This window comes from Vigna angularis, chromosome 7 (genome assembly GCF_016808095.1).
Source record: "Vigna angularis cultivar LongXiaoDou No.4 chromosome 7, ASM1680809v1, whole genome shotgun sequence".
In the NCBI taxonomy this organism is placed as follows: Eukaryota; Viridiplantae; Streptophyta; class Magnoliopsida; order Fabales; family Fabaceae; genus Vigna; species Vigna angularis.
Window position 1 is genome coordinate 16,090,004 of NC_068976.1, and position 58,805 is coordinate 16,148,808.

General features: G+C 33.3%; 6 protein-coding genes across 12 annotated transcripts; all 6 read right to left on the reverse strand.

Moving 5' to 3' along the window:
* Window positions 1–4,636: 4,636 nt before the first annotated feature.
* LOC108346880 (exocyst complex component SEC3A) lies at window positions 4,637–20,039 on the reverse strand. 2 transcript variants are annotated; one of them, XM_017585950.2, is made up of 25 exons: window positions 19,767–20,039; window positions 19,324–19,394; window positions 18,848–18,928; window positions 18,627–18,694; window positions 18,426–18,528; window positions 17,709–17,860; window positions 17,226–17,343; window positions 16,002–16,106; window positions 15,260–15,361; window positions 15,045–15,182; window positions 14,603–14,731; window positions 14,431–14,511; window positions 14,046–14,120; window positions 12,237–12,410; window positions 12,008–12,152; window positions 10,402–10,466; window positions 9,472–9,642; window positions 9,298–9,377; window positions 8,621–8,702; window positions 7,867–7,964; window positions 7,671–7,779; window positions 7,502–7,570; window positions 5,541–5,606; window positions 5,373–5,462; window positions 4,637–5,098 (listed from the first exon to the last, which is right to left on the reverse strand). In XM_017585950.2, exons 1-25 carry the CDS (start codon window positions 19,939–19,941, stop codon window positions 4,988–4,990), a joined length of 2,658 nt encoding a protein of 885 aa, XP_017441439.1. In that variant the 5' UTR covers window positions 19,942–20,039; the 3' UTR covers window positions 4,637–4,987. The 2 variants fall into 2 exon arrangements, with proteins under 2 accessions (XP_017441439.1, XP_017441432.1); XM_017585943.2 differs by having other exon boundaries at window positions 19,324–19,424.
* Window positions 20,040–24,039: 4,000 nt separating this feature from the next.
* Window positions 24,040–27,821, reverse strand: LOC108331461 (probable hexosyltransferase MUCI70). 3 transcript variants are annotated; one of them, XR_001832392.2, is made up of 7 exons: window positions 27,323–27,821; window positions 26,560–26,780; window positions 26,294–26,470; window positions 26,054–26,209; window positions 25,433–25,709; window positions 24,874–25,194; window positions 24,040–24,226 (listed from the first exon to the last, which is right to left on the reverse strand). XR_001832392.2 is itself a non-coding variant. In XM_017566152.2 (6 exons), the coding sequence occupies exons 1-6, from the start codon at window positions 27,666–27,668 to the stop codon at window positions 24,962–24,964; spliced, it is 1,410 nt and encodes a 469-aa protein (XP_017421641.1). In that variant the 5' UTR covers window positions 27,669–27,821; the 3' UTR covers window positions 24,819–24,961. The 3 variants fall into 3 exon arrangements, 1 of the variants encoding a protein (XP_017421641.1); XR_008250687.1 differs by having other exon boundaries at window positions 24,040–24,232; XM_017566152.2 differs by lacking the exon at window positions 24,040–24,226 and having other exon boundaries at window positions 24,819–25,194.
* Window positions 27,822–28,939: 1,118 nt separating this feature from the next.
* On the reverse strand, window positions 28,940–32,198 carry LOC108332309 (30S ribosomal protein S9, chloroplastic). 2 transcript variants are annotated; one of them, XM_017567702.2, is made up of 3 exons: window positions 31,822–32,198; window positions 29,242–29,530; window positions 28,940–29,140 (listed from the first exon to the last, which is right to left on the reverse strand). In XM_017567702.2, the coding sequence occupies exons 1-2, from the start codon at window positions 32,140–32,142 to the stop codon at window positions 29,243–29,245; spliced, it is 609 nt and encodes a 202-aa protein (XP_017423191.1). In that variant the 5' UTR covers window positions 32,143–32,198; the 3' UTR covers window positions 28,940–29,140; window position 29,242. The 2 variants fall into 2 exon arrangements, with proteins under 2 accessions (XP_017423191.1, XP_017423112.1); XM_017567623.2 differs by having other exon boundaries at window positions 29,227–29,530.
* An 861-nt stretch (window positions 32,199–33,059) lies between these two features.
* Window positions 33,060–36,832, reverse strand: LOC108320332 (protein DETOXIFICATION 33-like). The gene is made up of 9 exons (XM_052866674.1): window positions 36,432–36,832; window positions 35,265–35,460; window positions 34,842–35,187; window positions 34,667–34,753; window positions 34,446–34,502; window positions 34,093–34,331; window positions 33,824–33,942; window positions 33,474–33,560; window positions 33,060–33,302 (listed from the first exon to the last, which is right to left on the reverse strand). The coding sequence occupies exons 1-9, from the start codon at window positions 36,690–36,692 to the stop codon at window positions 33,243–33,245; spliced, it is 1,452 nt and encodes a 483-aa protein (XP_052722634.1). The 5' UTR covers window positions 36,693–36,832; the 3' UTR covers window positions 33,060–33,242.
* A 4,042-nt stretch (window positions 36,833–40,874) lies between these two features.
* On the reverse strand, window positions 40,875–44,245 carry LOC108320342 (protein DETOXIFICATION 33). 2 transcript variants are annotated; one of them, XM_052879878.1, is made up of 9 exons: window positions 43,849–44,245; window positions 43,110–43,248; window positions 42,688–43,033; window positions 42,513–42,599; window positions 42,293–42,349; window positions 41,939–42,177; window positions 41,645–41,763; window positions 41,271–41,357; window positions 40,875–41,112 (listed from the first exon to the last, which is right to left on the reverse strand). In XM_052879878.1, exons 1-9 carry the CDS (start codon window positions 44,107–44,109, stop codon window positions 41,053–41,055), a joined length of 1,395 nt encoding a protein of 464 aa, XP_052735838.1. In that variant the 5' UTR covers window positions 44,110–44,245; the 3' UTR covers window positions 40,875–41,052. The 2 variants fall into 2 exon arrangements, with proteins under 2 accessions (XP_052735838.1, XP_017407221.1); XM_017551732.2 differs by having other exon boundaries at window positions 43,110–43,305; window positions 43,849–44,244.
* Window positions 44,246–50,367: 6,122 nt separating this feature from the next.
* On the reverse strand, window positions 50,368–53,427 carry LOC108332214 (F-box/FBD/LRR-repeat protein At1g13570). 2 transcript variants are annotated; one of them, XM_052880955.1, is made up of 6 exons: window positions 53,287–53,427; window positions 53,122–53,175; window positions 52,734–53,033; window positions 51,777–52,619; window positions 51,118–51,273; window positions 50,368–50,943 (listed from the first exon to the last, which is right to left on the reverse strand). In XM_052880955.1, exons 3-6 carry the CDS (start codon window positions 52,734–52,736, stop codon window positions 50,665–50,667), a joined length of 1,281 nt encoding a protein of 426 aa, XP_052736915.1. In that variant the 5' UTR covers window positions 52,737–53,033; window positions 53,122–53,175; window positions 53,287–53,427; the 3' UTR covers window positions 50,368–50,664. The 2 variants fall into 2 exon arrangements, with proteins under 2 accessions (XP_052736915.1, XP_017422903.1); XM_017567414.2 differs by lacking the exon at window positions 52,734–53,033.
* Between the last annotated feature and the right edge of the window lie 5,378 nt (window positions 53,428–58,805).

The window sequence follows — 58,805 nt, forward strand, 5'->3', positions numbered from 1 at the left end:
AAGCAAGGGTAAGCTAGAGTAATTTAATTGATCATACTACTCATACTGATTAAACCAATTCATAAGCATGTAACAACAGAGCACTTCAAGCATGCAAGGACTAACCACACAATACAGGTAATGACCGAATACATCATTAATGACCGACCACGTGACTTGACCATCCAAATTGTATGAAATATCAAGTTCCAAGGGTTTGTGCACCGGTGTGGTGAAGTAACTGGAAACCCATCAGCTGCCACACCAGGTTAGTCCGTTATAAATCACCTACGATACCCTATAGGCTAGGACCTCCTGCTATTCTCACCACATGACTCATCACTCTCTACTTGAGCATGAATGATCATTAAAATGCCAGGATAAACCCCATTAGAACACTCCGACCATTCATACGGTCAATCACAACAAAAGGACCCATCATGTAACCTCTCCGTAAGGATCATGGAATTACGTCCATCAACCATACTTTCAATTTGACACCATTATGATAATGCATACATTAGTCATCAAAGCAATTGGAACAATTAATTAAAATAGCACACTGGAATAAATATAAATATGGGTCGAACAGAAATCACCAAATATATATGAACAATATCGAACACCTTGTGAATGTTGGAGACCGATCGTTCTCTCACTACCTAAAGAACAGGACCGACCGGTCAATAATAGATACAAATGAAGAGAAGGCCGAGCACTATTACTGACCGACAACTAGAGGATTCCGAGTACCACAACATGACCAAATACTACCACAATACCAAGTATTAATTTTAGACCGAACACTTATGGCTTAGGCCGAACACTTAGAGTTGATACTGATTACTAAAATATCACCGAACGATCATTAACAAGTAAGGCCCATGAGAGGCCGAACGCTTTTAAGATCGAATACAAGTACGAGACTGAGCGCTAGTACCAGACCGATCGCTACTAAGAGGCCCCACACCCCACTAAGACCGATCGCTACTAAGAGACCACACACCCCATTAAGACCGATCGCTACTAAGGGACTACACACCCCACTAAGACTGATCGCTACTAAGAGGTCACACACTCCACTAAGACATATCGCTAGATTCAATCGAATACTAGTACAAGACCGATCGGTCATTAACTGAAGTCCCACGGAAGTAGAACTCAGTTAAGACCGAACACAATACAAAACTTAACACTACTAAGAATGAACGCTAATACAAAACTGAGTACGACTAGTAACGAACGCTAATACAAAACTGAGTACGACTAGGAGATCGGCCACCCACCTAATACCGAACACAAATTCCCTAATTTCCCCATCATACTTCCCACAATTCACTCGGCCATTGAACCAAAATTTTGCAGAAACCCAAACCTCATGAACATAGCATATAACAGTCCACACAAGGATCACCGAACATCAAATCATTCAATTTCACACACATGCAAAATCATCAACTAAACAATTAAATTAACTAGCTTCCCTTACCTCAAAGCAACTTGACAGATTTAAACCTCTCCACAATTTTGTTAAACCGCAAGTGATCCTAGGACAGCCTACAAACTTTGGATTGGTGAAAGGAAACCAACCACCAAACCCAAAAACAGAATCAGAACCTAGATGAAGAACCGATGAACACATGTAAAACCGAACAATGCTTGCATGTACCAGAAATTGCAGTAATTTCAAGAATCAAAGAGAAACAAACTTACCGACTCTAAACACGAAATTGATCGGTGGAAAAGGAAGCCCTAGATCTCATGATCGTCTAGGTAGGTTCTGATCACTGATAAGATGAACCAACAATGAGTAATTTTAGAGAGAAGAAGGAGAAAAGAAGAGAGAAGAAGATTTGGAGAGAAATGGTTGTATCAGAAAATGGGACGAACATTTGAAATTTTTCTTTATATAGTAATATTATTTTAATATAAATCATTCGGTTCCATTATTCCACACACCTGTCCACTCCAAAATCTTTAAAATTCTCGGTTCTTACAATTATCATCCTTACTCATGTATTATATTAAAAAAACAAAATAAAAATTATTATTTGTTTTTTAATGTATATTTGAATGTTTTTAACCTTTAATATATAGTTATTATCATTTATAGAAAAAGTGGAAGAATAACTTGCTTTTTGTAGTTGATTTTGGACCTCAAGAAGGGGTTTTGATAGGTAAGATTTTAAAGTAAGGGTCTAATGGGAGAACTAAGTTTTTGGATCTGTTGTATGATCATTTTAAATTTGTTTGAGCTTTGAGTTAGTAGAAATCTTATGTAGAACTAGTTGGTAGCTAGTAGGGTGCGTTGTGTCTAGTTTTTAATTCAATTTAAGGGTTTTAACTAGTGAGATTTTAAAATGGAAGGTCTGCGTTTAAGTTGTGGGTTTGGGGTCTGTTATTAGGTCATTTCTAACTTGTTAGACCCCTAAGTTGCCAAGTTCTGTGTTATAAAGAGAGAAATTGAGTTTAGACCCTTGTGAGTAGTTAAATTGGTTTAATGAACCTAGTTTCTGGTCTAATGAGCAAATGTAATGTTTGGTGGTTATGAAGAGGCCATTTAGGATTTAGTTGGCTACTTAGAGTCTTAAGAACATAGTTTAAAGCAAAAGAAATGAAATACATGAGTTTTAGTGGAAGGTTGATTGGTTGAACCTTGATTCCTGACCAAATCATCAAATTGGTATGCAATTTAAGTGATAAACCTGTTTTTAAATAATTTCCAATGTCTAAGATGTCATTTTGATCATTTGGATAGGTATGGGGTCAACCAAGGTTAGTTTAAAGGTCTTTACTATTCTGGTATGACACTCAGCGACAGTCAACAAAGCCTGAGAGCCAAAAAGTCGAGAGGTTTGACACTCAGCTGCAAGGGGATGCACTCAGGCGTCAAGTTTGGGCAAGGAATGGTGCTCAACGGCGAGGATATGCCGCTCAACGCCAATGTATTTTGCTTGCACTCTTTGTTATTTCATTCTTTGGCTTTTGTGGTTTCTCTTAGGGATTGATTGGTACCTTATGAGAAGTTTAGTATGTTTTATGGAGTGTTATTAATGGTTTTGAATGAGGTTGATGTATGTTTCAAAGTATGATGGAATAAGAGTTTCTAAGAAGAAATTCTAAGTGATTGTATCAAGTGTTGTTTGTATGAATGTAGGAAGCTTAGTCTTGAGGGTTATCCTAACACTGTAATGATCATTTATTCTTAATTAGAGATGAGTGATGCATGTAGTAAGAGTAGTAGGAAGTCCTAGTCTAGGTGCTCCATTATGGCCTAAGACGCAAAAGAGACTAACCTTGTGTGTGTGATAGGGTGAAACTCATTAGCAATGGATATGTAGAGCAATAGAGGCCATCACAAGTGCATGACCTGACATTGTTCGATATTCATACTATATCCGGATGGTCAAGTCTAGGTTGATGGTATGCTTAAGATGATTGTTTATCTTTGTATGAAAAGTGTTGTATGATTAACCTTAATATATTGTGTTTGATTCTTTTCACATTCTACCATTTTGTGTGTTTCTTGTTTGTATGCTTAATCTCTTTTGCAATGATCACATGGTTGGTGTGAGTAGAGGATAAGAACGTTTTGGTGGAACAAATGCTTAGAGGTGATAGTTCAAATGTATAGTTGGACAAAAAATATATATTATTTTGTGATTATAACTTTAGATTTTGTAAATAATTATTCTTTTATTAAATTTTTTAATACTTTTATTTATTTTTTAAAAAGTTGTAATTTTTTTTTGGCAAGTAATTTTTTTAAATTAATTGATGTAATGAACATTAATTAATTTTAATTTTAATTTATTTTAAAAATTTATATTTTTTATTTCTCAATATACAACTATTGATAAATAGATTTTTTTTTTCAAATTTTCTATTTAATTTCCGCATAACATCATGTAATAAAACATTAGTTTCTTCTACGTATAATGTTAAATAATATTCTTTAATTTGAATAGCATGAAAATTTTAGAAGTACCTCAATTAGTACTAAAATTAATGAAATAATTAATTATCTCTGTAAAAGTTGAAATAAGTAATAATAAATAAAACAAGAAAAGATAATAAGATATAAAGATAATAATGAAAGAAAATTAAATAAACTATGATATGTAATTTAATTAAAGTCTTAAATAAGTTACTTTGAAGTACTTAATATTTCTTAAGAAAAAAAAATGGAAAAAAAGAAAGAAAAATAATAATATATGTGTCAATTAAACTCTAATTAGTTGATTTATCATAATTTGAGTTAAAACCAAGTCAATTCAATCCAACTCATTTTTTTTTGTAAAAATAACTTTTTTTTGGAATTTGATTTAAACTAAACAACACAAATAAAATATTAATGACATACTAATCCTTTGGTTAAATGAGTTGGCTGGAAGTGGGTTGTTATAGAATGAGTTAACGAACTTTTGAGTGATTTATTCAAGTCTTTAAATTGACAACTCTCTTTCTCGAATATCCTTTTATACAGTTTTAATATCGCTCGTTATATTATATTAATGTTTTAAAAATGTTATTTATTTATTGCCGATTGAACTACTATCACACGTATAAAATTTATGATAATGTATCTTCAATTTCAAGAAAGATCATAAATTGAAAAAAAAAACGAAATTGTGAAGGTCAAAATGCAAGGAGGATGTGAATAACCTGAAACCAATTGAAATAAATTTATATATGAAATTATCATACAACTCGTAGTACTGACATTCTGATAAAGCTCTAAAAAAAGGAATTACAACTTCGAAATAAACCAAAACGTCTATGCAGTTTTAACCGGATACAACATTGCCACTCGTAAATCCTGAAAATGCTTACACATAAGCAAGATACTCGCTCATCTCATTCGTTCGAAGACACGTTAAATTGTTTGTTTCAAATAATAAAAACTACAAAGATACAATTTATTGAATAAATAAAATTAAATAGAGAGAAGAAAGATCATACCTTACATAAAATGAAAAGAAAGAAAAATATTTACATACATAAACCTCTACATGGAAGCTAAAAGGTCTCTCATCTCTGCAACAGATGGGATGGTCTCCGTAGGGTAAATCTTAGCCACAAGTTGGGCAAAACTTTCGTACTTATCAAGAAACTCCTTCTGCAAAAATTTAAAAAATACGATTAATTTGCATGCATTTGCAGCTTATTTTTACAATCAGAAATCTGCATTGGAAAAATACTTGATTGCGTGAAGTTGGAATAAATGTTCACACAACAACAAAATTAAATCCAATTTAGTTGTCATTCAAATGTAGCTTAAACTTTGGCAAAATTGCACTTGCTATCAACCAAACTAGCGAAACACTTCTTAGACACTTCACTGACTTTTGGCAAATATTTTAGTGGAAAAGCCTTGATTAAGGACATCTTACCTTGCATTTGTCCCATAAAGAGGGTAATAGTTCCTCTGAAGTCAAGTTCTTTTGCAGTTTCTTATACATCGTAGCAATGGACTTGTCCACCTAAGTAGAGGAGAAAAGACATAAGTTCAAAGGCAGACATGAGTATAGGATCTTTCAAGAAAACCAGAATCACCGTACCCCAGATAAACTGGATTTTAACATCTTCCGAAGATCCATTTTTGACAGTCCAAGCTGAAAAGGAATCTGAAATTTATGCAAAAGAATGAAACTCTGTTAATGTTGAAAGTCAAATTCAAATGTGAAATTTGTGTAACTAAATAATTCACAGTTCCATTCCATGCATCCAGGAAAACATAGACAAGAAGAGACAATGTTATGAGATGCATCAGCCAAACGTAATTCTTCAAGCTCATATAATTCGTCAGTGGTCATCCTTAGATGCCGGTAGTACTCAGTCAATGAAGTAGCTTCAATCACACGAAGTTAATTCATTCTTCTATCACTCTTTGGGATTCATCAGATGAAATTACCATTTTTTTGAAGAGGCCCCGTATTATACCCCTTTAGTTGAACCAAATGTTTCAATAAATCCACATTAGTGACCCCTAGTCAGTAATACACTCAGCCCAGCAACCTATAGGATTTTGTTATATCGTTTGAATCTCTTGGGATAGTTGATCACGGTCGATTCTAGAACACATGTGGGAAAATTGGTTATAACTGATAGTAGTGCTTACTTTACATTTTTTATATTTTGCTAGATTCTTTTTCTGTTAGTTGAAAGAGTGGGTTGCCAATTATTGGCTGTTGTACTTTGTTAAAAATTCCAGTGATGAAAAAATAGGAGACAGAAGAATAAATTTATCATTATGTAGCATCTTAGTATATTTATCTCATTTCTTAAAATAGAACAGTACCCTATCATGTGTCCAACTTGATCAACTGACTTGACCTTCTGTGGACCTGTCCAAGTCCGTTCGTGAACTCCCTCCCACTCTTTGAAAGGGACTCCAATCTTACAAGGTGACTTAGTTTCTCGCCCATAAACACAGTGACAGATGACTTCGTTTCTCTATCGCAAGGTGAATGTGAGTAAGGGAGGTTTGACCCATATGGTACAATTAACTTGAAATCACTTAGTTGCTAAGCAGTACACAACTATGGTCTTAGAGTAATAATACTTTTTCTCTGGTAGCTAAAATCGCTTGTCTATTTCTCTCTACGCAGCCAATAGGTCATTGACCATCATACTAATTATTATTAAAAATGTCTTCCTTCATTATGGTCTGTATAAAGAATATACTGTGCAACAGATCACTTGGTTTTGCTGCGTAGGGTAATTTGGGATTAGTTTTGATGGTTAGGCAAAGCAACCATATAAGGTTATATATTCATCAAAATAATTTCCCTTGCAAGAGGAATTTTATCATTCAAAATAAGTGCCAGAATAGATATATTTTGATAAAGTAATCCATGATGCTAACAAAGGATGGTAACAGTCAGTTATAATATATGAAAATATGTTATCATATCATAAACTGATACAACCTGTATCAAAGGTACCTGAGAAAAAATAAATGACAAACAACAGGAAATAAGGCAAAAGAAAGAATGTGAATGGATGAGAGCAAGCCCAGCGCCCCCTCTCTCAAGCAAGAGAAACCCTCGGCTCTAATTCTCAATTATCAATACCTCATACCTTATAACAGAAATGCACACATTATACTCCACTAACTAACTAGCAGCCAAAATTCCCCTTTCTACTCCTACCTTTCACAGAAGAAACAAAAACAAATTATTAATTAGATTTGGGCGTGTGCCTTGGCAGAATGAAATGGTTTCTTATCCCCTTTAGAGGCACTGTTCCTATCATACAATTTAAAATATCAGAAATTATTCTTAAGGTTAGTTTCTTACTTTCACATTAGGGCTTATCATATTTCTGTATCAATTCAGTGATTCATTCTCTCTTGTTTCTCTTCCTCCTTATATATCTACAACATCATTATTTCAACCAGAGAAAGAAACATTGCAAACAGTTTGTTCAATAAATAGAATTTCTACACGTGACAAGATACAGTATAGCAGGAAGTACCCTGGAATCTATGAAGGATAAAAATACAGCATTATACACAGACCTCTTCAGGTGGAACAGTGAACATCAAGTCCTCAATCCTTCGAGCAAACTGGAAAAGGCGTTCAAATTGCTTTCCAATGCAAAAAAGTGATAATCAGTGGGGCCCACGGATGATACCAATTCATGTGTGTTGACACAAAAAATGGAAATAGAGAATAGATTATACTCACATAGTATATTATCATGCTAATATGACGTGTACAAGCTTGTTCATAGGCTTCACTGGCCTGATGATAAAATTTGGCCAAAGTGGGCACAATGTTGGCGAGGTCATACAAACTGAGTAAAATAAACAAAATCATTGAAAAATAGAAAATGTCTTTCTTTACACAATCAACTGAGTAAAATGGAACAGCCTTTAATTACCTATTCTGAAAGGCAGCATAGTTCTCAAAAAGAAAAATATCTGCATACTTTGGTTCTGTTTGAGCAATTTTTTCTAAAGTAGCAAACATTATGCTAACCTGTCAAACAAATTCCCACAGGCAGTGTTATGGTAACAGTTACGTAGTAAATTGAAAAGAAGAAATATTAAGGACTTATTTCCTCCTATGTAAGTTACAAACAAAAAACCACTGAAATTTCTCATATTAACTATCGATGCAGTGCATTAAGATTTTTAAGTATAATTCACCAAGGATTCGACATCATTTATAGAAAATGAAAAAGACACTGTTAGTTGTTGACCATGGGGTATAAATATGCTGAGCATAAATAATAAATACGATCAAAACATTTGACTAAAAGACAAATAGTATATGTCGATCACATGAATAATTCAAGATAAAGAAAATCTAGCAAAAACTCATTATAGAATACGTCCATCCTACAAGATGGCATGAAGATGCTACAACTAATCTTCGAGAAAAGAACAATATTGCTAGTATGGTTCCACTAAATTTCATCTATAATATATTTTAATTAGTTGTACTTATTTCTAATTTCTGATACTCATTTCTTATATGCTCTATTTGATCCAAGATCTTGACAACTAAAATCTATAATGTCTACCCACTTCCTCTTATTTTAATCTCATTACTCTTAAAAAGTATGTGCTTGAATTGTCAGAAAAATAAAAAGATATCATAAAACTGGATACAGTTTTTATCAAATCACTTACAAATTTTGTATATGCTTGGTCAACCAAATCCCTAGACTGACCCTGGATGTACTGCTCCATCCGAGTTGCAAGGGTTGCAAATCTATGCAAAACAGTTGACGAAGTATTTAGCATCAATCACAAAGAGAGACTTGACAGTTGAAATAAATACATACTAGAATGAAAAATTGCAACACAAACTTCTAATTGCTTCCAAAACAAAACCATTATCTCATAAATATCATTATCCATTGAAATGATTTTAACCAATCTGAGTATAGAACTGTACCTAATTAGCACATTGATCTTACACCAATTTTAATACAGTTTAAACAATTAAAATTCGTACCCAACTTGTACCACAAATGTGTGTGTGTAAGCTCAACCGGAAAAGTAAATTTTCCAAGAAAAAATTGAAAAATCATGTAATTTCAGGAACCCAAAATGAACTAACCCCCAGTGCAGTTTGCAAAAGGTAGGTATCAGAATAGAGCAATTTTACTGTAACATTTTTAATAGAGACAAAAATACCATGTTAAGATCCTTTCATGCCATTAGAGATACTATTCTACTTCTCTCTTTCTATGTTCCAAACTTTGCATAACTGGCTGAAAGGGTAGCAGACAAGTGTTGTACTACAATCATTACAAAAAACTTATTATTTTGGAGGAGGGGACAATTAAAAAAATTCATTTCACCTGGGAATATATGAGAGGACACCCATTTGGCGAATATTCTTTTCATTTCTTTCAATTTGATGGCAAGCTTCATCAACAAACTGCAAAAGCATTTCCAATTAAATAAATCAGGTAAGCATTTCAATTTACAAATGCAATGACAAAATAATCTTCCTCATGGTGCTAGTCACCTACACGGTTGAACTGCATAGATATCCGAGACTCCAGGTCACGAAGTAAATCACGTACAAATCCTGCTGCATCAGCTTTCTGACCAGATAGATAACGCTCTGTTATTCCATGCATTGATATACAGCGTAGAGGATCAATCTTGTATGCCCAATCCACAACAGCATAAAAGTCTTCCTGAAATCATATAAAAGAGTAGTTTTGTAGCTGTATTCACTGAATTTTTAAATATATTAAACCACTGCCAACAACTCAATAAAACCTGACCAATTATTACAAACAGTGTATTCAGTCTTAGTCTGTGAACTGAAATAGATTATATTCATCTCATAAATCCAATAATGTTGGCCTTCTAAAGGCTTATGCTTCATATTAAATATTTTCTTGTATACAAGAGTGGGTGGATTCTAGCACCTAGCTCCTGTTATGAACCACTCCTTTGTCTACCTCTTCTGCTTATTGCAGACATCTTCTATAAAACTATTGCCTTCTATACACCTTAAGCAGAAATACCGTTGCCAAGGGAAAGGTTGAGAATTAAGACACATTAGGCTTCAATAATTTATCTTCAATTTACCCTAGATTTGGTTTCTTGAATTAAGACTCATTTTAAAACTTATTTTTAAATCTTACAAGCTAGAGTTCAACTTTGTTCACACAGTTTTATAAAGAAATAATTTAGCTTAGTTTTTTTAAACAATTCAATATTTTGTATGCAATTCAATTCAGCAGTTGAATTCTTTTAACAGCACTACGACCTCTACTTTTATACAATTTGTTTTTTCCTTAAACAAATTTCTTTTTTATGACCCAAAAGACTAAACAAACCTAAATCTTATTGTCTCTCCTGCCACTATGCTAGATCCAGATCTCTTCATCACAAATATCAGAAGCACAAAAAGTTAATTCGGAGATAAAGAGAATTGCTGTGCATACTTGTATTCCATCAAGTAAATCCTTAAGTGATTTATTCAAAGCTTCAAGCTCAGCAGAAGTTTTACCTACAAAATGAAAGATATGGTCAAATTCTTGAAAAAAGATACAAAGGGAAACTAAACTGAACTATCTATCTGTACCTTCTAATTACATACATACATAAAGAGACACACACATACACACAGTAAAGGAGACTTTAAAAAATATTATCAGTTGATTTGAAACTTTTAATTTATAATAGTTGTTGATCATATATAATTTTAGTAAGAATTGTATTTAAAGAATAATTCAGTAGTTCACATTAATCTTATTAATCTTATTTATTATATATTTTAATATTTAAAATTAATTTTCTTAATTTTAATATTGAGAGTAATAAGCTATTTATTAATTATTTTAATATTTTGATATTAAGTAGTAACAATAAATACTATATTACTATGTTGCATTTACAAGACAAGATGTATTTAAATAAACAATTGGTTGATTACCCCTGTTATAAAGTATGCAATGGTTATTGTAGACACTTTCTCCTTAAATAAGTTTATATATGTCACTATATTAATTCTCAAATTACCATTTTCCTGAATTTTTAATATGCAACTAGTATGCAAAAAGTGAATTATTATGTTTAGTAAGTAAACTAAAAAAGCTAACCTATTCTGACTTTAAAATTTGATAAAACATATTTTTAAAATTCATGAAAATTCTAAAATCTATTTGCCAAAAAAAAAATTACAAAACAAATAATTATTAATCCACTAATTAAATATTAAAATACAAAACTAGTGAAATATATCTTTAATTATTATTGTTCATAAAACATATTTTAAAATAGTAAAACAAAAATGATAAAATGACTTTTTGTGAAAAAATAATGTAATTTTCATGCTCTTTATCTGCTATTTTTGTAAATAGATAAATAAATATATTTGTTCTTTTTATAACATTAATTACTGTATGTATTTATAAATAATGAATTGTATATTGTGTTTCTGAATAAAAAATATATTTTTAATATAAGAATAAAGATTCTATCGTCAATTTTTTATTTTATCTCTTAAAATAATGTGATTCACAATAGTATTCAATGGAAATTAAATGAATTCTTCTTATTCTGATGTGTATATGGTATGCTTATCAATATCAAATTTTCACCTTTTAACTTTATATCAATTTAATTTATTATACTACATGTATTTTTCATGTTATTATTGCTTCTACAATAAATATAGTTAAAAATAATTCATAATAAAAACATAAAAAATACATGTTATATAATATATACAATCACAAGAATAGACAATCAGTTTTATATTACATACACATAAATAACTAAATCTTATTTTAACATTTGTATTAACAAAGTTCATACAGGTATTGCATCAACTCACAATAAGTTTTAAATATCACAGTTTTTTTAATTTTTTTGTTCTAAAAAACATCCACAATTTTAATGTAATTATAAGTTGCGAACTATTAAATATTTTATAAAATTTAGTGACAAACACATTTTAAAAAACTACAAGTGTAAAACGTCTATACTCAACTAATAGATTAAAAATATTAAACATGACACTATTCTTGGTGAGTCAGGTATGAGTACCAGATTTGCTGTCATTCTCATCAATGTCCATAATTCCCAAATCATCATCATCATCATCATATCCAGTTTTGTTTCCATTAACAACACCTCCAGGAGGAACGAGTGTAGGGACTTCAAAGCACATGAAGTGTGCAAAAAAAGAACTCTGCAATTTATGCCATGAAGAATTACACATTTCAAATATTAAAGACAAATCTGCGCTGAAAATGAAAGAATATAAAAAGATCACCTCATCCACCAGAAGTGGAATAAAAATTGTAAGCATCTTCGCATAAGCATCAGAAACTGTGGAAGTGTCTGTAGCATTTACATTTTGACCAGAACCTGAAGAACCTTCGAGCCAAACAGTTGGATTTCTAGATGCTTTAGTACTAGCACGAAGCTCATTTGCAAACTCACGGGCCTGTCAAAGAATGTATGAAGCCTTAGACTCCACATACTAGGCCTACCATGGCATAAAGTACAATAGAGGTTAAATGTGTTTTAGGCCTCAATTTTCGGACAAAATTGGTTTTAGTCCCTACACCTTAAATAAGGTGATTTTGGAGTCTGTAACTTTGATAATTGGTGAATGATAAGGAAAGATGATGGCAATTTTTTTAAAATAAACTAGAATAGTATTTAATTTATATTTTAATTCCCTAAAGTAAGATGTCAAACTCCTAGGGTCATTATTCTAGTAAAGTTCCATAAAATGGCAAAAGATTCATCAATCATAAAAAATGGGGACCAAAATCATCATTTTAAAGTAGAGGGACAAAAACTGATTTTGATAAAAAAATGAGACCTACAACGCACTTTAACAAAAATCCCATAAGACCCAGAATTCTAATATTAACTAGAAGACATCTTTAGGTCAAATACCAAATCGCAATCACAATTCAACGAACTCCGGTTAAGGAAGATCAAAACACAAATGATGCATCACTAGTGGTGGAGGATCTGCTATTCAAGTATTAATAAAATTAATCCAGGTTGAAAAGTACATCCCCTCTTGATCTAGTTAAGCAATGATAGATGCAATAAAGTTATTTGCTTTTGACACCTTTTTTAAAAGATAGTTGTTGAGATTATGGGTATACAGCAAGGAAAAGGAGATAAGGGCGAATGAGTATATTGAGATTGATATTTACTCGATATGTCACAAAGTCTTGCAAAATGATGAAAAAAACATAAAGCACCCACCTTCATTTTATACTAATATTAGATTAAAGAAGGAAATAAATCGTTATTTATTTTTCAAATCTCTCTACAAATTCTGCAGATAATAAAGAAATATTAAAGGCAAGTGAGAGACAATCTAACATACTCTAAAATTTTCTGAGATATAATATGGACAATTTACATGATATAATCTATAAAAAATATTACATGATTTTTTTTTAATGCAGTGGAAGATTATTTCCGGCAGGAACATAAAAAAGTGTAAGAAGTTCCTTTTTCTCACTCCTAGTTACGTCAATCATGGAGAAAACAATCCAAGTAACCTAGCTCCTTCCAATACTAACACGACCATAACAAAATCCTGAAGTTTAACATGATAAGGCCCGAGTTTTAGCAGGCCGGAATGCTGAATCTGAGGGTCAAACGGAGGCTTTAGGATAAAGCTAAGCACTACGTGAAACACAGCTACATAACTAATAATTTTTCTCCCATTTCGTTCAAAACCAAAAGGAGCCCAACTAAACTTATGCCTGGTAAGACAAATCTTAAAAATAAATGTTCTACAACATAAAACATGCCAAATAACACAAACTCAACAGCTTAATTTGGAACAAGTTACACTTTAATGTTATATCACTCACAAGATAGTCACAGGAAAAAAATTTAAAATTGGGAGATCTATTCTCCCTGGAACTTTATAATCCTCCTGCCAATGATTGATTTTTTATTTATTTTGTATGTACTGATTAGCTAAGAAATCATATTAATTATTTTTTTTCACATTTGTAATAATGCTCCTTGCTTAATTACAAAAATAAAGGAATGCATGATCATAATAAGAAAATATAAAAAAAAAACATGATGTGCAACAAACCTCCCTACGAAGAAGCAAGTTTAGAGAACTGCAGTAAGCTTTTCTCAGCGGACCCAAGCAATTCTTGTCAAGACTCTGCAAGTGTCCAGAAATATTATTTAGGTAGAAAAAGAAAATTACTGGACATATATATGTATCCAAAACAAAATTCACGCAAAATAATAGTAAGGATTATTTGATTTGAGAATAAGTTTTCTATTTCATTTTCTGCTGTAACTTTTTTGTACAAAAAATGACGTGATTTATTTATTTGTTTTCTATTTTAAGATATTTATACAAGGAAAAGGCAAACCAAAGTTCTACAAAAGCTTTGAAAATAGGGAACAAAATGAAAACAGAAAGCATTTTGTCAAGGTAAATAGGTTCTTGGTCCCAAATTTTTAACCTTCAAATGTTGCAGAAGACGTGCATATGTCCTGCACTTGTACCGCAGGTCAGCATGATCAGGCCTCTTTAACTGTCCTCGCTGTATAGAGCAAGCAGAAAAAAATGATACCAATAAATTCAATCAAAAGACTCCAGGGATAACAATTCTATAACAAATATGTAGAAAATACCTGGGAAAAGTAGCTTTTATCACTTATCATGAAGTCCACCAAGCTAGCAAAATAATTTCTCAAGAATTCAGATGCTCTCCTGACAAAAGTAGATTTTAATTTTTCAAGTTCTGCACGCTTTTCTTTAACCTGTAAGGGGTTGCAGGAATCAGAACAGATGGTTTTTAGGCCCAACACATATTTGCCATATCAACCAAAGCCAGACTATTTTCACTATTCTTTGTGATGCCAAATTCGTAGCACTCTTACAATATTCCCAGACAAAGAAAAATGATAGAAATAATGGATGAAAAATCATCAGTCACCTTGAAAAGATTTCCATTAATACTTTTCTAACAAACAAGCACAGTCTCATGGATAATTTTTGTTTCCTAAATGCCTAAGTCATAATTGACTTATTTTACCAAATGATTTTTAAGAGAGAAGTAAGAAGCGAACATACAGCTCTCATGTTTGCATAACTAGGGTCTAGATTAGGTGCTTCAAGGCCACGCAAGGCACTAGTCAACCATTCACATGCCTCAACATTTTGAAGCATTCGAGCTTCATCAAATGAACCTCCTGTCAAACTTGCAGCATACTACACCCAACAAAAACTCATTAAAATAAATACAAGCTAGGAAGTTCATTTGGCTTACATTAGGAAACAGGGTATACCTCAGAAGGGACACGCAACCGCTCAAGAAGCTTATCAAGCTCTTCAATGAGAGATTTGTTATTAACTGATTGCATTTCCAGATTGTTATTACGGGTTTCTATCTGGACACAAGAAAAGTTATAAGGAAAAAAGTATATTAAGAGACAGTGCTTCTCAAGAACTCCAACATCAGAAATTATATCACCTAGATAACCTAGAAAAGCAAACAATACTAAAATATCATAAAGCAAATTTCACAGCACTACAAAAATGTCATTTTGAAGAAATAATTGTGACCATAATTTACGCACACTAGACTCACTGAAGCTTATAATTAAACTAGAAATTGGGTAGTGTAAAAATATCTGGATAGCTGTTTCCAGGCTAAACATATATCAGGATACAGATGTTTTTACTTTCATATCTTGGTTTACCATTAACTACCTTCATCCTTATATGCAAAGACCCTTTTCAGAAAATTGCTTGTCCCCTTTTTAAACTGTCACTTGCATTAAGTTTTTTCCCTAAAATACCCTTAGTTAATTAACAGACTTTAAGCCAAAAATAATAGATGCTATTAATTAATGAGATGAAGTCTTTCTCTTATGAGGATTGGACTGATACATAAATCCCCTTGCCTTAGCAAAGCAACAAGGAGAACTAAACAAATGATTCATGTTTCCAGTAAACACTGCCATTAGAAACAGAGTAAATTGTATCTAGGAAATTTATACTTTTTAAGTGAAGGGTACATGTCCTTACTGATGCAATATCCTCCCTCATGTGCCGGAGTTTTACATTGAATATGCTTAACCATTCATCCATATCTTCCACAACACTGGTCGCTGCTTCAAGCCCTTGCATAACCTGCGCAAGGCACACATGTAGCATGAACCAATCTATAAAAGCAAATTAATTTGTTATAAACTAGGGAAAAAGTGGCACTCCTTGCCCCTTGTGTTTTTAAAAAAATAAATGAAAAATAAAAAGAGCAATAATGAAGGTTAAATAACAAATCGCAGGTGGGGGTTATTATTGGAAAAGTGGAGCAAGGGAGTGAACAAAGACTAAATAAAAAATAAGATTGTGGGAAGAAATAATAGGCAGTTATAGGAGTAAAATAAGATGTACAAAATGTGTACATTAAAACATCATATTCCCTTTATATATAGTATAGATATCTAATGAACATGGAGATTTGTGAAATTGATTTAGCAACTGTATTAGTTTAAAAATGAAAAAAATGAAATAGTGTTATACAGTTACAACTTGAAATATCAGCAGCACAAAATATTTAGTTTCAAAAAGACAAAATCAGATTGATTTCATAAAAAAAAAAAAACGAGTCCAGGATTTTAAATAACCTAATCATAGATTAGTCAAAAGAAAATCCTAGTTCAATCCATCATGTAAAACAAAGGGAGAAAATTAAACCGCCATAAAACAAATGAACCAAGTCTGACAAGAACATATATAGCAAAAAATATGGCAATACTCACCAAAGAAATATCTTAAAATTTTGGTTCACAGCTTCATTCAATTCTTATAAACCAACTTGTAAAGTAAGAATTGACCAAGCTTTATAAACTCTATTCAAGTTACAACTCTAGTTGATTTAGGATTAAGCACTCACTTCAAGGTTGCAAATAGGCAACACAAAGAGCCTCCAATTAATGTGGGCCACATGTAACCAACCGCAACTAATGTGGCTTTTCAACACACCCCTGCATACCTAGGGCTATGGGCGGACAAAGTATGACAATGCAAGTGGCTCAACCGGGCATTAAACCTAAATCAACCCCACAAAATTAATTTCTAAGGAAATGATTGCCCAAGCTTTATAATCTCTATAAATCATTTCTCTAATTGATGTAGGACTCGCACCTCCTCAAGGCTGCAACTAAGGCAACCCAAAAAGGCTGCAAATAAGTTAGACTAGGGTAACCAAAACTTCCATTGAAAGGTCATAACTAAGAACAGTAATACCTCATCCATCAAAGGTTCACTTTCTAAAAGAGAATGCACATTTGCTGCTTCGAGAGCCTGGAGCTCCCTCTTCAACCTTTCAGAAAATTCTTCTGCTTCACCTATACCCATCACATAACTGCACAAATAAAAATATAAAAAGAAACTCAACCATTTATTGAATGAAACTAGCACTGTGAAATAAGTCCTAATACATGATTTAGTCAAACTGAATTATTTACAAATCTAACCGTGTCATCTTAAATTTGACAAATATGTTACAATCATTATGTATAACACTATTTAATAATTATGAATTCCCTATATCAATATGAATCATAAAATGTGGCCAGCAGTTTTGTAAGGGAAGACACAGAGACTCAAGTGTAACCCTAGGATTTAAAAAACCTGGTTCCACAATTACCAAAACCGTAGGCCAATATTTCAAGAAAATTCTTATCATGAATACCTATCCTCAATAAAACAAAGAAGAATAGAACCTACGTTCCCAAAAGAGCTTCCATGTCCTCTTCCTCTGCCTGGGAGACAAGTTCCTTTTCAACATTAACTTTTAATTCTGTCTCCCTCACAACAGATGATGCAACAGGACCACCATCTCGTACTTTATTCTGAGCAGGGACGGCGGGTGTATTTTCCTATTCCACAGTTTATGAAAATAAATAATTAGACCAGGAAGCTTACATTCAATAATTAACTGAATAATGTAACAAGAATTTCGCAGAGACAGTCCAACACTATGCTTGGATGGGAAGTTAAGAGGGAAGAAGGATAGAAAAGGAAAAGGAAAATTCAACTTTAATCCTTGTCTGGGAGATTTTAAAGGAGGGGGAGGAATGGGATGTATTCCCCTTGGGGACCCATACCCCTCAACTTGGCAAGCAAACAGTGAAAATTATTCATTCAAATTAAATAAGGACTAGTAACTTTCTTCTTCTCTGCGCTTAACTTTGAATGGAAAGGAAATTCCCCTCCCTTTTTACTTCATGAAGGAGATTTAACTCTTCCCCTTCCCTCCCTCTACCCAACTTCCAAACATATTAACATCCCCAGCTTGAAGTCATAGACTTGATATGTCACATTCCATACAGAGTAGCAAATAAAAATTAATTATTAAGGAATAGAGGTGAAAAGAATTCAGCTCGGTAAAACAGAATGAGGGCTACTTGATTATAAAGAAGCACCAAAGAGATTATATTGCACCTTAGCCCAAAGAGCCATCTCCACAACATCTATACCGACAACCTTCGGAAGGCGACCCAAAACATCTTTGCATATGTTCAAGATGCAAAGAAGAAGGCGATTCCTACAAGATAAGTGATGGGCATTATGAGAAAATTTTCATCCCCTCACACAGAACTCAACCACTAACTAACTGTCTATGCATAGATTTTCAAATATAACCTGTCATCAATATTGCGCATGGTCCATTGAGGAGGAGCCACACTCTGGCTTCTAAGGTTATCAAATCCCTGCAAGATACACAAGAATCAGCCTAACAAGCATATAGTGGGGAAAAAGACCAAAACTAAACTCCAAAACAGGGAATGGTATGCTTCTCATAGCCTCTGTTCCTGAAACTGAGAACATAGAACATAAAGATCCCATCCATTATAGAACTTTACCAGAGTAAATGTACATCCACTGGGATCATTTGCTACAACTTCCACTTTTGACAGATGCTTCAGCTTGTATAGCTTTGCAGGCTGCAAGCACAACAGTTTTACAAAGTTGAAAATGCTAGACGGGAGGATGGTGAAGAAATGCCACCCAAAAAGAGAACACGTGACAAGAAACAACATCTAATGAGGAATCTCTAGCTACTCTGAATTCAATTTGTGGGGGAGGGGGAATCATATCTTTTCTCGATAAAAGAAACTATTAGACAGTCCAGAATCACCAGACGACCTTGGTCTTGGTCAATCTCAAATTGGATCCATGGCCAAGCTTCTCAGGTAATGAGAAAGAGTTAATAAACCTCGGTTGTGTTTTATGTTGAAACTGACTTGACCATGGTTGTCTGGAATTTATTATATAATAATTGCTGGATCATCAGCTAAAATCCAAGCATATGAAAATAAGAAAAAGAAAAACAAATTACTTCAAGAACTCCTCCCGTAGAATACTTCAATACGCGAAGAAAAGCCGATGTCCTCTGACCCTTCGATTTTGCTGCAGCAAATACCACGTCATCACCAACAACTACACAAATGCAGAGTTCAACAAACAATTAAAACACAACACACGCTGAAGAAACCACACACAAATACTCCCGCCTTAAGATCCAACAAGCTACATATTACAAAAGGCACAAGAAGTTAATCAAGCACTACTGCATAAACCATAGCTAAACCTAATGCGATGTGTGGAAGCTTCAAAGTGCAGTTATAAAATAAATAAAAAATCAATATTCACATCAGAGTAGTTAATTTAATTCCTTGAAAGCTAAAACATTGGTGGAATCTCGAGCAAGCAAAATGAAAGTAGCGAGCATAGGAAACAGTGGAATCGAGATTTGTAGAGAGGGGATTAGAGGAAGGTAACTGGAGAGAGCGAGAACCCTAGGCTTGGCCATTTGGCGACCGAGCTTGGACGATTTTCCTAAGATGCCGTGACCCTTGGCGACCCGAAGCGCCATCACGATCTTCTGCTTGGTATCCTCAATTGCGGCTTCGCAAGCTCGCCGGAGGTCGCCGTCATCGGCGCTCGATTTCGCCATTTAGCGTTCGTCGCCAATCTCGAAGCTCTATCGTAACTGAAAGAGAGAGAAGAAGAAGAAGAAGCAAAGTAAAAAAGTCCGTAGCATAGTCACAGACTAAATGAGAGAAAAACATACTTTTCTTTGAACCAGAATCTTCTGCAATTCGATTTTGAACTGCGTGCATCGCAACCGTTTATTTTACTTCTAGCTGAATTAATATTAATAAGAAAATAAAATGTATGGTGAGAGATTGAAATGCAGCTTATTACAGATATTTTAAACTGTGGAGGATCCATATCCGTGCTGGCCATGGTGGATTTGTTTTGTTTACTTTTGTTTTACTGGCAGTCAATTTTGACGCAGTTCACCGTTTCACCCTGCAGTCGTAGACCAAAACCTTAATTGTTTTTCTTTTCATAATTTCTGTATTTTCTAAGGATTAAAAGAGAAAATAAAAAAATAAACCTTAATTGTTTTTCTTTTTACAATTTTTTGTATTTTCTAAGGATTAAAAGAGAAAATAAAAAAATAATCTTCGTCCTTGTCTTGATATAGCGGTTAATTAATAACATATTTTCACGTTTATATATATATATATATATATATATATATATATATATATATATATATATATATATATATATATATATATATATATATATATATATATATATATATATATATATATATATATATGGGGTTTCTTTTTTACATGAAGTATACAGGGAAGAAATATTAGAAGTGTAATTTTATTTTATAAAACGAAATTTCGGACTTTTAAACGGTACACGTATTATTTTACATATATTTTAATTTGTTTACATTTTATAATTTTAAAATAAAATAAATTGAATAGAATATTTTACTTCTTTGAAATACTCGTTAACGATTTGCTATAACTGTTATACATAAAGAGCATAAAAATATATTAGTTTTTAAACACTTTATGTAACTTGAAATTATTAAACTTGTTAGATTTGAAAAAAATTATGAGTTATAGGTAAATTATGTTTAGTGATATAATGAAAGTATGGATTTTAACTTAAGCACAACAAAGAAGTTGTGCAAACAAAACGCAACTTTCATTACAAAATTATGTTAAAAGAAGTTAATGAGCATGATTTTGATCAAGAAGACTGCTAAACATATGAAGTTCTGAACAAATAAGACAATTTATAATTTTTTTTAATGTGTGAAATCATACAGGAATAATATATCTTAAGTGCAAAAATAAAGCATTGGAATCATAAGAGAAGTACAACATAAGGTTGTGATGAACTCTTCTTCACAAAAATTGAACTAATTATTTTGGAATTAATTGTGTCAAATTTTAATTTCAATGTAAAATAATATAAATTTTAATCATCTACGAAGAATTTGATAAAGTGGGTCTTGGAGATCTCATGCCGATTACAAATAAAATGATTTCATAGTATATACGTGAATATAAATTTTATGTTACAAGTTGGTTTTATAATATTGAATTAGACATAAAGTCAATTTCTTAACATAATATCAAAATCATGAAATAGAATTTATTCTAACGAAATTTGTTGTTTATTAAATTTATTATTCCATCCGTTATATCATATCATCCATTAATGTCCAATCCCACACACAAAATATATATGTTTCGATGTAAAGGTTGTGTGTTAGAAGTCTCACGTTAACTAGAATCAAGAACAATTTACAGTATATAAATTGATGCACACATCGCCTTATAAATTGGTTATGAAATTGAGTGAAACTCAAAACTCACTTATTGATGGTGAAAAAGATTAATAAGTGTGATGAAAACAATGTCAAATGTGTGTTAATTGCATGTAATAACAATTATTAATTTAAATCATTAATTAAAATAATAACAAGCACTTAAATTATTTGTTGCAATTTTGAAAAATCCAATTGAAAAATAATAAGTGAATGCAGAAGGATACACTCCCGATTGTGAAAAGGGAAATCCTAATATGATATTCAAGTATATTCAGAAAAAGGGGATATAAATTTTAATAAGCAACTATCATTAGGCTCTTTAGTAAGGGTAAATAAAACTAGTTACATTTACATATGATGCTTTCTCTCGTAACATGAGAAAATCTAAAGGACACTAGTTGCATCTACGTATCACATTCTAGTTACATCTGGAACTGAACGTCCTTTATATGTACCTCCAACGTCCTTAATAAATGTAAAATTTTGAACAACGTCAATTGTATGTGCACATAGACCTATCAATTTGGCCCCCTTACATGGTTTGGCCCTAACCCACATGGGTTGGAGCCAGAAAAATCCATAGGGCCAAAAAGCCCCTCGTAGAAAAAGCCCACAGGGCCAAAATATCTTCAAAAGCCCTGTGGGTCAGGGCCAACCCATGGACCTTTTTTTTAGAAAAAATGTTCATTTTGAATACAAGATAAAATATAATTAACTCTTACAAAAATAGTTACTATAAAAAATAAATTGAAATTTTTATAGGACGAGAGTTCTAGAATCAAGAAACAAAAGCAAAATGACAATATTTATTGAGTTAGATTATCTAAGTATATAATTAGAGGATCATTTTATAAATTTGAAATTTAAATATTTAATTTCGCTTTTTTTTAGGTTATAAATTAGAAATTAACTTTCTATCTATAATTATCCAAATTGAAATTTAAGAGAAGATTTTCTCTAATTGAAGCTCTTAATTTAAAAAAAATAAGGCTTCTTTATTTTCTTAGAAAGCTATTGAAAAAGAAATTAAATATAAATGATTTTCTTTTTCATTTTATACCCAACAAATCATGCTCATAACATAAATAATAAGTAAAAAGAAAAAACTCATAAACCTTGTGTAGGCTGCAGTTGTATTCGTCCATAGGATTCAATCTCGTCGTACTACTTACTCAAAATGTTTACATTTTAGATGTCATAAACATAAACATAAATATACATTTATGTTATGTGTTCTAATTGAAAGTTAAAAATAAATTATTTAATGTGTTAGTCAAAGAATTGAAACACTATAACATTTATCATTCTTTAGTACTTTAGGTCTATTTAAAATTTTCATTTTTTTTATAAATTTTTAAGAAATTAACTTTCTTTTTATAATATATCTTATAGTAATTTTGAAAAAATATTATCAAAGAAAAAAAAACAAAATAAAACATAAGTTTAATTTACACATAAAATATTAATACTATTTTTGATCCAAAAATTTTAGATAATAAACTTTTGAATTATTTTTAATTTTAAATAATTAAAAACAGATTGAGTGATATTTTAGAAGTCGAGAAAACAAAACAGTGATTCTTTTTAAGAAGGGTAAAAGCGGTGAAAATATTAAATCAATTTAATATGTTATTATTTCTCTTTGGGGTTATTTTGATATTACTAATTATATATAATTTTTTAATAATTGGTGTCTGCAATATAAGACATAATTGTATTAAAATTGACAACAAAATAAAGCATTTTTATAATATTTTAGTAAAAAAAAATTGTAATACTATTTAGTTGTATAAAATTAAGTATGTGATTTGCAATTGTTTTTAATTATTTAAAAAAGTGGTTGTTTTGAATATTAAATATTCTATTATACTATAATTAATTAGTTTTATTTAATAATTTGAAATAAAAAATCAATTACATGAATATAAAATTTAGTACTTTTAATAGTTACTATGAGAATATTGAAGTTTAGTTTCCAAAATTTTTTTAGTGGGCCTAAACCCACCTTAACCCTGACCCTAACCTCCTTGAGAGGAGACTTTGGGAGCTGGGGCTTTTTTTTTGCCCCAATTTGAGGGGCTTCTTAAGAGGGGGTTTTTTCAAGAGTGGATTAGGACTAGTTCCGGGGTCATGGGTTAAATTGACAGCTCTATGTGCACATGATGTTTCCATTATCACGCCAAGTTTAGAACTTTCGTTTTATCCATAAAACTATAATTTTTCTTTATGTACCTAAACCTCTATCGAGTATTGAGACATATATTTGTAAATAAAATATGGAAGCACGTGTTTAGATTTTGTCCTTAGGTCTTTTAAGATGCATTTCTATAATATACATTTGAGTATATTCGTATACCTAGTATATTCATAATATATCATCTCTAGATATCACTTACATAAAGATAATTTATCAGAATGATCTATGTATAATATCTAATATTTATGTAATTTAAAAATGAATCACATACATAGACGTGTTTAGTTTCCATTAAAATGAAGGTCATTTTTATCTTTCTCCCCTTCATCAATAGTACATCTTCGCATATCTCAGCATTCATGCACGGATGATATTTAGCTTCCTTCAGCAAACCTGTTCCTTCAAATTGGCACAAATCAGCAAAACAAACATACAAAACATACTCGTATATCCATCCTCACAATTCGGTGTTAACCGTGTCATCCCCAGAAACAAACAAAGCCTTAAAAGACACGTTTCATTATGCAACTCCTCTCATTTTCTTAAGCTTTTGTGAGGCTTATTATTCCTAGAATAGTTTAAGAAAACATTGAAGTTAAAACCGAATGACAACTAAAATTAACATCCTGCAACTTAATCTAACCCCTTTCCTCAGAAACTACTGAACACAAGTTTCACAGGTGTCACAACACAATCATCATCAAGTTGAATATACGTATCTGTTGCATCAGTGATTCGAAGTTCTGCTCCGGTTAACTGGAATAATCGCTACATGTCTGACAGAAAATATCTATGCCACCAACCCCATAGGATAGGGCAGCATTATTTCACGATTCAGGAAAAGATCGATTTTATTATAGAAATTTGTGTTGGGAAACAGGTTCGAAGAAAAATCTATTATTTGTTTGATTTCTCTTTCTATCACTATATTCTTTCTGAAATAACCTAATCACAGAGCTCACAATAAACAATTAAATACAAATTATAATCATTCACTGACTAGAGAGAAGAGGGGGTGAAGTTAGAAAAACAACACATACCTGATTCAGATTGGCTAAAGAAACTACTGAAATAAGGAATGAAATAGATAAATGTAGGTAGCCATTGCTCTCAACCAATTTAACTAAATCAGCCTTGCAAAGGTTTGGCCTTGCGGACATGGCCCATACTATTGACAAGATCTTTGCGAGTACAAACTGGAAAAGTATTGATGTTTTGGAATGCTTTCAGCCTCCACAGGACATAAGGGAAGCTGAGCTGATCCCTAGAAGTGAAGCGAACCACCTCATTAAACCAGACGCACATCAATAGATTAGTTAGGGGTGTATGCTTCCTGATGATAACAGAGGCTTCGCATAGAGCTGCAGTGCACAAGTTTAAAGGAACATTTTACAAAATGTATGGGCAAAGGTGGAGATACAATCCAATGTAAGCCAAAGTTTGGCAACAGACTGAATGAGAGGATTGAAATCTATTGACAATTTGACATATAGCAAGATCTTAAATGAAATAAATCATGGATTTTTTTTAATAGAGGAAAAGAAGAAAGATGTAAAATTTACTTAACTTTTAGATAATAAAAATATGATCAGTGCATACCTTTTTTCCCATTAAATCTCTTGTCTTCTGGCAAGCCATCTTTTCTGTATTGATTCAGTTGCACTTCAACTTCCTCTGGCTTGGCTTTGTTCTTCTTGACAACAGCCTTAGCCTCATCGTAGACACTACTGCGAGCTCCATGTTCTGATATGGCAAGCAAAGATTTTGGGCGCCAAAGAAGTGTTTCCAACACACCTAGTGGGTCTCTCCGGAATTGGGACTTAGAGTCTACCCAAATTGAGTATTTAGCTTGAGGAAAAAGGCGATGACTTAACATCTGAAAGAGTTCCAAGTGCACACATGGTTCAAAAAGTGAACAAAGGAAAATCTTACAAGAGGATGATAACCTAAACTAAAAAATATATGGATTATACAAGCTTTTCAATTCAATTAAACACAAAATTTTCATCGATCTGGTAAAGGCATGTGTCGATTGATAGAGTTGCTGAAGGACAACAATCATTATGAGTATGCAATTACATAGCAGTGTGTGGACAAAATAAGAATCTTCAAAAGGGGCAGGACACACAACTGACTGGAGCCACGTGTTAATTATGCACTGCTATAAAGACATAGCAAATGTCATAAAAAAGAAGACACCAGGCTTCAAAGATTTACTACCTTGGGAATTTTACCATTCAACCTTTGATCGGCAAAAGGAAGATCTCGAACAACAACAACACGCCAATTTCCAATAAAGCCATTTTCCCCGATTCTACGCTCCACCAACTCCTGCGCTTTGACGGTGATTTCATCCCAGAATGCAACATAGCAAACCTGCATACCACTAAATAGATTTGGCAAATAAGATCAGAGACTTCTGGACGTATCAATAACAAACTCTTATACTGCTTAAATAACCTTCTTAAGCGAAGCCTCAGACATTCCAATTGGCTGATAGAGATCATCTCCACCACCAAATGCACAAGTAGATACCACGACTTTGCAACCTTGCATGTAACTTTTATCTTGATCAGATATCTTAAACCCACCATTCACACTGAAAAACCCACAATGTACCGTCATAGTTTCTTTCACCTACACGAAGAAACAAAGGCTAGAGTAACCATATAACTACCCCCAAGAAAAAAAGTAGCTAAAAATGAGAACAAAAACCATCTCATTACCTCAAAACTTCTATCTCTCTCCTCAAATGTTTGATTTCCAGTAAATAAATTAAACCGTGTGTCCTCTGTACGCAATTGAGACAACGTAACATTCGCACCTACAAAAGACCTATCACTCTCTGACATGTATAAAACTTCACCAACAGGAATTCTAGAAGATTCTTGTTCCACAGGTATATCCAGCTGCTCAAGCTTTTCAGGAGGTAGGAGCTTCAAGCAACCTGTTAGGGATCAAATCACACATCAACACCCTATCCTATGCATCTTGAAATGAAAAAAATTACCATCTCAACTGAGAATTATCCACCCCCAACATCCACCCTGACAATTAACCACTTTTAAGAGACAGTTAAGTACCACATTTCAATATACACAACACTATTAAGTACCAAGCATTAGCGAAAGCATATTCAATCATTAGTGTCACAACAAGTACAAGTTGATAAATATACACATTCATTTACTCTTAACCACGTGTGCACAATTTGTCACCATAAAACATTTCGGTAACCCTGATGACCTGCTAAGCACTTGTAATAAAATCTATTTACCAATTAATATCACTTGTAATTGAGCCATTAATTCCAGAAGAGTCAGACATTTCTATTGTATACACACAACAATTCCCTCTTTAAGCACTTATCAGACAAAGTCAATCGCACAGCTCTCGATATTTTTCGACAATCTCATGAAACAATTACCCACAAGTGGAGTCTTACTACAATCATCACTAATATGAAAATAGAGAGAAAAAGGTACTCACGCTCTCTGATGCCAGCCACAACATGTGTGGTAGGATCGAGGCGATTCAAGTTGGTGGGGGCCTTCCGCAATGTGGGACTAGATCCATCTATTCTGTGAGTGCGTGTTTCTATGCGGCTGTTCGTGTTTAAACCATTCAAGCTTCGCCCAATTCTGGTGGCCTCGAATATGAACAATCCCGCAGCTGGAACAATGACGAGCAGCATCCAGTATCTGACGAATAGCTTCCGGAGCAATCTTCTGTTGCCGAGTTTCTTGCGCTTCCGTCGCGCGCGGACCCGCATCCGACCCAGCTCGTCGGATTCCTCATCCGACAAGGAGATCGAGACACTCTTGTTCTGGAACATTACGGAAGACGTGGCGTGACGCGGTTGCGAGAGGGAAAGAGGGAAATTGAAACAGGGAACGAGGATGATAATGCAGAATAGATTTAACGACCTAAGAACTGCCCAGATTCCCTTCCAAGGTCCCGTTCTATTGGTACCTCTCGCATACGAACAATTTTTTTTTTCAAAAAAAAAAAATTTAAATAATGTTTAGTTCTATGAATAAAAAACTTTCTCATTTTCTTTTTTAATTTTTTGCTTCTATAAGAAAATTAAATATACCCTTACCTTTAAGTTACTTAGGTACTACATTTTTTATTTAAATTAACAATAAAATAACATTTCTTTTTTGTTTTGCATGTTTACTCACCTTGGTTCAGTAAAGTGCTTTATTTATTATCCCTTTGGCTATCATCCAAAGAAATTTCTCTTTTGTAAAATACATTTCAATGTAAAAACTTAGAGGCTAGTACAATAGGTTGAATAGTATGGGTAAAATACTCTACATATTTTAGCAGTTCTTACGAATTATATATTTATATATATATATATATATATGAACTTGTGGATGCAAATTAATTTAGAGACACATTTAAATTAAATTCGATGTTTTTAAATAAGTTGATTTTAATATTCTTTAGCAAAACCCTATTTAATTTAAAATGTCATGCTTCCCCTATCGAGTTGTGCGTTTCTTCTTCTTTTAAAATGTCAATCTATTTTATATTATTTTTAGTTATTATAAAAAAATAACAAACTAAACATATTTTAAACTTTAATAATGTGATAACAGTTTAGACTGTCTGGCATATATATATATATATATATATATATATATATATATATATATATATATATATATATATATACATATGTATATATATATAACGTTTTTAAAATATAAAACAAATTCAAAATATAAATTAAAAAGAAAAATTGAAGGATTTAGAATTATTCTCAATAGAAACAAATGTAACATCTTCACTATATCTACAGAGAGATAATAGAGTGATAGGCTTGGCATAGATAACAAGAATACTGGAGGCGATTGGCATGGAAACTAAATTGTTGCACATCCATTTTTTCTTTGGTATTATTTTATCAAGAATTTCTGTACAAGAGTTGTTCTTGTGACAGCATGATGTCTAGAGGCACAACCAATCAAAGTTTATGTCTACCTCTGACAAACGATGAAAAATTGATACACTAAGAAATTTCACACGCCATTATTTATCTCAATATGCCAAATGAAGGAACAAATAGGCATAAGAAATTAAGGATAAGTACCACAATTTAGGTCAGGAAAAGAAACCTGCACTATGGTAGTAAACCACTAGTTTGGTTGGGGGTGAAAGAGAAATATCATCATACCTACAATTCCAATTCCATACAGATCAAGGAAACAAGGGATGGGGAAACGGATGGCAAGATTCTGAATACATTACACGCCTTGGGATACTTCTCAATCTCTCTTTACTTTCTCTAACGAAAATCTACAACAACAAATGAAAACAAATAGTTGTTTCCAATATAATCCCATTCCAGAGACACCAGGAGGACAGAAAAATACAAACCATACATGTAAAATCCCAACCTCAACGTTTGGAATATTGAGGGGCTTTACGAGCTTTCTTCAAACCAACTTTCTTCCTCTCAACCACTCTGGAATCTCTGGTAAGAAGTCCTTCCTGTCTCAATGGTGATCTATGATCTTCGCTCACCTTCAGCAAGGCACGGGCAATGCCAAGAGAAATTGCCTGTGCCTGACCAGACAAGCCACCACCCTCAGCTTTGACAAAAACATCATAACTACTTTCATATCCCAAAGTTATCAAAGGGACCTTAATGTATTGAAGCCACAATGGGTTTCCTTGAAGATATTCCTGCACAAAATTAATGTAAATCAGACAAAAAAGAGATCAAAAGGAAACAACATTTGTCAATCACAAAAAAGAGACACAGATCTAACGTGTAAAAATCCACAAAAAAAAAATGAAAACTCCTAAAAGACACAACCACAACTGTAAAAAGGTCGTCCACAGATTACAAATAACTCGAACATTATGATAAATTTCTCATTAAATCCTAAATCCAAAATGACAATATGAGAAATTTCTTTTTAATAGTAGAAAAGAAACAACGAGCCACCAAAAAACTTCAATCAGACAAATTAGTAAAAGCAACCCATTCATTATGAAAATACAAAATTAATTTAAATAAAACAGTAAAAGACCCACCACACATATACATTGTATCATCGCAACTCGTAGTATTGATTATTCTTCAACAATGCTAAGCAAAAAACTTAATAAAAAATCCAACACCTGGCAGATATTCAAATTATATCTTGTATAAGCCACCAAATCAAATGACACACCTGAAGGGATGTTTGGTAGAGATGGTGGAAAATAAAAGGAACTTGAAAACTATCTACATCAACTCAACCATGCAAAGCCAAAGTGAAGTTGGAGTCTACCCCCCCCCCCCTGGTTGTGAAGCAGAAGTTGGCACGGCATATGCAAGTAGTGCTTCAGGTTGAGCAGTCAGGGTCTTTGTTTTCTTACTGAATAATCAGGTAGAAAATCTTGTTAACGGAAAGTATGGGATCCTATTAGCAGCCCGCCCAAAGACAACTCATGACACTCCAGGCCACATGGGCCTTCCCAAACCCAAACAGACATCCTCTAGGCCATGGCTGAACAACTACTATTAGAAGTGACCTATTTCAAATTTTCTTTATCCTTTACCGGTAGGATGTCTCTAACCTTGGATTTCAGTAGTACAATTACCTTTGGTCTTTTAAATAGGTATACTGGAAATCACGAATGAGAACTACGTTACCTTCTTTTCTTCAGTATAGTGGCTCGTTTATTTCCATTAATTTTCCCACAATCATGACTAAGCCTAACGTTTGAATGCTGTCATTGGTATAATCTAACCTCTGACTTGGGAGAAAGCGTGACTAAGGCCGATTAGGAAGCCTGTGACACATCAATGTGAATGTATTCAAGAAGAGATTTCACACCTTGACAGAATACTCACCCAGCTCTTCCCATATACCCTCTCAGTCTTACAATAATGACTCACATTAAGTTACCCCTGAGTGTAGTTAATCAACTCCGTCAACTGAAAAACAAGACGTCCATTATGTTGCTAAAAGTGTGCTTAAGGTCCAATGCAATTGCAGTCACATTAACTTCCTAGGAGAAAAACATTGGGAGCAAAAAGAAAAGGACACTTTAGTTACTCTGTCATTCCAGAAGCAGCAAAGCACCAGAACCATCTCCTCCGTTGACTGTGTGCCATCCGCAAAACTATCTGCTTTCTCAACTGAGACAATTTCATGGCACAGAACAATTAGTGGCAATGGTGACTGGTTGTTAAGAAAAAACCGGGTTCAGACATGGGTTATCCATAGTGTAAAGAAAGAATGAATTGGAGCAGTCATCCATGGAAGAAAGGAAGATAGCCACTGACGAGCAAGAACAGAAATCACAGGAAGTCAAAGAACTTCCAATACAACACCAGATACCAGAGAGTTTATGAATCAGAATATTCTGAATCGGCTGAATTTCACAGTGTAGCACAATACATACATATATCAGCAGCTGTAATACATCAACTCATATAACTGTAATGATTGAGCTATTAACAGAACCTCGGACAAACAAAATCAACTAACCAATACCCTGTCTGGATAAAAAATTCCACAAACACTACTAAGTAAACAAAATAAAACGAACTTAATATAGCAAACAAGTCCTGAAATTTCCAGTTGAATCATTTTATCTAATTTTCTAAACTTATCCACTTACTATCATTCTAATTCCTAAATATATGTTAATATATCATTTAAGTCACGCTTTTATCCATATTTTGGAGTAATATGATTGACAAATTGCACTTCCCCGGACTTACGTAGAATTCCTTGAGATTCAGGACTAACGGAACTACACTATGCACTCTTAGGAACTAAAATGATGATTTACTACAAACTGAGCATCTCAATTCAACTAACTAAACAGTAAAACACAGAGATATATGTCATTCACATTTAGGCAAATTATAAACCAGAACTCGAAATTCCGATTAATGACAAAATCAACGAAACTGATAAAGTAGGGTGAGAGTCTGAAAGAAACAGAGAAAGAAGTAGGGAGAGAGGGGACAAGACCTTAGCGTCGCGGTAATTGATGATGAATTTGCCGGTTCCTTCCTGGAGAACGACGCGAGCGATGGCGCTCTTACGGCGACCGGTGCCTATGATGGTCTGGGCGGCGAAGCCACCAGGAAGCCTCGATTTGACGAACTTCTTGAGGTCTTCGGTTTCCGGTTCGGCGAGCGCAGTGGCGGAGACGACGAGGGAAGGGATTTTGGGGAAGCGCGAGAGGGAGAGCGTTGTGGCGAAGGAGAGAGTGTTGGGTCTCTGAGAAATGTGGGAAGAGAAAGAAAGTGAAGAGAGGGAGGTGCTGAGTGCCGAAAGGGAAACCGCCATTTTCCACTGCCTTGGCAAATGCAAGCTTGAGTGGATAGTGTGTTCAGCAATTCCAGATAAAGGAGATAACGATTTATTAACAATTTTCTTTATTTAAAAAACTTTTACTATCACCAATTTTTTTTTATAGAAATTAGCAATTTATTTTCTCATAAAATTTATAAATATTTTTTTTATGAAATTTTTTGTGGAAAGAAATTATAATTATAATTTTTTATTAAATTAATTATCTTTTAAAAATTTAGAAAATTTAACATTTCACTTAAAAAATAAAAGTTTAAAATTCTTTGTATTTTCAAATTCAAATTCATGTTCTTCTTTTCATAGTTTAATTTTTCAACTTTGTTGGTTGTTTAATTTTGGTTGAAATTTCATTAATTTTCGAATTGTATAATTTTGGTTGAAATTTCATTAATTTTCGAATTGATTAATTTTGGTTGGAAGATCAGATACCAATTCCATTTAGTTGTTCTCAATTCTCAATTGTCAATCCAAATATATTTCTGCATTCTGCTTCATAGGGATACTGCAAATTGCACTTTAAATTAAAATGTTTAATTATTCAATTATTATTGATTTGTTTTGGTGCATAATCTAAAGGGTATAGGTGATTTCTTATTTATTATTTATAGGAGTATCTAAAGCCATTTTAAACATATTTTAAATAAAATGAATTTTATATTTTTTATAGATTCCAAAATATGTTTGTTGATGAAAAATAAGTTAGTGGTTATCTTAATTAGAAGTTAAAGGAAAGGTCATTTTTTTGTTTGTTTATAATCATAAAAAATATTTTAAAAAATATTATATGACAATTTATTTCAAATAGGTTAAGTTAAATTAAATTTTAGATTTTCTTGGCTTATGGTTCTCCTGAAAATTCAAAATAAATATGTATAAAAAAAATTTAAAAGGAATTAAGAAGTAGCTTTTTTATTAGCAAAAGCTATAAAAATGGACTATAATCTAAAACAAAAATTGTAAAATCTCACTGAAATACATGCCTAAAATATGAAGTTCTTCATTATTGGTACAATTCCATGGACTCTAAGTCTAATTCTCCACTGCCATGAAGAAAAGGAAAGAAAAACAAAACAAAATCATTGATCATATGCAATTGTTCCTCCCCATTTTCTCACACGACCCTCTGCTTCTTCAGCCTGTGAAATCCATTGCGACAACAGTAAAATTTGAACATATAAGATTACTTACAACAAATTTGAACAAAAGAAAACATTATTGATTCCAATTGGAACATTTAACTTCAAACCTTAAACTCTTGCAAGATTAAATTAAAGAGAGGGAGAATAATAAATGTAGAATGTGCTAACCTCTTTTTTCCAATTGGTTATTGAAGTGACTACTATAAGGATTGTGGTCTGCAAAACTATGCCTGCAATCATCCCTGACCAAATACCCTGCATTACACACAGACATGAAGAGTAATATCAAAACTATTGCTATGACAATATATTGTAGAACTTATGTCAAAACAAAAAATTGCAAAACTATGACACAAACAAACAATTAAGGTTCATGATGTACATTTTGGATTAAGTTTTTCATACTATAGAGACATTTTTTCATATTGTCCCTCAAAAGAGACCGTACCAGAAGCTCAAGTGAGAATCTGAACTCAAAAACAACATAATGTGAAGAGAATGTAAGGATGGTAAATCACCACTACTCCAAAATTAAGTGTAAATCCCAAGATTATTCCTGCTGGTAATCCAAATACATAGTAGCACCCAATGTTGATGTATGCTACAAGAGATTGCCAACCAGCTCCAACAGCAACACCTAATGAAGTTTTATCATGGAAAAAGTTATGAGATTTAACACACACATATAGCAAAAACATGTACTTAACAAATTTTATGCCTTAAAACTTGCATTTAACTTGATTGGATGATGTAATTTGAGAGTTTTTAGTTTGTGGGAGTGACTAACCAGATAGGACTGGTTGAAGGCTGTTTAGAAGCACAGTGACACCGAGCAAAGCAGCAAGCTTAGTTGTTTCATGCGCAACTGCAGAGCTGGTGGTAAAAAAGTAGGGAAAAAAATCCTTTGTTGATAGCACTACGATCATGACCACAAAACCTATGGCCACTGATGTGATTGAAACCACCCACACTGAAAACCTTGCAGCCTTGAAATCACCAGCACCAAGTTCATTTGACACTCTCACACTGTCCATCCATTAAAACAACTCATTTAGAATATTATTCTTCACTCACTAGTAGAAAAGTCTAAAAATAACATAAGTAAAAAGTTTTTTCTTTATTAATGTTATGAGAACATACCTTATAGCAGCATTGAACCCAATTGCAATCATGGCATCCCAGCCATTAATGTTCATACTGCAAACATCAAAACAAGTATTAGTACTCAATTTTAATCTCTCTAAAAGCACTAAAAGCATTATTTTTGTGTGTTGAAACAAAGGGTCTGAAAACATTTTTAAGCCAATTCTATTTTCAACTTCTGCAACAAAGAGACATTGGAGGGTTAGAAAATTATTCACCAGATAGATATGGCATCAACAGGTATCAGAGGATTTTCCAAACGCCCTGTTATCACCACCAGTATCATCAAATACCAGAACTCCAAGCTGCCACAATATTCATTTCAGAAGGTCAAATTTAGCACCAAACATAATCAACTTCAATGCAGAAAATTAAGCAGGCTAGTGAAAATACCATAGCATAACAGCTGAAGCAAGAGAAAGCTTGACAAAACCAAACAAGTCCACAAATGCTAGCCATGTGAATCCAGTCCATGCTCCATCTGACTTTGTGATGAGAATGTAGAGCAGTTGTGCAATCACAATCAACCACCATGATGTGTTAAGAGTGATAGCTGCTCCAATCAGACCCCACTCCAGCTTCAGTATAAGAAGCCAGCTAAAAACTGTGTGCAGCACCAAAACACCCACTGATACCCATAACATGACCAACACTTTCCCTTGTGCCTGCAAAAACTTTTGGATTGGAAAGTTTATAGCATATGCAAATAACTGGGGTATCATCCACAGAGCAAATTTTCCTGAAAAAACAAAGCAGATTGAGTTCATAATATTTGAAGTGAGTGTTTTGAAGAGAAATAGGAAAGTGAATTGTAACCTGCAGCATGTGAAATCTGAGATGTTTGTCCAAGCAACACTAAAATTGGGGGTGACCAAATATAAATAGGTAACATAAGAAGTGCAGTGATGAACAAGATGACCCATGATCTCTGCATGTACACTCCCAACATCGTCATCTGTCCTGCACCAAAAGCTTGCCCACACAGAGTCTCCAAGGCACTTCCCATTCCCAACTTATCACAACACCAACAACATAAACAATCCATCAAAATAAAAATAAAAATAAATTAAAATTGTACATACTTTTACATATTTAAATAATATATAAAATTGAAGTCATTGAGAATGTCCTAATAAAGATTTTGCATGCAAATATAATTTTCTTTTATGTCTAAGAAGATTAAAATGTATTAAATTCGTACTACAAAATACTACATCTTTAGCCCAACTTTTAAATAAAATATTTCCACTTCAAAATTATGTATTAAAACACAAATTCCTTATAATAAAATAGTGACTAAAACACGATTTTTTTTCTTTAAATTAAATATTTTACTAATTTTAGTAAATTTTCTACAACACTTATAATAGATTGACTTTCTTTTTTCATTGTATTTTATAGCTATTCACACGTGAATATCAGTTCTGAAACAGTTGAAAAAAGAAAAGTTTGTGATCATGACGTAGAACCTCTCTCCACCACACCACTGAAGCCTATATTCAGGTTTAGCTTTTAGTAAATGAAGTCGTGCTAATTAATACTTTGCGAAAATATAGCACTGCTTACGTATATAAACATATTTTTATTCATAAATGCATATAAATAAAATAATTATATGTGAGAGATATTTAATTATTTTGTAAAAAGTATAATTCTTCATTTTTATTATTTGACTAAATAAATCGGAGAACTCAAGAAGATTGAAGAAAAATATCATTAAAATTACATAAAATTTAATAAAAAATAAGAAATCTTTCACAAATTATGCAGACAGTGCCACCGAGAAAACCAAACAAATTATGCAGACAGTTCTACCAAGAAAACCAGACAAATTATGCAGACAGTACTCCCAAGAAAACCAGACAAATTATGCAGACAGTGCTCCCCAGAAAACAAAACAAGTTTCTTCATGACATTATGGCAAACAGTTGAAGAAAATCCAAAAAGAGAAGGCATGGGAAGACAAAGGTAGTTTGAGGGTACCATGACTCCAAAAGCAAGACCTGCAACGACGGAGTTTTCTACAGAAACTGCTGCAAGAGCAAGATCATCAACATGGCCTGCAAAAGTTTGAGTGAGTGCACCGAGCGAGTACTGACATATACAGGTGAGGATAGCGGGGCCTGCTAGTCTCCATAGCTTCTTTGATTCAAAAGCAAAACTCTTAACAGCAAACTTGAGTGTCTTTTCCTCAGCAGTGTCAGGATTCTCAGTGTTCTGTAGCAAGGGAGTGTCCATTGACATGTTTGGTTTCTTGAGCCACTTCTTCTGTCACTGATATTTGTTTCACTTAGAAAACTCAGAATTTCTGGTGGCGTTTGAATATCAGACAAACTCTGGTTTAGCTTTTATATAGTGTTAGGGAGTGTTGAAGTTGTAACTGAGATCATGGGAATGGCAAGTGCAGAGATGTGGAGGTTTTACCAACTGCAATTAATAAGTATTAAAGAAGGCGTCGGAATGGTAGCTAAGGTATATGGCCACTGTAGAAAATTGAGGTACTCTTTTTTTATATAAATAGAATATTTTAATTTAATTTAATCTTGATTTTTAAGTTTTATCTTTAAAGTTATAAATTAAAGTGTTTGAGGTTGAATATTTATTTTAAATAATTTTTTTCACCTTTCAGCTTTCTTCTGTTGTTAGTATTTTAATAAATAAATTATACTAATATTCTCATACTTAAGTTAGTTTAGTATTCAATCGATTTATTAATTAGTATTTTATCATATTTTAATATGTATTTGCAGATTTTTTTCATGTATTTTTATTATAGTCAACTTAATTACGACTTAGTTCTCTTAAACTTAATCTATTTAATTTAGTTGAATAGTTAATTAAAAATGGACACTTATTAGTTTCTCAAATTCAAACAATCCATTTGAAATAATTGGAATTATTATGTTTAATTGCTCTTAAAAAGTCAATTTTGAATTTAGTTTTATTGAGATGATAAACTTTTGTATAAATTTTATTTGGATAATACCAAGTCAAGTGAATATCATGAAAATAGAATACGTTACCAAATTAATGTACTATAATTGTGTGTATCTTTTTCTTTCACCGACTTCTCTCATTCTTTCTCATTTTTTTCACAAACATATTCTAATTAAAATCTAACTGTCTACAGTGTCCTATCAGAAAACAAAATATTTTTTTTTATTTTTTTTAGCGTTATTTATATATATGAATGTTTATATGATGATAAAAATATCAAGAATGCAACCAACAAAAATTTAATTATGACATATAATTTATTTATTTTGTTACATATTCATGATGTTACATTTATTATTTTATTTACTATGTTTTCTTTCCATTCCAAACTCAGCAATGTACGGATATGAGTGTTGATTATGACCTGTTTGTACGGAAGGAAGTTAATTTGGAAACCGTGATTCAGTGGGGGTTGTCACGAACTGGTGGCTACGCCCACCATTCCATGTAGAGTTGGTTGGATTAATTGCATTTTTCATTTGTTTTACCCAATATTTTAATATCTGAATATATATATATATATATATATATATATATATATATATATATATATATATATATATTAAATAGATAATTCATATTCATCCATATTGATTTCGAGATATTATAGGATTATCACCTAAATGTTTGACATGTAAAAAATGTAAATATAAGAATATTCGAGTAGTTAAAAGAAACAATTTTGCCTCAAAGCTTAAAAGAAAATTTAAAAATTAGAAATATAAATTCTATGCATCAACGATAAAGAGTTTGGTGTGTGCCCAAGTGTCATATCCTGAGATATATTATATATAACTGGATATTAGACAAATATTTCAAAAATTTAGAAATATATTATTTAAAAACAACAACAAAAAAAGCGATGAAACAAAAAAGAAGAAGCGATGAGGTATATACAAATAATGAAGGACTATATGCTCTTACACAAGAGGAAGTCAAATCACTGAGAGATTATTGAAACATTTAGACTCAAACTTTGAAGAATCTTAAGATAATTTGAGATTCATTTCATTTTTTTATATTAGTTAATGATGTGATTTCTTAGCCAAGTGCCAAGAAAACTCTTTGAGCTTCAGTTATTATAAAACTATGTATTATAGAAGGAATTGAAAGACCATTTAATTTATATTATGACAATAAATCGACTATATTATATTATAATAACAATAGGGACAAACTCTTAGGGTGTGTTCTTTTGGAGGTATTTGGGGGAGATGATTTGGGAGAGATGATTTGAATGGATTTGAGTGGATTTGAGGGTAATTTTTTTGTTGTTTTTTTGAGTGGATTTGTGGTTAATTGAGAGTGGATTTGGAAGTAAAGTTTGTGAGAATTAGTGTAGGATTTGATTGATGTGATAGATTTTAAAAATTTATTTAATTGGTAGAAAATAAAGATTACCAAATTGCCCCTATTTATAAAAGTATTATAAAATGTTATTTTGTAATGTTATATTTAATTGTAAAAATGTTTATAAAGAAAAAGAAAATTATGAAAAATTGTTAAAATTAATGTTTAAAAATTATAAAAATTAAATTGTAGTAAAATGAATGTATTTTAAATTGTAGAATTAAATTGTAATATAATTTAGTACGAAGTGATATCAATTTATTTGTCACGCATGTGAGAATGATTAACATTAATCGTGTAGTTGTTTAATATCCAATTTAGCTCTATTTTCCAGCATAATTTTTCCATTTCTAGGTAAAAATAAAATTTTTATTTTCCTTCAAAACTATACTTTGAAAGAAGTATTAGATGGAAGAATCCAAAGAACCCAAAAGAAAAAATAAAAAACGAGGTTGCAGAAAAGAAATGGAACCAAATGCAGCAATAGAGAGAGAAGGAGGAGAGACGCTACCTCCGTCCGTGGTGGTGACAAATTTGCAGAAACGAAAGTTTAGTTCAAAATTTGAAAGTGTTAAAAGGATTCCAGAAATGACGGAAACAAAAAGAACAGAGTCAGGAAATAATTTATTACACTCTCCATTTCAACAAGACCAAGTCACATCAAAGGATCTAAGCCATTTTGTGATTTTTAAAATCAAACCAATGATTAACCAAAACAAGCATACGAAGGAAGGTATGTAATCGGTTACCAATTTACGTAACCGATTACAGAAATGCACACATTCTTTCACAACGCTGTAACCGCAAAGCCAAAGCTGTAACCGGTTACGCCTGCATCTGGCATTGTTCATCATCTTCTCAAACACGAGGATCCACTTTCTTCATCTTCAACAACCACCTGCTGCATTCCATCAGCACGCACAACATCCTTCTTCCTTCTCCTCTACAACCCTGTAAATCAAAACCAACAATATGTGCTTGGAATCGGTTTTCATCTGCATAGGATTCACTTATCTGGAATTTAATAAAAAGGCCCAGGGCACACACGACATTTCACTTAAAATCAGTGCAAATCTTCTCACTTCCGCGGGTGACCAAAACTGGATGAATCCCGCAAATCCGTCTTCGCTTTTCCTCGCCAATCCTCTCATACGAACACCACGCTACCTTCAATTCCTCGCTCTGTAATTCGCATGAATAGTAAATTCGGTTCATGCGAACACAACCTTAGGGATCAAGTTTCGTGTTTTTAAAAAAATGATACAAAATAAATAAATTTTCATAAAACATTTAGGGACAAACTCCATAATAACATATTTTCTTACTAAAGGACTTCTACCCAAGGTTTTTCCTAAACATATTGCTCATATGTGTGTTTTACAGTGTAAGAAATGTTTAATTTAATGAAAGTTAATCACTTTTATGTATTTTATGTTCTATATTTGATTTTATGTATGCATACATAGAATTTAAACAAATTTGGTTATATATATATATATATATATATATATATATATATATATATATATATATATATATATATATTAAGGTTATTAAATTAATTTCATTGAAATTAAGAGACTAAATTAAAAATATTGAAATTATATAAGTAACTTAACAAAAGTTAAAATGGTGTTATGGTTTCCTTTTGTACGATTTTTTTTCTGTTTATTTCTTTTCATCCCCATATAAAAAGAGAAAACCTAATATGTTTCAGATCATATACACTTCTGCAGCTTTATAGGGATATTGAAAATTAATCTTTTAATTAAAAGGTTTAATTGTTCATTTATTATTGATCTATTTTGGTGCATAATCTAAAGGGTATTGATGATTTTTTATTTTTTATTTACAGGGGTATCTAAAATCATTTTAAATAAAATGAACTTTATATTTTTTATAGATTCCAAAATATGTTTCTTGATGAAAAATAAGTTAGTGGTTATCTTACAAGTTTTAAAAATGATTATATGACAATTTATTTCCAATAAGTTGTGAGTTAAATTAAATTTTAGATTTTGCTAGCTTCTGGTTCTCCTGAAAATTTAAAATAAATATGTATAAAAAATTTAAAAGGAATTAGGCAGAAGTACATTTTTTATTAGCAAAAACTAAAAAAATGGACTATAATCTAAAACAATATTTGTAAAATCTCACTGAAATACATGCCTAAAATATGAAGTTCTTCATTATTGGTACAATTCCATGGACTCTAAGTCTAATTCTCCACTGCCATGAAGAAAAACAAAAAACAAAATCATTGATCATATGCAATTGATCCTCCCCACTTTCTCACACGACCCTCTGCTTCTTCAGCCTGTGAAATCCATATAAAATTTGAAAATATAAGATTACCAACAAATTTGAACAGAAGAGAAGATTTTTTATTGCAATTGGAACATTTAACTTTAAACCTTAAACTCTTGCAAGATTAAATTAAAGAGAGGGAGAATAATAAATGTGGAATGCACTAACCTCTTTTTTCCAATTGGTTATTGAAGTGATTACTATAAGGATTATGGTCTGCAAAACTATGCCTGCAATCATCCCTGACCAAATACCCTGCATTACACACAAACATGAAGAGTAATATCAAAACTAATATTACTATGACAATAAATTGCAGAACTTATGTCAAAACAAAAAATTGCAAAACCATGACACAAACAAACAATTAAGGTTCATGATGTACATTTTAGATTAAGTTTTTCATACTATATCTCTATAGAGACATTTTTTCATATTGTCCCTCCAAAGAGACAGTACCAGAAGCTTATAAAAAATAACATGGTGAGAATCTAAACTCAAAAATAACATAATGTGAAGAGAATGTAAGGATGGTAAATCACCACTACTCCAAAATTAAGAGTAAATCCCAAGATTATTCCTGCTGGTAATCCAAATACATAATAGCACCCAATGTTGATGTATGCTACAAGAGATTGCCAACCAGCTCCAACAGCAACACCTAATGAAGTTTTATCACGGAAAAAGTTATGAGATTTAGCACACACATATAACAACAGCATGTACTTTACAAATTTTATGCCTTAAAACTTGCATTAACTTGTGAAAAAAAGGATGTGTAATCCTTGATTGGATGATGAAATTTGAGAGTTTCATAGCTTGTGGGAGTGACTAACCAGATAGGACTGGTTGAAGGCTGTTTAGAATTGCAGTGACACCGAGCAAAGTAGCAAGCCTAGTTGTTTCATGGGCAACTGCAGAGCTGGTGGTAAACAAGTAGGGAAACAAATCCTTTGTTGATAGCACTACGACCATGACCACAAAACCTATGGCCACTGATGTCATTGAAACCACCCACACTGAAAACCTTGCAGCCTTGAAATCACCAGCACCAAGTTCATTTGATACTCTCACACTGTCCATCAATTAAAATAAGTCATTTAGAATGTTATTATTCACTCACTAGTCAGTAGAAAAGTCTAAAATAACATAAGTAAAAAGTTTTTTCTTTATTAGTGTTATCAACATACCTTATAGCAGCATTGAACCCAATTGCAATCATGGCATCCCAGCCATTAATGTTCATACTGCAAACATCAAAACAAGTATTTGTACTGGATTTTAATCTCTCAAGAAGCACTAAAAGCACTATGTTTTTATGTTGAAACAAAGGGTCTAAACATTTTTAAGCTATTGTATTTTCAACTTATGCAACACAAAGAGACTTTGGAGGATTAGAAAATTATTCACCAGATAGATATGGCATCAACAGGTATCAGAGGATTTTTCAAACGCCCTGTTATCACCACCAGTATCATCATATACCAGAACTCCAAGCTGCCACAATATTCATTTCAGAAGTTCAAGTTTTGCACCATACATAATCAACTTCAATGCAGAAAATTAAGCAGGCTAGTGAAAATACCATAGCATAACAGCTGAAGCAAGAGAAAGCTTGACAAAACCAAACAAGTCCACAAATGCTAGCCATGTGAATCCAGTCCATGCTCCATCTGACTTTGTGATGAGAATGTAGAGCAGTTGTGCAATCACAATCAACCACCATGATGTGTTAAGAGTGATAGCTGCTCCAATCAAACCCCACCCTAGCTTCAACATAAGAAGCCAGCTAAAAACTATGTGCAGCACCAAAACCCCCACTGATACCCATAATATGACTAGCACTTTCCCCTGTGCCTGCAAAAACTTTTGGATTGGAAAGTTTATAGCATATGCAAATAACTGGGGTATCATCCACAGAGCAAATTTTCCTGCCAAAACAAAGTAGACGTGTTAATAATATTTGAAGTGAGTGTTCTGAAGAGAAATGTGAAAGTGAGTTGTAACCTGCAGCATGTGAGATCTGAGATGTTTCTCCAAGCAGCACTAAAATTGGGGATGACCAAATATAAATAGGTAACATAAGAAGTGCAGTGGTGAACAAGATGACCCATGATCTTTGCATGTACACTCCCAACATCCTCATCTGCCCTGCACCAAAAGTTTGCCCACACAGAGTCTCCAAGGCACTTCCCATTCCCAACTTATCCCAACAACAATAACATAAACATCAATTTTCTACATTTTTCATTGTATTTTATAGCTATTCACACGTGAATATCACTTTTGAAACAGTTTCAAAAAGAAAAGTTTGTGATCATGACGTGAAACCTCTCCCCGCCACACCACTGAAGCCTATATTCAGTTTGAGCTTTTAGTGAATGAAGTCGTGCTAAGTAATACTTTGCGAAAATATAGCACTCCTTACGTACAAACATATTTTTATTCATATGCATATAAATAAAATAATTATATGTTACAGATATTTATTTATTTTGTAAAAAGTGTAATTCATTCAACTTTATTACATTATCATTACTTATAATATTCACAAATTATGCAGACAGTGCCACCGAGAAAACCGAGCAAATTATGCAGACAGTTCTCCCAAGAAAACCAGACAAATTATGCAGACAGTGCTCCCCAGAAAACCAAACAAGTTTCTAACGTGACATTATGGCAAACAGTTGAAGAAAATCGAAAAGGAGAAGGCATGAAATGGAAGACAAAGGTAGTTTGAGGGTACCATGACTCCAAAAGCAAGACCTGCAACGACGCAGTTTTCTACAGAAACTGCTGCAAGAGCAAGATCATCAACATGGCCTGCAAAAGTTTGAGTGAGTGCACCGAGCGAGTACTGACATATACAGGTGAGGATAGCGGGGCCTGCTAGTCTCCATAGCTTCTTTGATTCAAAAGCAAAACTCTTAACAGCAAACTTGAGTGTCTTTTCCTCAGCAGTGTCAGGATTCTCAGTGTTCTGTAGCAAGGGAGTGTCCATTGACATGTTTGGTTTCTTGAGCCACTTCTTCTGTCACTGATATTGCTTTCACTCAGAAAACTCAGAATTTCTGGTGGCGTTTGAATATCAGACAAACTTTGGTTTAACTTTTATAGAGTGTTGGGGAGTGTTGAAGTTGGAACTGAGAGAATGGGAATGGCAAGTGCAGAGATGTGGAGGTTTTACCAACTGCAGTTAATATCATGATAAACCTTTGTATAAATTTCATTTCGATAATACCAAGTTACGTCAATATGATGAAAATAGAATATGTTACCAAATTAATGTATTCTAATTTTGTCTATCTTTTTCCTTCACCGACTTCTCTCGTTCTTTCTTATTTTTTTAACATGTGGTATTTATTATCTTTCTTTTTTCTATTAGTAAGAAATATAAGTAGAAATTTTGTAATTATGAGACTGAAATTCATACCGAAGAAGAAGATTCTAGAATATGATATATGTAATTTTTTTGAATTTGCGAAGATTCGTTATCTAATTAAGTATTGTAAACAGAAAACAAATACTTTGTAAAAAAATGTTTTTAACATTATTCATGTATATGAATGTTTATATGATGATAAAAATATCAAGAATTTGCAACCAACAAAAATTTAATTATGACATATAATGTTGGGAACAAGGGCAATAAAGGAGAGAAGAGAGATTTAAACAACACTAAGAAGTATTTGTTTTGGTGCATTTGTAAACCTTACATAAGCTTTCTTATATAACAAAATGAAGAACACCATCTCACAATACTAAGCAATGTGGGACTAAAACACACTACAAAAACTTAATCAAACTACACAAAAAACTAACAATTCTCCCACTTGGAGTTTGATTAACACATAGTGTAATTGCCTTCATCATCAGTTATTCTTGAAGGCCAATTGAGGTACTGCAAAGCCTCAATTTTTCTGTTGTGACAACCTTTGTCAACATATCCGCTGGGTTCTTACTTCCCAGTATCTTCCTCAACGTTAGTACTTCATCCTCAAGCAGAGATCTGATGAAGTGATAACGAAGATCAATATGCTTCGTTCTGGAGTGAAAAGTTGAATTCTTAGCCAGATGTATTGCACTTTGACTATCACTGTGCAAAACAGTCTTTTCCTGGATGAATCCCAACTCTGTCAACAATCCTTGAAGCCATATCAATTCTTTGCTAGCTTCTGTTACTGCTACATATTCAGCCTCTGTAGTGGATAGAGCAACGATCTTTTGTATTTGTGACATCCAACTAACAGCTGTAGTTCCAACAGTAAATATGTAGCCAGTGGTACTTCTTCGATAATCAATTTCTCCAGCAAAGTCTGCATCTACGTAACCTTGTACTTTTAGTTCACCTTTACTAAAGCACAAACACTTCTCCTTAGTTTTTCGTAGATATCGCAAAATCCATTTCACAGCTTCCCAGTGAGCTTTACCTGGATTTGACATAAACCTGCTTACAACTCCCACTGCATAGCCAATGTCTGGCCTTGTGCATACCATCGCGTACATCAGACTTCCAATGGCTGAAGCATACGGAATCTTAGCCATAATCTCTTCTTCTTCTTTTGTCTGAGGAGACTGATCCTTGGATAGACGAAAATGACTGGCCAAAGGAGTACTGACTGGTTTGGCCTTGTCCATGTTAAATCTCTGCAAAACACGGTTGATGTACTCTGCCTGAGATAACTGCAAGACTCCTTTTTGCTTATCTCTCGTGATTTGCATTCCAAGAATCTTCTTTGCTGGGCCTAAGTCCTTCATGTCAAATTCTTTTGACAATTGCATCTTCAAATTTCTGATGTCTGTTATATCTGATCCTGCTACTAACATGTCATCAACATAAAGTAGCAAAATGACATAGTTGGACTTGTACCTTTTGAAGAAACAACAATGATCAGCATTGCACTTCTGGAAACCTTCCTTGTGCATGAAGCTTTCAAACTTTCTATACCACTGTCTTGGAGCTTGTTTCAGGCCATACAGGCTCTTCTTCAATTTGCACACCATATTTTTCTTCTTTCCTTCTGAAAAGCCTTCAGGTTGGTGCATGTAAATCTCCTCATCTAGATCTCCATGAAGAAATGCAGTCTTCACATCTAATTGCTCTAGGTAGAGCTCCTCACTAGCCACAATACTTAGCACAGTCCTGATAGTATTGAGCTTGACAACTGGAGCAAAGATTTCAGTGTAGTCAACTCCTTCTTTCTGCTGAAATCCTTTGACAACCAGTCGGGCCTTGTATCGCTTGGAACCATCATGGTCTTCTTTCACTCGATACACCCATTTGTTGTGAAGTGCTTTCTTTCCCATAGGTAACTCAACTAGTTCCCATGTCTGATTTGAGATCAAAGACTTAATCTCGTCTTTCATAGCAAGCTCCCACTTGTTGGCATCCGTGGTTTGACAAGCTTCCACATAATCTTCAGGCTCCCCTCCATCAGTGAGTAACAAGTAGTCTATGTATCTCCTGTTAGGCACATGGGGCCGAGAGGATCTTCTCAATACAGGAGTTGGAGTAGGAAGTTCTAATTGCTCATTGTTTTCTTCATTTGATTCCTCTGGCTGAGGACTCCTCAATATAGGACTTTCTGGGATATCTTCCACCTCTGCATAAACTGGTTCACTCGTTTCTGAATTTCTGGTGTCAGTATTATGCATGTCCTTGTACATTACTTTTTCATTGAAGATTACATCTCTGCTGCGGGTCATCTTTTTGTTTTCATCATCCCATATGCGGTAGCCAAACTCATCTTCACCATAACCAAGAAAAGTACACTTCTTTGATTTTGGATCAAGTTTGTTTCTAACTTGATCGCTAATATGCACATATGCTACACAGCCGAAAACTCTAAGATGTGAGAGTTTTACCTCTTTTCCGCTCCATACCTCTTCCGGTATCTTGTGCTCCAATGGTACCGATGGACTTCGATTGATCAAGTAAGCTGCTGTGTTGACTGCTTCTGCCCAAAACTGTTTTGGTAAGCCTGACTGTACACGCATGCTTCTGGCTCTTTCAGTCAACGTTCGATTCATACGCTCAGCTACACCATTGTGTTGAGGCGTACCTGGCACGGTTCTCTCCATTCTGATTCCGTGCTCATAGCAAAACTTCTTGAATCTGGTGTCTACATACTCACCACCATTGTCGGATCTGAGCTTCTTAATCTTCAATCCTGTCTCATTCTCCACCATAGCTTTCCAAATTTTGAAAGCTTCAAATACTTCAGACTTGTGTTTCAGAAAGTAAACCCATACCTTTCTAGAGTGATCATCGATAAAAGTCACGAAGTATTGCTTCCCACCAACGGATGGGACAGTCGTTGGTCCCCAAACATCGGAGTGGATGAGCTCAAGCCTTTCTTTCTTTGGGGTTCTTCTACTTGTCTGAAAGCTCACTCTCTTCTGCTTTCCAAGTATACAGTCTTCACACATGTCAATTTTTACTGACTGAAGACCTGGTAGTTTTCCTTTTGAGTGCATGACCTTCATCCCCTTCTCACTCATATGTCCAAGTCTTTGGTGCCATAGATTGGGACTTTCATTTGTTGCAACTGCAATCAAATGACATGCTCCTGCTGTCTTGTAAAGAGTACCATTCTTTTTGCCTCGAGCAATTGTCATTGCACCTTTTGAAATCTTCCAATCATCACTGTGGAAGATTGTCGTGTAGCCTTCACTGGCTAGCTGGCCCACTGAGATTAAGTTCTTCGTCAGGTCGGGAATATGTCTGACATTTTTCAATTCCCATACAGACCCATTTAACTTAATCTTTACTACACCTTTACCTACAATCTCACATGACTGTTCATTACCAAGGTAAACCTTACCAAGGTTTCCAGGAACATAATTCTCGAATAGTTCTTTTTGTGAGGTTGCATGGAAGGATGCTCCAGAGTCTAACACCCAAGACTCTTCCTTGTTTTCCAACGAACATATCAGCGCATCACCTCCTCCTGAGGTCGTAGCAACATTAGCTTCATCTTTCCCCTCCTGTTTCTTCGAGGCACTCCTGCATTGATTTTTGTAGTGGCCAGTCTTCCCACAATTCCAACATTCGATAGTTTTCGATTTGTTAGAGCTTTGATGATTTCTGGATTTGGACTGCCTCTCCTTTGATTTGCCGCGTCCAGTTCCTCTGGTTGAACTTCTACCTCTTGACTCTGTATGCAATACTGAAGAGGTTGAGGGTTCACCTGATTCTCTCCGTCGGATTTCTTCACTGAGAACTAAGTCACGAACATCATCAAACTTTAACTTGTTGCTTCCTGAGGAGCTACTCACAGCTGTGACAGTAGCATTCCAACTTTCTGGTAGGGAAGAAAGAAGTATTAGAGCTCGTACTTCTTCATCGAAATTGATTCCAACTGAACTCAACTGGATTGTAATTGTGTTGAGTTCGTTTATATGTTGCGCTGTTGATGTGCCTTCTGTCATCCGTAGGTTGAACAACCGCCTCATCAAATGAACTTTGTTTGCGGCCGACGGCTTTTCATACATGCTGGAAAGGGCCGCCATAAGACTAACTGTAGTCTTTTCTTTTGCAATGTTGAAAGCAACATTACGAGATAACGTCAAACGGATGGCTCCGAGAGCTTTTCTGTCTAGAAAGCTCCACTCATCTTCCTTCATAGCTTCTGGTTTCCTGCCTGTGAGAGGTTCTTGCATACCTTTCTGATACAGGTAGTCCTCTATTTGCATCTTCCAAAAGCCAAAGTCCGCACCATCGAACTTTTCAATCTTCATCTTGCCTTCGTCCATTGCCATTGCTCCTACTGCTTTTGAAGAAATGCCCCCACTAGTTCTCTAAACTGAGATCCCAAGAACAAGAGAAAAAATCTTTTCTGATGTGGAAGATCAGACACAGCTGCAACCACAGAGCATACTAAGAAAATTTACTCTGACCAAATCTTTTCTGATGTGGAAGATCAAACACTGTTGCAACCACAGAGCATACTAAGAAATGGGCTCTGATACCAATTGTTGGGAACAAGGGCAATAAAGGAGAGAAGAGAGATTTAAACAACACTAAGAAGTATTTGTTTTGGTGCATTTGTAAACCTTACATAAGCTTTCTTATATAACAAAATGAAGAACACCATCTCACAATACTAAGCAATGTGGGACTAAAACACACTACAAAAACTTAATCAAACTACACAAAAAACTAACATATAATTTATTTATTTTTGTACATATTCATCATGTTACATTTATTTTTTTACTTACGATGTTTTCTTTCCATTCCAAGTTCAGCAATGTACAGATATGAGTGTTGATTATGACCTCTTTGTACGGAAGGAAGTTAATTTGCTACGTCCAACGTTCCATGGTTGGATTTCATTGCATTTTTCATTTGTTTTACCCAATATTTTAATATCCAATATATATATATATATATATATATATATATATATATATATATATATGTATGTATAATCAAGATATATTTAGAAGTGTTTTCTAAATTTTGCATGTTATGTGTCAATATCTAATAATGACAAATAAAATCATATAAACAATATAAAATTTAAGATATCGAAAATTTTCAATATATACGAGTATATCAGTAAAACTAATAACCTCTGTCTAGTCTATTTAAGATATTGAGAAGAGATATATATTACATTGAAGTTTCTAAAATCATTGATCAACATTCTTTATTAAAAATAAATAATTAATAATCATCTTTTACATTTTATATATATATATATATATATATATATATATATAGTTAATACTTATTTAAATAAATTATGCTTATTCATCTATACAAATGTGTTTTATAAAAGGATGCTTCATAGTAAATATCATTACTTTCTTTTTTATCACATAATAAATCACAAAACTAGTTTGGAGAGAACTTGGTAAAATTGAAAAATAGCAAAAACATAATTCAGAACAAGACAATAAAAAGCGCGAAACATAAGATTTTTTTTAAAAAAAAACCTGTGATTGATTTTTCTAGTGTTTTTATTTCATTTTATTTTATTTATTATAAATATGGTTTTGTTATTAGTGATAGACAATGTTGTATACTACTGAAATTAAGATTTAAACACTGGTATATGTAATTTGGGATGCATTTCAATTGTTAAGAACTTATTGAACACTGTTTTATTTTTTGTTCATAAGCAAATATGATTAGACTAAGGAGTCCATATTCTTCATTGATTTTTTTTTGTTTTGCCATTATCTTTCATACTTGTAAGATCTCTTAATTTAAACATATGAATCCAACAAAAGTACAAACTTTCTTTAAAACGGCAAAAAAAAAATCCATACTCCCTATTTATTTAATAAGATCCCAGAGGATCAGAATCTGGAAAACTCATTCTGAAAGTTTTTAGCCACAAATATGTTGGCCATTACAGCTTGAGAATGTACATAATTGCTTCTTTTTACCAAATTTACATATTGGTGCTCATTGGCATAAAAAAATAGCTTTTCAACTGTAATGACAGATTCATTGATGCAACACAGTAGCTTCTTCCAAGAAAAGTAATACTACCAGTTTTAGCTTCAGAGTTCTTTCCACATTGGTGTAAAACTTGTTTCTGAAGGCACTCTAAGGGTCGAGGTAAATGATTTCAGCTTGTCTTGAGGCTCTCCTACACCGCAACAGTTGTTTCATCAGTTCTGTTCCCATGTTTGAAACAGGAATCACAGTCATCCTTTCCAACACAGGACAGTGTAGAAGTAGAAAGCTGATAAAATCCAATTCAGGTTTGATTCCAGATATGCCATCTATCTTCACATTTCTCATATGCATCTCTGGACAAGAAAAAAACACATCTTCCCAACAATAGTTGTGCGTTATCGTAAGAGTCTGCTCCTCCTGTCGAGCCTGCATGCCATCACAATTCACAATTGCAACCATTTCAGAAACACCCAAATCTCCAACACTGATCTGATTTGAAAATTCTAGAGCTTAATAACTTCACTGAAAAAATGAATCAGTATGTGGGACAGCAAAACAGTAGGCAAAGATCAGTCACAACAACTTACAAGGAGTACTTACCAATATTTCTAGTTCTTGTAGATTAGGGGAGCTTCTTAGGAGGCAAAGAGCAGCTGAGATTTCCTTCAAATCATTTAAGTTTATTCGTATAGAAAGATAACTTAGATCAATGCACGGTCTTGGAAGATTTATTGGCACAATCCCCGCTGCCAAATACTAGCAGAAGCAAGAAACAGATGAATGGATCACAAATCAGTGTATAATGTGTCTAATACGAGCATTTCAATATAGACATGCACATTTCACATATTAGGGAGGTTAGAGATACATAAACACATAATCTATTAAAATACATAAATCTATTAAAATAAAATTACAAACCAATTTTCAATCGTTAATATTTTTTTATAACATTTTAGTCATTTAATTCTAAATTAAAATCCAAATAAAAGATTGGATACCATGAGTACTCACCCAATTTACAAGGGGATAATTAAAATATTTTTATCGCCACTGGATATACATAGAAAGTTAGATTTTACACAACTCAAAGATGTTAGTGGATACAAATTCATATGCATATATAGTATGTTTGTGGGAGAAAAACCAGTAATTGGGCTTTTTTATATTCTAATTAAACATTGAAATGATCAAGAATTTGACATTATTCACACAACTAGAATAATTGTTTAGGAAAAGTGATGTTATGAGCATTGTACCTTTAAAAAATAGCTCTGAATCTCTAGCCTTTGCAGGTGCGGCAGATTAACAAAAAATTTGAGCAAATTGCTATAGCCTCCACGAAGTCTACTTTGATTGATTTCAAAGTTCACATACAAACCAATTGATACCACAGCTAATTGGAAAGTATTCTCAAAGCTAATATCTTCGAATTTACCCCCAATGTCAAAAAACAGGAGATTCGGTGTATCAATATTAAGATGAGTGAAACCATCAAAGTTCATCAATGTCAGCCGTTCAAGCACTGGGCAGCTGGATATCAAGTTTTCAAAAGCATCCTGAGCCAAGGTAACATGTTGCAGATCAAGACTCGTTAAGTTCTTGAAGCCTTTAAATGTAGATGGAGGTTTAAGCCAACAATTAAACAATTCTAAATGAGTCAAACTTTGACAACAATATAAACACGAGTGTATCTTATACCGCTGTCCTTTCCAGATTTCCAGCACAAACTCTTTAACAGCCTTTCTGGATACATGAAGCGTCCAACGATCAATATCAGTCACACCAAGGAGATCACGATGGGAGAGTTTGAACTTGTTGATTGGCCCAGAATGAAGTAGCAGTACATGATCAACAGTTCTCAAAAGCTTGTTCTTTACAATCATATGGTCCTGAACAGCCGCAGAGACAAATTGGTTATCAAACACAAGATTCGGTAGCGTGGCCCATTTGTACCTCCATTTGCTAGATAAAACACTTGTTTTCACTGCTTCCTTAATTGACAAATGTGACAAAATTTGGTCTATTACATGACCCGGTAAGTAACTGATTCTGTCTGGGTCCATATCTGTTAGGCAAGGAAACTCAGGTGGCGCTCTTCCCTACATTCAAATCAAATATAAAAACAGGACACTTCAATCGACTGGGTTACCATCACACGTATAAATTCAGAAGTTCTAGGAACAACTATAAAATAAAAAGCAAAAATGTAGCACCATTAATATGCTAATGTTGTTACATTGCACAAAGAGAACATGATAACCAGCTAAGAACTCAAGAAACCAAAACCAGCAACCCCTCAAGCATCAAAGAATATTGATGAGTCCCAAAACCAGCTAAGAACTCAAGAAATCCCACCAAACTCAATTGGATGGTCAGCAACCCCTCAAGCAAGTTTGGAAGCCAAGCCTGAAATCGCTGGCACTTATTCTGTCCGTCAATCCATAATCCATAAACAAAAAAAAATGCAAAACAATCCAATTGCAAGCAGGAAGCATATTATTCTTGAAGAATGCCTAACCAAACAAGCAAAGAAATCACTAATTACACTCAAAACACAACAAAATACAATTCGAAATTAAGAAGACTCTCTCTGAGAATTACCATGTCAAGCTATGAAGTAATTCCAGGTAAGGAACACAATCCTGAAAGTGAATGCTGCAACAAACAACACCAGAAGAAAACCTTAATTTAATAATCAGAGTACCAAAAACCATACAGTGAAAAAGGGGTTCGATAGCAGAATCAGGATGATTGAGAAGCACTCACAGTGAAAAATCTGTGATCGAATAGAGACAAGGATTACATTTTGGAATGAAGATACATTGTATATACTGAATATACTGTGATAACATTCATACTCTTACAAACCTAATTGGGGTTGAAGCCAAGATTTCAGGATCCATCTTAACATTCTTTTGGGGAATTTCTTCCTGCAACTCCATGTTTTCTTCATGCACCCAATAGTGAAATGATTTAGTTATCCTTATTAAAAAATTTGCTGTCTTTCAAAATTGTATTATGAAGTGCACAATTATGTACTTAGAATGTATTTTTATTTTAAATTTTTTTCCAAATTGTATTATATATTCTATAATTCGAAATGTAAATTTATAATATGAATTTTATAATTTAAAATATAATTTACATTTTAGTTTTGTTTTAAAATTTGTATTACAAATATATATTTACATTACGAATTGTACTATTTAAAATATAATTTAAATTTCAGATTATCTTTCAAATTTTTATTACAAATTATACATTCAAAATGTAAATCTGCATTGTGAATTATGATTTTATAATCCAAAATATAATTATAATTTTGAATTATTTGTATTACGAATTCTACAATATAAAATATAATTTTACAATACAGACAATATAATCTATAATTTGCATTTCAAATTATCATCTAAATTTGCATTACATACAATTTGAAATATAAATTTATATTACACATTATGCAATTCAAAATATTTATAAATTTAACAATCTGAAATTATAATTAAAACACACAAAAAAATCTCACACTATCTCTTATTAATAATTCTGCTGAGGTATAATTAAAATTTTAAAAAATATGGGAGTGCAGGAAGAAAACATAGCAGTGCAGGAAGAAATTCCTATTCTCTTTTTTATTATAGCCAGGGCAGTCGAATTATTTCCAAGAGTTGGCTATTTCACACATCAATTTTTTTTACTACATCCCATAGACATATGAAATATCAATTTTATCTTGTTTTCTTTTCCATTGTTTTTTGTGGACCGTATTTATTGATTTTTATGATTTGGTTGATTAAACTTGTAACTATTTATTATAATACATTTTCTAATGATGAATAAGGATAATTTGTAGAACCAAATGTAAGAGATTCAAATTAAAATGATATTTCAATAGATTCAATTTCAAATAAAATCCAAAATTCAACTTCTACTGTTAATTCAAGAAGACTACTATCAGATGTTTTGAAACATTTTAAGAGACAAAAGGTAGATGCAAAATGAAAAACAAGGTGCAATTATTGTTCCAAAAGTCTTTTGGGTGACACAAGGCAAGAGACATCACATTTGAGAAACCATTTCAAGAATTGCAAGCTTCAAATAATATGGGACATCATACAATTATTTTTAAAAGTTCATAAAGAAGGTGGTGAAACCGTATTTCTTAGCAATTATGTGTTCAATCAACAAAAAACTAGAGATGTACTTCATAAGATGATAATTCTACAAGAGTATTCAATGTCAATGGTTTCTCAAAACACCATAAAAAAGGATATTAAGAAGGATTACTATAAAGAATAAGAGAAATTGAAATTTATGTTGTCAAGGATTCAATGTCGAACCAAATGAATAAGGATAATTTGTAGAACCAAATGTAAGAGATTTACCCACGATAAGTTCACCCACGATAAGTTCACCCACGATAAGTTCATCCACGATAAGTTCACCCACGACAAGTTCACCCACGACAAGTTCACCCAATGATAAATTCACCACACGATAAATTCACCAAATGATAACTTCATCAAACGATAAACTCACCAAACGATAAATTCACCAAATGATAACTTCATCAAACGATAAATTCACCAAACAATAAATTCACCAAACGATAAATTCAACAAACGATAAATTCAGCAAACGATATATTCAGCAAACGATATATTCACCAAACGATAACTTCACCAAACGATAACTTCATCAAACGATAACTTAACTCACGATAAGTTCACCCAGGATAAGTTCACTCAGGATAATTTCACCCACAATAAGTTCACCCACGATAAGTTCACCAACGATAAGTTCACCCACGATAAGTTCACCAACGATAAGTTCACCCACGATAAGATCACCCATGATAAGTTCACCCACGATAAGTTTACTCATCATAAGTTCACCCCCGATAAGTTCACCCACAATAAGATAACTCACGATAAGATCACCCACGATAAGATCACCCACGATAAGTTCACCCACGATAAGTTCACCTACCATAAGTTCACCCATGATAAGTTCACCCACAATAAGTTCACCCACGATAAGATCACCCAAGATAAGTTCAGCCAACGATAAGTTCTCCCAACGGTAAGTTCACCCAACAATAAGTTCACCCAACGCTAAGTTCACCCAACGATAAGTTCACCCAACGCTAAGTTCACCCAACGATAAGTTCACCAAAGGATAAGTTCACCAAACGATAAGTTCACCAGACGATAAGTTCGCCCACAACAAGTTCACCTACGATAAGATCACTCACGATAAGTTCACCAACGACAGGTTCACCAATGATAAATTCATCAACGATAAGTTCACAAACGATAAATTCACTAAACGATAAAATCACCAAACGATAAATTCACCAAACGATAATTTCACCAAACGATAACATCACCAAACGATAACTTCACCTACGATAAATTCAACCACGATAAGTTCACCCACGATAAATTCACCCACGATAAGTTCACTCACGATAAGTTCATCCACGAAAAGTTCACCCATAATAAGATTACCCATGATAAGATCATCCACGATAAATTCACCCACGATAAGTTCAGCCACAATAACTTCACCAAACGATAAGTTCAACAAATGATAAGTTCACCAGACGATAAGTTCACCCAACGATAAGTTCACCCACGATAAGTTAACCAACGATAAATTCACCTACCGATAAGTTCATCCAACGCTAACTTCGCCAAACGATAAGTTCACCAAACAATAAGTTCACCAAAGATAAGTTCACCTAACGATAAGTTTACCAAATGATAACTTCTCCGAACGATAAGTTCACCAAACGATAAGTTCACACACGATAAGTTCACCACGATAAGTTCATACATGATAACATAACCCACGATAAGATTACCCACGATAAGAACATCGACGATAAGATCACACACGATAAGTTCACCAAATGATAAGTTCACCAAATTGTAAGTTCACCAAACGATAAGTTCACCAAACCATAAGTTCACCAAACAATAAGTTCACCCACGATAAGATCACACATGATAAGATCACCCACGATAAGTTCACCCAAGATAATATCACGAACGATAAGATCACCCACGATAAGTTCACCTATGATAAGTTCACTCACGATAAGTTCATCCACATTAAGTTCACCAAACGAAAAGTTCATCAAATGATAAGTTCACCAATCGATATGTTCACCAATCGATAAGTTCACCAATCGATATGTTCACCAAACGATAAGTTCATCCACGATAAGTTCACAACCGATAACTTCAACCACGATAAGGTTACACAAGATAAGTTCACCCAACGATAAGTTCACCCAATGATAATTTCAGCCAACGATAAGTTCACCCAACGATAAGTTCACCAAACGATAAGCTCACCAAACGATAATTTCACCAAACGATAAGTTCACCAAACGATAAGTTCACCCACGATAAGTTCGTCCACGATGAGTTTACCCACAATAAGTTTACCCACGTTAAGTTCACCTACGATAAGATCATCCACGATAAGATCATCCACGATAAGTTCACCCTCGATAAGATCACTCACGATAAGTTCACCCAACCATAAGTTCACCCAACGATAAGTTCACCAAACGATAAGTTCACCAAACGATAAGTTCACCAAACGATAAGTTCACCACGATAAGTTCTCCCACGACAAGTTCACCCACGACAAGTTCACCCACGACAAGTTCACCCACGACAATTTCACCCACGACAAGTTCACCCACGACAAGTTCACCCACGACAAGTTCACCCACGATAAGTTCACTCACGATAAGCTCACCCACCATAATTTCACCCACGATAAGTTCACCAACGATAAGTTCACCAATGATAAGTTCACCAATGATAAGTTCACCCAACGATAAATTCACCAAACGATAAATTCACCAAACGATAAATTCACCAAACAACAAATTCATCAAATGATAAATTCACCAAACAATAACTTCACTCACGATAAGTTCACTCACGATAAGTTCACTCAGGATAATTTCACCCACGATAAGTTCACCCACCATAAGTTCACCCATGATAATTTCACCAACGATAAGTTCTCTCACGATAAGATCACTCACGATAAGTTCACCCACGATAAGTTTACCCACTATAAGTTCACCCACTATAAGTTCACCCACGATAAGTTCACCCACGATAAGTTCACCCATGATAAGTTCACCCACGATATGTTCACCCAACGATATATTCACCCAACGATAAGTTCACGCACGATAAGATCACCCACGATAAGATCACCCACGATAAGTTCACCCAACGATAATCTCACCCAACGATAAGTTCATCCAACGATAAGTTCACCCAACGATAAGTTCACCCAACGATAAGTTCACCCAACGATAAGTTCACCAAACAATAATTTCATCAAACAATAACTTCATCAAACGATAATTTCATTGAAAGATAAGTTCACCAAACGATAAGTTCACCAAACGATAAGTTCACCCAATGATAAGTTCACCCAATGATAAGTTCACCAAACGATAAGTTCATCCACGATAAGTTCATCCACGATAAGTTCACCCACGATAAGTTCACCAAATTATATGTTCACCCATGATGTGTTCAATCAACAAACAATTAGAGATGTACTCTGTGAGATAATAATTCTACATGAGTATCCAATATCAATGTTTTCTCGAAAAACCTTAAATATGGATATTATAAAGGATTACAATGCAGAAAAGGTGAAATTGAAATTAATGTTGTCAAGGATTCAACGTCAAACCAAATGAACAAGGATAATTGTAACACCAGATGTAGGATATTGAAATCAAAATTATGTTCCTATAGATTCAATTTCAAGTAAAATAAAAGATTTAACTCCTATCGTTAACTCAAAAATATTACTATGAGAGATGTTTGGAATTATTTCAAGATACAAAAGGTAGATGGAAAATGAAAAACGATGTGCAATTATTCTTTCAAAAGTCTTTTGGGTGACGCAAGGCAAGGGACATCACATTTGAGACACCATTTTCAGGAGTTGCAAGCTTCGAACAATATGGGACATCAAATAATCATTTTTAAAAACTCATAAAGAAGGAGGTGAAACCGTATTTGTTGGATATTATGTGCTCAATCAACAATCAACTAAAGATATACTCTGTAAGATGATAATTCTACATGAGTATCCCATGTCAATAGTTTCTCGAAACATCTTCAAAAAGATATTAGGAAGGATTACAATGCAGAAAAAGAGAAATTGAAATTAATTTCTGCAAGGAATTAATGTCGAACCAAATGAAGGAGATTAATTTGTAAAGCCAAATG

What these genes read in the sequence shown, in the direction of transcription:
- LOC108346880 (XM_017585943.2), bottom strand. Translation starts at nt 19,941, where the DNA reads ATGGCGAAATCGAGCGCCGATGACGGCGACCTCCGGCGAGCTTGCGAA. An exon ending in ATTTACTTGATGGAATACAA is followed by an intron (nt 9,643 to 10,401) that starts GTATGCACAGCA and finishes ATATGATTTCAG; the next exon opens with GAAGACTTTTATGCTGTTGT. An exon ending in CTTTATGGGACAAATGCAAG is followed by an intron (nt 5,099 to 5,372) that starts GTAAGATGTCCT and finishes AAATTTTTGCAG; the next exon opens with AAGGAGTTTCTTGATAAGTA.
- LOC108331461 (XM_017566152.2), bottom strand. Translation starts at nt 27,668, where the DNA reads ATGTTCCAGAACAAGAGTGTCTCGATCTCCTTGTCGGATGAGGAATCC. An exon ending in AGAGAGATAGAAGTTTTGAG is followed by an intron (nt 26,471 to 26,559) that starts GTAATGAGATGG and finishes TTCTTCGTGTAG; the next exon opens with GTGAAAGAAACTATGACGGT. An exon ending in GAGATTTAATGGGAAAAAAG is followed by an intron (nt 25,195 to 25,432) that starts GTATGCACTGAT and finishes TGTGCACTGCAG; the next exon opens with CTCTATGCGAAGCCTCTGTT.
- LOC108332309 (XM_017567702.2), bottom strand. Translation starts at nt 32,142, where the DNA reads ATGGCGGTTTCCCTTTCGGCACTCAGCACCTCCCTCTCTTCACTTTCT. An exon ending in TCAATTACCGCGACGCTAAG is followed by an intron (nt 29,531 to 31,821) that starts GTCTTGTCCCCT and finishes AATTTTGTGCAG; the next exon opens with GAATATCTTCAAGGAAACCC.
- LOC108320332 (XM_052866674.1), bottom strand. Translation starts at nt 36,692, where the DNA reads ATGTCAATGGACACTCCCTTGCTACAGAACACTGAGAATCCTGACACT. An exon ending in GTTGATGCCATATCTATCTG is followed by an intron (nt 34,503 to 34,666) that starts GTGAATAATTTT and finishes TGATGTTTGCAG; the next exon opens with TATGAACATTAATGGCTGGG. An exon ending in CCTTCAACCAGTCCTATCTG is followed by an intron (nt 33,943 to 34,092) that starts GTTAGTCACTCC and finishes AAACTTCATTAG; the next exon opens with GTGTTGCTGTTGGAGCTGGT.
- LOC108320342 (XM_017551732.2), bottom strand. Translation starts at nt 44,109, where the DNA reads ATGTCAATGGACACTCCCTTGCTACAGAACACTGAGAATCCTGACACT. An exon ending in GTCTTGCTTTTGGAGTCATG is followed by an intron (nt 43,306 to 43,848) that starts GTACCCTCAAAC and finishes TGTTGGGATAAG; the next exon opens with TTGGGAATGGGAAGTGCCTT. An exon ending in CCTTCAACCAGTCCTATCTG is followed by an intron (nt 41,764 to 41,938) that starts GTTAGTCACTCC and finishes AAACTTCATTAG; the next exon opens with GTGTTGCTGTTGGAGCTGGT.
- LOC108332214 (XM_017567414.2), bottom strand. An exon ending in TTCAGAGCTATTTTTTAAAG is followed by an intron (nt 51,274 to 51,776) that starts GTACAATGCTCA and finishes TGCTTCTGCTAG; the next exon opens with TATTTGGCAGCGGGGATTGT. An exon ending in TACAAGAACTAGAAATATTG is followed by an intron (nt 50,944 to 51,117) that starts GTAAGTACTCCT and finishes GATGGCATGCAG; the next exon opens with GCTCGACAGGAGGAGCAGAC.